A 72,089-nucleotide genomic window follows, 5' to 3' on the forward strand; every position below is an offset into this window, starting at 1 on the left:
GTGCTCTTGGCCCACTGAATCCAAGATGCTTGGGACAGCCATGCTCCAACAGTTTGTAAGTATCACAGATGTAGGTGTACCAGATTCTAGCCTGAGTATGTGCTAGACAGGTATGCCTAATGTTTGTTTCTCACCCCTACAGCTGCAGCGGAGAGAGCTAGTAATATTGAGGCCCATGGAGACAGACTGACATGGATGCATCGGCAGGCTGGTGAGTACAGATCTAACTTGCGGTATATAGTGGCATAAAGTAGGAGTACATTGTTTACTGTCAGTAGGAATAGCGTGTACTGTGTCTAATGAATAAATAATATTTGTCACACTAATATTGATCCACAGGCTATTCATTAATAAAAGTGTCATTTCACTGTAATAAAGATGTATAACACAAACTGTTGTGTTTACTCTGGTATGTTGTTGCAGAAATAGAATGTGCACAGGTTCTTCACAGCAAATATGGCATTGCCATTCTGCCTCTCAGTAGTCATACTGGGATTAGTGCTTCTGTTTTCTCCTGGTGAAAGAAGGAGTATCATTACATTATTTCCTGGAGACTGCTGATCACTAGAAAGCTTAATAACTGCTTTATAGGTGACAGCTTGGAATCTGTGCTCATATTCTGATCCTGGTGAGAGTAGGAGCAGAGTGCATTGATTCCGGACTCTTTCTGGTTGGAGTCCCTGTGACTAGCACTTGCTCTAAAACCTGCTGGAAAGCACCAGGAAGCCTTAAACTGATACAAGCACTCAACTCTCCTTGTTAATAAGGAGAAATTAATCATAGGGACTAAACAGCCTATAATTGCAAAGTATTTGGCCAAGGTAAAGGGAAAAAAACACCTAACCAGGCATGTCCTAGGGTCAGCTTCGGGTGATTTCTCCTGTCCATCTGGTGAATCTGGGAATACTGAGGCAATGCAGCAATTGCCTCATGTACACAGACAACCCTCTCCTCCTACCATCCAACACTACAACCTGCGAGAGATGCACTTACATAGCCAGACTGGAAGCAAAGCTCTCTACAGCCTAGATTGTGCTGAACAATCAAGAGGAAACAGTTAACATCTGTACTACACCTCAAGCAACACATAGCCCTTCATAACCCTCACCACCAACACGCACACATAGCAACACTAAACTCTCATATGCAAAGGCCCTTAACATTAACCTGCCAAAGCAACAAGGACCTCCAAAGCTGAAATGCAAACACCAATCACAACCAAAGTATCACATAGCTCACAACACCAGTGTGCCACCCAACCACAGCCCCTAAGGCAAGATAACGTACCCAACACTTTAGTCATAGGTGACTTTATAGTCAGGCACACTGATGTCCCACTCACCAGGCTGAACAAAGAGAAAATTACAGTCAGCTGTCTGTCGGGTGCCAGGATCTGCCACATAACGCATGCACTTAAGTCACTCCACAACACGTACAAATACGACTTTGTCATTGTCCATGTTGGAGTGATGACTTGAGATGTACCTCCCTGGACTACATGAAAAGAGACATGGAAGAGCTTTCGGATCATGTGACCCCAGGCAGGTATGGCCATAGCCTTGAGTAGCATCCTGACATCACCCAGAATGACACCATAGTATAAGGACAAAATGATTCACTTCAACAATTGGCTAAGCGTCTGGTGTCATTCAAAGGGGATCCAGTATCTGTCTGCCTGGGATGACATGATTGACAAACCACAATGTTTTGCCAGAGATGGTCTGCACCTGTCTCCCCTGGGATTCAGGTTACTGGCTAAGGCTCTTGGCACCCCTATAGTGCCCTTTTTAGACAAGGCTCAAAGGACAAAACCACACCATAACAGGTACAAGTATGCAAAATCTGAAGGTAATGCTACTCAAGCTAGAAGTCTAAACCTCAAAATGCACTCTCTCAAGGCACTACTAAAAATGGAGAATATTGATATCTGTGCAGTAACTGAGACGTGCCACATCTCAAACCCAGGTTGATGTGCACTACAATCATAGCAACATACCACTACACCATCTGAGCTGTGAGAAATTGTAATGTTTTTACAAACATATCATGCATTATAGTCATTTAACATTAATGAAAAAAATCATCAGTTCCAAATCAGGAGCCTGTGCACTACAATCACACAATCACAGCAACAAACCTCTACACCATCTGAACTGTGGGAATTTGTAATGCTTTTACAAACATATTATGCACAACAGTCATTTAACATAAGGGAAAAACACATATCCGTGTATGTGTGTGTGTGTGTGTGTGTGTGTGTGTGTGTGTGTGTGTGTGTGTGTGTGTGTATATATATATATATATATATATATATATATATATATATATATATATATATATATATATATATATATATATATATATATATATATATATATATATATATATAAATGTGTATATCTATATATATATATATATATATATATATATATATATATATATATATATATATACATACATATAAATATATATATACTCAACTTCTTACTGCAAGACATCTGCAAAAAGCATGACCTGGTCAGAGGATAAAGGGCAAGCAATAGTGACATATTTGGAATATGACCGTTATAAGCGTAAAACTTTGCTAGAGTAGCATGGTGTGTTTTAACATATATTTTCTGATAAATTCCAGGTCTGAAACACAAATGGTTGTCATCATTTACTGATGTCAATGCTTACATCATCCCAGTGATTTGTCAGAAACCCACAACTGTTATAGGGAACAGACCAAACACATGTGCCACACATGTGGACAGTGTATAGGTATCTGGACAGTGGAAAGGTATGACTGCAGTCATGTAACAGAAGAGAAAAATAACTGAGAGCTGCCAACCATGTCAGCCAGCACCTCTGAGCTACTGTCAGACCAACACAACACTAGGCTAAGTCAGCTCTGGGGAATTACCCATGCATTTGCAACTATATCATGCACTACAGAGATGTAACTGTAGGGAAAAGCAGACATCGGTGGAAATTATCCACCCACAACCATTTGCACCACAGTCACAGCAACATACCAGTACCCCAACTGAACTCTAGAGTATAACAACTGTTTGAACAAACATATCCTGATTGCCAGTCACACACTACACCAATATATATCACCCCAAGTCACAGTCTACTGGGAATCCTGAGGTGTTACAGGACATTTCTTAGTATGCCCCTACAAACATATACACTTGATAGACCACCAGCACCCATAGCTATATGCACAGTCAGATACAAAAGGATCCATGATACTCACATCTGCCAGTATCCCTACTCAGCCCGACAAACATTTACAGACTACACTGCTACCCAATCTTGACAGTCTGTTAACAATGGCCAGACATACATAACTCTCAACTGTACATAGTTCTATAGAATGTCCAGGGTGTGGGACCATATTCATGTTCATTGCTGCACACCACTTCCGGGAGTCTGCTAAGTCACTGGGATGATATCAGGAGTGAAGTCACTAAATCATGCTATACCATACCTCTGAACCACTTACTGCAAAACATCTGGACTAAGCCTGACATACTTGGAAGACAGGGGGCCAAAAAGAGGGACATATCTCACATAATGGTATTACAAACTGAAACAGTTTTAACATAACATCCTTGAAGGATATGATGTCTGAAACACAAGTGGATGTCAACATTCACTGACTTCAATCCTCACATTATCCTACTGTTTTCTCAAAAACAGAAATCATCTTGAGGAACAGACCAAACATAAGAGCCAAACATTTGCGCATTCCGTGGACATCTGGACAGGTGAGAGGTATGTCGGAGACATATCACTGTCAGACATCAAGTCATGCAGAACATGCATGTCCAGACAAACCCTGTTAATCTAACAATCTTCTATGTGTATAACAGTAATACCTGCTTACAATCTGTACCCGATGCTGGAACTTTGTCCCCCATGTTGTTGGGCTGTCTCCACATTTCCTATTTTGAGAGGTATTTCCACCTACCTTCTGTGAAGCTGTAGTCCCACACCTCCATAATGTCCTCCTCACAGGCAGGAAAAGGGGCAAGACCCACATGAAGGACCTAATTATAGCACTGTGTTGTTATGGCATTGACTAATGAAAAGACAACACAGCTACTCTGGATGCAAGTACCAAGTTGGAGACACCAATTTGTGCACAGGCCATCACCTGCTCATGAGCTTTACCTACAAAGGCAAGCTGCTGCCTATGTAAAACAGGTCTGAACCTATCTACACAAAGACAGACTGCAACTATACAAACCTAAACATTTGCATTATTCTGAAGAAACTCTTCAGCACTAAAACACGTATGTCAGTCAATTAAGCATGTAATGGAATGCAGAATACAATAATGTGAAATAGGCAGTTAAACACTAGGTCACAGTAATACCTGCTGGACTCACATATTGCTGTCTGGCACATATGGCCATTCCTGCTGGCTCTGTCTGTTGTGACATAGATCACAGCTCTGGCCCCTGTTCCACCCCAACAAAGTCATCTCATGTATGACCACTACTGGAGTGTCTGTTGTCCAAGACTGACTGTGAAACAGCTAGGCCAGCTACCTGGGATGTTGTAAATATCCATATGTCACCTGTGATTGCTACCATGATACATATGCTTGTCTTACAAATGTAAGACACTTATATAGGTTATGTGCATAGTAAACAACTGGTGCAGATGTGTATATTGAACTGTATGTTATATACTGAGATCATACCTTTCAACTGTCCAGAGTGTTGCAGACTGACCACATGTTTGCCTAATATTTGGCGATAATACCTCATACAGTAGTGTATTGTCTAGAAAATCACTGGCAAACCAGTAAAGACTAAAGTCATAGGTTCATAGATTCATAGGTAGGTACTAGGCTAATGGCCCTAGGGCCTATATAAGCCTAGCCAAAGGTACCCTGGCTTTCGGTACCCAAGAAAATTATTTTCCTGTGCCACTGTCGAGTAGAGCCACAGAAGTGATCCTCGGGGTGAATTTCCTATCTCCCATCCAATCATCAAGATTTTTCTTGAACAGTACTAATGAGGAGCTTTGTTTGATATAGATAGGTAGTTTGTTAAAGAGTATGGGAAGTCTCTGGGACAGGAATCTATCCCTCCAGCATGTTCTGTTTATTGTGGTGATGAGGTTTAGGTCCCTAGAGCATGTAGCTTGTAGGGATTGAGATTTCTTTAAGTGGAGCATGTCTAAAAGCTCTGGGTTTGACATAGCTTTGTGCGTTAGGCAGAGATTGCCTCTGAGTAGGCGATATGAAACGGAGTAAAGCTGCAGTTATTTGAGACGGTCTGCATAGGGCATCTATTTGAGGCTGGTAATCCTCTTTGTGAGGTATTTCTGTGGCCTTTCCAGTTGTTGTAGATGTCTTGCGAGGTACATACCAAAAGGGGCATTGTACTCTATAATGGGTCTAATGAGTGACGAGTAGAGGGGAACAATGACCTCTTTTTTCCTGGATGAGAAACCTTTTGTGATGAGGTGTGCCACATAGAAGAATTTTCTGACTACTGTGGCGATGTGATTATCAAAGGAGAGACTACTGTCCACCTGTGTCCCAAGGTCTCTTATCACACTTTCGGTTTTAAGTAGACTACCACCTATGTGGTAGTTCATGGGTACTGAGTTTTTACCAAAAGGAATGACAATGCACTTTTTGGCATTGAGCTTGAGGCCATGGCTTTAACACCAGGCATCTGTCTCAGCAAGGCCCTTTTGTAGGATGTCCACATCTTTTGGAGTTTTGATTATGGCTCCTAGTTTGCAGTCATCTGAGAACTTCATTAGCCAAAGACCTTCTGTGTTGGCCTGTACTTCAGAGACGTAGATACCAAACAGGAGAGGACCCAGGACTGAACCCTGTGGTACTCTACTTGTCACTGATCTGAAGCTGGATTTGGAGTCTACTACTTTCACAGTATGGGTTCTGTCAGTGAGCCAGTTGGCAACCCATCTTGTGACATAGGGATTTATACCTAGTTTAGTGAGTTTATCTATAATTCCAGAGTGGGGGATGGTGTCAAAAGCCTTGGTGAGATCTAGATAGGCTGTGTTAACCACCTTACCCTCATCTACGGCTTTGGTGACTGCCTCAAATAAGTCTATCAGGTTTAGGAGACATGATCTGCCTTTTACAAACCTGAACTGGGTGGGGTCCTGAGTTTGGAGATTACCATTGTCATTGTTTATAAGTTCCATGATGATACACTCCATAACCTTGCAGACCAGGCTCGTTAGGCTAATTGGGTGGTAGTTTCTGGGGTCTGTGGTGGATCCCCCTTTGTGGAGTGAGATAACTGTTGCTGTGTGCCATTTAGTGGGCACATAGCCTGAGGTGAGGCTATGATTAAACATGGTACTTAGGTGGGTTGCCAGTTTGTTCTGTAGGTCATGTAGAACACAGCCTGGGATGTCGTCAGGTCCCATGGATGCTGTGTTCTTAGCTTTGGATAGTGTGCTTTTTACCTGTGCAGCCATGATTACAGGAACTTTGCATTCTTCTGGTATAGAGATGGGCCCTTTAGGGGATGACAGAGGGGTAAAGTTAGCACTGAACCTATCTGCCAGGATGTTGGCAATATTCGTTGGTTCTGTATATTTAGTGCCATTGTGCTATAACTCTGAGCAGATCTGAGTGTTGCCATTGAGATTCTTGACATAGCTATAGAATGCTTTGTGGTTGTCTTTAGAGTCAGTGGCAATTTTGTTTTCATAACTAGCTTTGGACGATTTTATGAGGGATCTCAGCTTCTTACTGAAGCTGACCAGGGAGTTTCTCCAATCATGGGATTTTACTCTTTTTTGCAACAGTTTCTTTCTTCTGTTGTAGAGTTTGTTTATGTCAGGGGACCACCAGATTGGCTTTTTTTTTTTTGGAGGATAGCATCTTGGTTCTGTTAGGGATTGCATGATCCATGCACTCATGTAAGTGCTTATAAAGTGCATTTGTGTAGGATTCAGCAGTCATACCTCTATTGTCCGTCAGCATGGGTGTCGTGAAGTTTGCCACTTCTGTCTTAAGAAGCGTATAGTTGGCTTTGGAGAATTGTTTTACTGTGGTTTCCCTAATGGGGGTGGGGGAGGGATGTGGATGTCTAGGGTGATTAGCTTATGGTCAGATCTGACCAACGAGGAATTGACCTCTGGTGTGGAGCACAGGTTGCCCATGTTGGTAATAACCAGGTCTAGGATACTGCTGCCCCTGGTGGGGGTGTGGATAAGTTGAATCCATGGCATTGGAATTTATGAATTCCAGAAAACGTTGAGCACAAGAGTTGGTACATGAGTAGTTTTCCCAGTTAATGGTAGGGTAGTTGAAATCGCCCATTATTAGGGTGTTAGGTTGTACCCTAATATTTTCCAGTGTATTAAGAAATGAGGAGTGAGAATCCTGGGGCATGGTGGAGGATCTGTAGCAAGCTACAATTTGGATTGTGGTCTTGCCCAGAGTTAGTTGCACTTGGATAATCTCGGATGCATTATGCTGAGCAACTAGCCTGGAGGTGTGGATATCCTTAATGAATATGGACACGCCTCCGCCTTTAGTGTTTTGGTCCAGGTTAGGTGGCCGAAAGGTGTGGTATGAATTATAGCCTGGTAATGCAGGGGTACTCTCTGGAGCCTTGAACCAGGTCTCTGTCACTGCACAGATGTCGATATTCTTTATTTTAATGAGTGCCTCGAGAGAGTGCATTTTGAGGTTTAGACTTCTAGCATTGAGTAGCAATACCCTCAGATTCTTCTTGCCTGTACCTGTTAGGGTGGTGAATTTGTCATTTGAACCTTGCCTAAAAAAGGCACTATAGGGGTGGCTAGAGCCTTAGCCAGTATCCGGAATCCCAGGGGAGACAGATGCAGGCCATCTTTGGCAAAGCATCATGGCTTGTTGATCATGTCATCCCAGGCAGACAGATACTGGATCCCCTTAGAATGACACCAGAAGTTTAGCCAATTGTTGAAGTCAATCATTTTGTCCTTGTACTGTGGTATCATTCTATGTGATGACAGGATGCTACTCAGGGCTAGGGTCATACCTGCATGGGCTACAAGATCGGACAGCTCCTCCATGTCCCTTTTCATGTAGTCCAAGGAGGTACGTCCCAGGTCATTCACACCAACATGGACAATGACAGAGTCATATTTGTACTTGTTGTGGAGTGACCTGAGTGCATGCATTATGTGGCAGATCCTGGCACCCGACAGGCAGCTGACAGTAACTTTCTCCTTGTTTAGCCTGGTGAGTGGAACATCAGTCTGCCTGACTATAGAGTCACCTATGACTAGAGTGTTGGGTACATTGTTATGCCTTATGGGCTGTGGTTGAGTGGCACACTGAGTTTGTGGGCTATGTGTCATTTGGGTTGTGTTGGGGGGTGGAGGTTGCTTGTGTTTCTGCTTTGGAGGTCTCTGTTGCTTGGGCAGGTTTTTACTGAGAGCCTCCATGAATGTAGGTGTGTGTTTTGTGTTTCTATGTGTGTGTTTTGGTGGTGTAGATTTTGCGGGACTATGTACTGAGTGTGGTGTGGTGCAAGTGTTTACCTTCTCCTCTTGACTGTCTAGTCCAGTCTTGGGTGAAGAGAGCTTTGCTTCCAGTTTGGCTATATAAGTGCATCTCTCACAGGTTGTAGTGTTGGGTGGTAGGAGGAGAGGGTTGTCTGTGTACATAAGGCAATTACTGCATTGCCCCAAGATGCCCAGATTTATCAGGTAGACAGGAGAAAACACCAGGAGCTGACCCTTAGACATGCCTGGATAGGTGCTTATTTGTTAAGTACTAGAAACTGTTTTCCTCTAGACAGTGAGGAAAGTTGAGTGCTGTAGTAATTTGTACCTTATTTAGTGCTTACAATGACATAATAGCATACATTTGAATGTCAGATGTCATATCTTGTGGAATAGTCCTGTGAATGCGAAGCCATCTGTGTGTTACAGTTTGATTTATAAAGTGTCATTATCTTCTGGCCTTTGCCCACCATTGATGTATGCCTGTGTGCAGATGTCTTGCTCTTACAGGAGCTTTAAGTCTTTGCATGAAACTCATGTCATTGCCAGCGTACCTTGTCCTGGAGGATGCTGACATTTGTGCAGTCACTGACACCTGGTATGCAGCTGTATAGAGCACACCTTGTCAGGTTGCTCATCCCACCATATATTTAGACCCCAAATGGAGGGCTGCAAAGCCACAGGAGGTGGAGTTTTAAACATTATCATACACATACACACCTCTAGGCTGACCAAACACTATGATGCATGGGACACATCCCCAGTGCAGTTAACTGTTGACAGAACATCTACTCAAATCATAGGTAGCTACAGACCTCCAACCATGACTCTGGACACCCACTAGACCTATCTGGACTTGCCTGCATCTGTCAAGATTCAACTATCTACCCTGCTCCTGTGTTATTTTTAACTACCCAAACATAGTGTGCATGACCTATTCTACCTGAGCATGAACACACTGGGATTCCTCAGCTTTGTCAATGGCAATGCAGTGGATCAGCTGGTCAACACTCATACGACAGGTGGAAATATCCTGTACCTGGTCCTAACCAACATGAGTAGACACTGTAGCACTACTACTGTGTCATCCTCCTTGTTAAGATCTGACCACATAGCAATCACTGTTGAGGTCACAATCTCCCCTGCCACCCTCCCCCCTTGTCAGGGTCATACAAAAATAACTTTCCAAAACTGACTATAACTCCCCCCCAGAGCAGGTAGAAGTAACTTTACAGCCACCGTCCCATCAGTTGGAACTAGCAGTAGTGTCCAAGCTTACACCACAATACTATATGAGCACCTATATAGCTGTATGGACTTAGCAATACCTGACAAGACAAAATAATTTCTCTCAAGATATGATAAACCTCAGTGGTGGACAGCAGCAATACACAAATATGATAATAGGTGGGAATAATTGCTGGACAGAGCCAAGAAGGTGCAGATGCCTAATTGGAATCCATGTCACCTTGATCTGAACAAGCAAATAATGTCACAGGTGAATTACTCTAAGGCTATCTTTGAGTGCAAATTTGATATATCCACTGAGACCAGTCACTAGGCCTTCCACACATATGTCTGCAATCCCAAAAGCAACACCCAAATCTGCTCTGTAATGGTGGTCAATAGCACAACATACACATACGACATAGATATAAAAGTGCAAACATCATCCTCCTGTCCCCCCATCGGTACACATGGACATACACAGCACCTGTCCCCATCTCCTCATCATCAGGAAGCAGGTCTGTAATACCCTCACAAAGGCAACGCATATAAATCTCCATAGGCCTGCTACCATCCCTGGCTGCATCCTGTATGAACCCAGGCATGAGCTCTCAGCTCCATTACACACTGTAGTCAACCAAAGCCTGGGCACCAGTATCATCCCATCTGCACAGATGACAGCCACTGTTTTCCCTATACACAAAGGCAGAGCAATCCACTGACCCAGCCAATCATATCCACATCAGCCTAACTAGCCTGATCTACAAGGACATGGAAGGCAATATCAATGTCCTTATAAACAGGGACATCAGCAACCTCAAAATGCTGAAGCCCACACAGTGTGGTATTGTCAAAAGGAGATCAGGCCTGTTAAAGCTGGTTGACTTCTCTGAAGTTGTCAACAAACACAAGGACAAGGGAAGGATGGTGCAAACTGCCTAACTTCACCTAGCCCAAATGTCTCACAATAATCCCCAGACGGCCATGATACATAAGCCTACACAGCTAGGCATCAACCTGTATGTCACCAGATGTGTAGCTAACTGGCTCAATGATCGTATCCACTTGGTCAAAGCAATGAAAGCCATCACTAGTAGTAGACTCTCAGAGAGTGTTCTACCCCAAAGTTCAGTCTGAGGGACTCTACTGTTTTAGATATACATTTCTGAAGTACAAGACAAAACCAGTGGTCTGTGGCTGACCAGGTTTACAGATGATTGCAAGTTGGCCACTGTCTGACATTCCCCTACTGATGTGAGCATCCTTCAAGAGGCCATTACCCAAATTAATGACTGGTGCAAGAAGCATTGCCTCAAACTGAATGCCAGGAGATGCATCACTTTCCCTGTTGTGGTAGATGTCATCCACACTAATTATGACAGTAATAACAATGTCCTGAGCATGCAAGCAGGTATGAGGTGACTTGTGCACCAAGGTTGCTAGCAACCTGACAGTTCCCCACTGTATGGGCATCATTGTACAGAAGGCTGTCTACATGGCCCACCTCACAAATACAGGCATGTCATCCAGGAATAAAGAGGCCACAACATCTCAGTATTCCACCCTTATCAGACGCATTACCGAGTACAATGGCTCCTTTGGCATGTACCTTACCAAGCAAATGCAGCAGTTGCAGAGACCACAGAGATTCCTGACCAGGCAAATCCAGGGTCTGCAACATCTATCCTATACAAATAGGCTGAAAGCACTGTCTCTGTATTCAGTCTTATACAGACTGATCATAGATGACCTGTGTCTGGCATACAAGGACATTACCAAACCAGCCTTCATGGTGTTTCTGCATATCCATAAGACAAATCCCACTCATGCAACATGCACGCATGGCCCTCACTTGGTCTGTGACATGTATCGTACTTGTTGGTGGGATAGTGTAGTCTCCCACATAATGCACTCTCTGTAAAATGTACTACCTCCCAATGTCTACCACAGTATGTGTATTGCCCTCCTGAAGAAGAAGCTGGACAACTGCATGGGAAATGGAAAAGACACCACTGAGATCCTGTGTGTGTCCCAGCTGGACAGGGGGAACAGATGCTGGCTTTGAAGGGACATGGGCAAAGGTCTGCGCTAGGCTTATGAGGGCACCAAGGCCAATAGCTTGGTATCATCTTATGAACCTATGCATCTATTACTTTACATGTTTCCTGTATGTATTGCAGTCTTTCCTGCAATGTTGCCTGCATGAATCCCTGTGGCCTGGACTGTGTAGGTACTGCAGTGATAGAGTATTCTCTTGTTTCTTCATCCATTATCATCACATATCGTTAAACCTTATCATTGTGTCTGGTCTGTATAGCAGTAATTCAGCTTTTACAGTACTTGCAGATGCACTTGATGCCACTGTATAGCTCACTCCAATAGCCTTCTACTCGGTTACACTTACTATTCTGCTCATAGGCCCATCACACAGTAGGATTTGTCACCCTTGTTGAGGGTCTTACAGTAGCTGTGAAAGAGATGGATTGTGGTAAGCAGAACTACCATAAGGTCTGGCCTGAAGGGCCCATAGGTGGCAAAGCTGTGCCAGACTTTACCAGGAGTGTGTGTGTGTGTGTGTGTGTGTGTGTGTGTGTGTGTGTGTGTGTGTGTGTGTGTGTGTGTGTGTGTGTGTGTGTGTATTAGCAAACATAATACTGCAGGGTATTAATTTACATATGTTGTCTTCCCCTCACAAGTGAACATGGGGGTTGGTGTCTCTCCCCCTCACAACCTGATGTCAGTGTCTTAGCAGACTCCCATGATGATAGTGGTCATAGTGAGACACATGTGGGGTTATTGGGGCCTGAATCTGTGCCCTTGATTGGTATCCCACTTTCATCCACATTGTCCCCGCACACAGTCAATATGACCACACATACCAAGTCCCCAGCAGCCACAGATAATGGAGGGTGGCAGCATGGAACAGGCTAGTGCAGTGATTATGGCAAATGTGAGTGTAGACACCAGCCATAGCCAGAAAGCAAACAAGGTCACACAAAGGCAGATGAACAGGGGTGCTCGACAGTGAACTACTTCCCTTCAAGTCCCTGTCACAAGTGCCACAGCATGTTTCACCAGAAGCATGTTATGGTCCGTCATGGAGGCACAGGTGCGTACTGACTGCAACACCAGACAGATGCTCAGGGTCATAAATGCAGCACTTCCTGCCATGCATGAAGACCTGCACGGCATTTGTGATGCCATATGTCATTTTGCCAATGTTGTAGATAGACAGTGGGGTGAGACCATGTCACTGCTCAACCGTACAATGTCTCTGCTTGAGCATGTGGTGGGAGTAGAGCATTGGCCAGTTACGTAGGTCAGCAACATGATCAGCTGAGAGCCCACGTGGCCATGCACACTCACAGTCCTGTAGTGGCAGTACCACCAGCACTACTGAAGGGAGGGTGCTGTCCATGCCACACCAGAGCAGGCCATAGGCATGTGGTCTTGCAAGCCCTGTCAGGGACACGGATCCAGCAGACAGCAGTCACCATCGGGGAGTAGTACTGCATCTGTACTTGGGCTGGGTGGTGCCAGTGAGACTCCTGGCAGAACCAGTTACTGCATCCCTGCAGGGAGATGGTGAACTGTACATCCTGCCATGTACAGTCCATATCTGTCCTACACAGCCATGTGTCAGGCATCCACATAGCTTGATGGTGTGCACAGAAACACTCACACATTCCTATCACAGGCCAGTCACCACCAGATACACACAGCTCCTCTGCATGGCCCATTTGAACACCACCCTTCCAGACATACACACACACACACACACACACACACACACACACACACACACACACACACACACACACACACACACACACACACACACACACACACACACACACACACACACACACACACACACACACACACACACACACACACACACACACACAATGTCAGCCATATGGCTCAGCCTAGGACTTTGGCAATCCCACACCACACCCTTTACATGTGGTGATATTTCTGCCACAACCCTGTTATCCATACCATAGATGCAGGGACATGCTTATATGGGTCTGATGCAAAGGGTGAATATAGTACAGTGTAGCAATGTAATGCTGTGTAAGGTGCTGTCTGCTGGCAATAGTTATGGGTACACGTTGAGGTGTATGTACCTTGTTAGGCATGATGCACTATTGCTGTTAGTACTGCTGACTGGCTGTAGTGTCATGTACTGTATTCTGTTTGTGCTCCAGGTGTCTGTGTGTCTTCAGGCTGTGGGCCTGCCGACAGTAGCAATGATGAGTAAGGTGAAGTGGAAACACAGTGACCTTTCCATAGCCAGGGTACAGCTGTATATGTACATGTTTACCAGGTGTGTTTACATGCAACAGTGTGTTAGGCACAATTGTGGCAGACAGTGTGACCTTGCATACATACCCTTGACACAGCCAGCTAGCCTTCATACGTGTCACCCGGGTGATCTGTAGGACTGCAGGCTCACAAATACAGAGGAGGTTACTTGAGTACTGGCATTAGGTCCCTCGCAAGCTTAGCCATTGCTTTAACTGCAACAGATTCAGCTATCAGCACTGTTGCCCATGCCATTTCTGTGCCATCCACTCAACCTTCATGCAGTTGATAAGGGTATGCTTGATAATGTGTATGACAGGTTTGGGGGTATGTATTCCTGACACAGGTTAGCCTGTGCTAGTCTAACCTGACAGTCACCAGCATTTGTGTTAACTCATATGCATGTCTGGCCTCTCATGCTGGTAGTGAACACAGAGTCATAGTCCTGTACATGGGGCAGCTGATGAAGGGCAGAACACAGCCCTTACCTGCACAATGTTATGAATGGTAGCACTAGATACATAACACAAACAGCACAGAGGTAATGTAGTGTGGCAGCGTCTGTCACTACTATTCAAGTGGGTGACAATTGCAGGGGCTGTTAGGATTGCCAATGATGGATTCAGAGGCCCTTAACATGTTAGACCCAATTGACACACACACACACAAACACACACACACACACACACACACACACACACACACACACACACACACACACACACACACACACACACACACACACACACTCTGTTGCATGGGGACATGCATTGCAACACACATGCACATGGAGGTGACACTTCTCAGAGTAGATGACCTACCCATCTATTTATGTACAACACACAGTGATATGACCATTGGATGCACCAAAGTGGCTTGATGTTAGAAACTGTGTAACTGTGCTTGTATGGTGGATGATATCTGTATGAGTTAAAATTAGGTTGGCAATGGGGGAGTTCACAGGGTGGAAGAGGCACACAAAATGGTATAGCCATCACATGCATAGAGTAAAGACAGCCACAGGGGCTGTGTATACAGAAACACATACACAGTTGCCAATAGACAGACTAGTAATTCTACGTATCCAGTTGTATGTACTATAGTGCTACGTACACATGACATGCTCCACATAGATTATATGCCTGGGACATAACACACAACCTTTTACAACAAGTAATCCTGTGAATGCCTTCATGGATGGTGGGATAACCCACCAGAAATAGTGACTGGTCTCGTCTACTGCCCCTACAGACCTGCACAAGTGATAGAGTGGCAGACTTTGTAACAGCATGATGTGTCAGTCAGTTAAGATGTTTGCTGCTGGCATGTGTGTCACTACGGTAACTGTGACATATTTGCCATGATATCACAGGAATGCTCATTGTTAGGGGACACAGGCCACGTATTGCAGACGTAGAGATGACTGGTATGGGCTGGTCTCGTCTACTGCTCCTACAAACCTGCACAAGTGATAGAGTGGCAGACTTTGTAACAGCATGCACCATGTAACACTTTACATGGTGCATGTGAGACAGATGCCATTAACAGGCTCTTTAATGTAATGGCATACGTTGGGGGTCAGCAGGCCTTAAAATGGTGAAACCTATATACACAACAGTCACATGAGATATGCTTCACGCACACTACTATAGTTGTCAGTATTGAGACTAGACCCCCTACCTATCTACTTATTTGCAATATAGTGTTACACAGTTATTGCACATGCCGCAGAGCTTAGACAGCTGCCAAGTGTATACAGGTACATCTAAGGTGAATGACATCAGCAGGCCTTGTAAAGTAGAGCAATGGGACATGTATTGGGTGGTACATGCCTCAAAATGGTATAACCCACACCCCCAGAGGATATGATTCACACACAAATACACACACAGAGGATATGATTCTCACACACACACACACACACACACACACACACACACACACACACACACACACACACACACACACACACACACACACACACACACACACACACACACACACACACTTGCCAGAACTGAGAGCAAAACCCCTGCCTATCTAGTTATCTTTACTATAGAGTTACACAGTTATCGCACACCATACAGAGCTTATAGGGCTGACAGGTGTCCAATGGTTCTTCTAAGATGAATGACATCAGCAGATCTTGTGAATTATGGCAATGGGAAGTATACTGAGTGAGAACGGCCTCTTAACACTTAAAGCTACAGACACACACACACACACACACACACACACACACACACACACACACACACACACACACACACACACACACACACATGATATGATATTATACCCCTACTTCAGTACTATTACACAATGCAGATCACCTTCACGCTGGCATGTCCAACTGGTTACGACTGGCATGCCACTGCCTGTAGCAGGATATCCCTGTGCCATTCAGGGTATCCCTGTGTATGACTCACTCTCTGTGTCCCTCCCCTGTGTGTGTGTCTCTCTCTCTCTATCACTGTCTGCCTCTCTCTTCTCCACGTCTATTTGTGTGTATGCTTGACATGTTCTTCTATGTTGCCCATATATATATGTCTGTGTATCACATGCAACTGATGCAGATATGTCACATATGGGCCACCTACAGCTATCTGAGGGTAATCCTGTCTGATAGGTGTGTCTAGGGACAGTTAAGGTGTACATAGCTGTCTGTATGCAAAGACATATATGCACAGTACAGTTATATAGTCCGATTTGGGTTACAACATGACCTGTGATTCTCTAAGTGTAGGAACATGCCCAGTATTACCTTCTATAGTGCATGTTGGACTCCATTCCAGAGATAGTTGTACTCCTGTTGGGGTTTTATGTGCTACAACCATACCTTCCAGAAGTAAACAGGAATTTGCTAGAGGTACAGGGTTCATTTTAGCAGACATTCTCTGACATATCTAAAGTCTGACAATGGAATGTATTGTGTCATTACCTAGTGATAGACATCCTCAGATCATCACAGAGCCTTACCAGAGGAACACAAGATGTATGATGCACAGACCAATATTATGAGCCCAACTATAGAAATTTTTGCCCAAAAAGGGCATTTGAGAGGTGTGGCTACAGCCAGTTGCATGATGCAGTTATGTAAACAGTCCAGCAACTTGGCGATATACTGGCTGGGGATCTCCTGCTTGTGTGGTATACTTCTTACCTGGAAAGTCATATCCTGGTGTGGCCATACCTCTCATCTGTACAGTTTTTGGCAGATTGTCCAAGTGTTTGTCTAGAAGTTTCATCCAGTCTACATAAACTTGTGTTTGTATAGCAAGTTATTTGCATATAATTGAAGACCGATGTTACAAAATAATGACCGACATTAGTGTTTCAGACTTCATAACCTTCAGACAATTCCTGCTAATGCAAAACCCATTATTCGACCAACTGTCTCAGTATGAAAGGGCAATATTTAAAACATGTGCCTATCACTGGGCCTTTGTTCCACTTTTATTTATGACCTTATCCAGATGACTTGCTGTCAGAGGTTGAGAGGTATGGGTGTGGGTACAGAGTGCATTCTACTGTGCAGAAATATCCATTATATGTGTAGTACATTCCACATAGCACTGTGACTTCTGGGTATGTCAGTGACAGAGCAGTACAGAGTAATATGGTGAACCACTGACAGACAGTTGTGTATAGGGTGATAGGTTGCTATGACGTGGGTATTGGCCCTGAAGCCCTTATTCTCACACAGACATGAGTGTAGCCCATGTTAAGATATGTCAGCACACAAAGCCTTTGTTCAGCAGGGACACAGGTGGAATCACAGGACTGTATTTTGTGTTTACCATGCACTTGTACAGGGAGCACATCACTAGGGGTTTTGAGGCACTTGGCTTGCTGTGGACAGGGAGTGTATTCCACAGATGGGGGAGTGTGATGGGCACATATCTGTCACACCGATAAGCTGTATTGATATCACAGCCCAGGTTTATGCTGCTCCTACAGGTTAATGGAGTTGACCTTGACTTCCAGATATGCAACATTCCTATCAAGGCAGGGTCTGGATTGCTTTGTATGTCAGACAGGGGTCACCTCAGCAGAGTCTGTATGGAATGGGGTGGAGGGACAGTGCTGTTAGCTCACCTGTGTAGGTGAGGTGTTTGGGGTTTGTGGTAAGGCCTTAGTGTTTGCAAGACCCTGGTTTGTGAGGTCTACATGGTCTGTGGTGTGTAGATTTGTGGAGTTCTCATGTGTTTTTTCCTCTGAGGGGTCCTTTGTTTGGGTTTTGGTTTTGTTGCGATCTCCACTGACATGAGTGTGTGCTGTGTATTTGCAGGTGATGTTTACTGACTCAGTATACTGCATGGCACCTATGTTACTGCACAATTTGTTCTGGTGTGCACATTCTCTATTTGTCTGGCCAGTGGTTCCCCTTCCTCTTATGTGTGTCTCTTTGTCCTTCTGTAGTCCAGTCATAGGCTTTGGCCAAAGTGGCTGCTGTTATGAATTTGTAATTCTGATGTGAGTGGGGTAATAATATCACACACAAGGTTGTGGACTTCACACCTCTGAGTGTACCTGTTTAGCAAATTGTCCATCATTGCACCATTACATTTGCTATGGTCCTTAGATAGTTTGTGTTGCTGTATGGTATTATGAGGGTATATGTGGCCCTAGATGTCATAGTGTCACAGACTAACACCTGGACAGTCCCATATATGACAGTCAGACAAAGGCCTACACATGGGGACAGGGTGTTCATAATGTTCTACCAAACATAGACAGTTGGGAGACTGGTTTGGTAATTGCTTGCTTTCTCTTATGGGTATGACATCTGCATCCGCACTGTCTGCCATTGTTGTTTTGACATGACCCTTTCTTGTTTTGCAAATCATTGGCAGGCGAATGCAATGTTAGGACAAGCAGAACAGATATGCAAGGCATACTTGTGCTCCTTCTGTGACAACCTCTGTCATTCCAGGGGTATGGCTGTTGGCCAGTGACATGTTGTCAGTGCTGACACAGAATGGTGGTAGCCTTTTATATACTGGCAGTACACTGACCTTCAGGTAGCTGCTGTCCTACTAGGCACCATACCTCTCAACTTCTGACAGCCAGACATCTGCACAAAGCTATAAGTAATTGGGGGACAAAGGCCTAACTATAGGGACCATTCTTAAGTATTGGCCTTACAAACCTAGAACATTGATACAATAACAGGTTTTGCATTAGCATGCATTTTTCTATAGGGTGTGAAGTCTGACACTACAATCTGTCATTATTTTCTGACCTTAGTCTTATGTGATGTGCCAGTGAATTGCCATACAACCACTGTTTCATGATAAATAGACCATAAATATGATGCAAACTTTTGGACATTCTGCAATAGGTCTGTACAGTTGAGAAGTATGTTAGGCACTGTGTAACTTACTCCAAGCTGTGTACTGTCTATATGTGTGGCACCCTGTCCATGACCTGTCTAGCTTTCGTGCAGTAACAGATATTGATGTCTGGACAGTGTGTACAACTCCTACCATAGGTGTAGCTGACATGCAAAATAGATGGTACTGCAGTTCTTGGCACATGGCCCTGTCAACCACAGCACTGTACCTAGGCCACTAAGACACAACAGTCAGGAGTAAGTGCTGGCCACATCCTGACAGTATTAACCACACATATACATAGCTCATTGACCCCGGCATATTGTGGACATGCTACAAGTTATCATGTTGATTGGGACAGCCCCGGCAATGTGTGCTCTGCTGCTGTTTCCCAACAAACATACATGTTACTGCATTTCTATGGGATTATGGGTGTGGGTGAGCACACCAGTCAACTGTACGCATTTACACAGACTGTGTTGATATTTCCTTTACATTGTGGTTCCATTTAGCATAGTATTGTGGCCTGTCTTGGAGTATAGATGCATATCACTAAACAACACAGGTCAGATTGTAATGGCATACATTTGAGTTTCAGACTTCTTACCCTTCAAAGCCTTACTGCAACTACAAGACCTGCTGTGATATCACGGTGTAAGTCAGTAGGGGTGCATTTCATCATTGTTGCCATTTGTGGGCCTTTGCCAGACATTTCTTAATGGTTTTCTATGGCTGACTTGCTAGGTGAGGCTGAGAGGTGAGTATGGGACCCCTGCATTAACATCTGTCCCTGTGACCTATGGCCCCCAGTTAGTTTCCCTCCCCACATATACTGCAGTGGGATTTGTCACCTTGGGTATTACTGTATAGTGTGGGGAATCCAGTATCGGGCAAACATTTCCTGGTGTCTCACGTAGCTGTCAGTTGTCTGCTGCTGTCCCAGTAGGCCACCCCATTCCCTTGCATGCATGCAGCGAAATCATAGATATGCTAACAGAACATACTACTCCATTAATTTATTGTTAAGAAAACTGACATACCTTGTGCCTGTGGCAGTTGTGAGGATGGTGCCTGAGGGCTGCCTATGTCAGATGCATGCCGTGCACTGCCTTTACATGCTAAGGTAGAGGTAGTGTGATGTGTGTGGCATCCATTTCACTGTGTGTGCAAGTCGGAAACAGGTGTCAGTCTCTGGGTGCTTACAGTGTCAGTGTGTGTGCTATGCGTTGCCTCTTTGCCAAGGCCAGGGCATACTGGGCATGCCTCCATCTGCCTACAGGAGATGGCTCAGAGGGTTCCTCCTCTGAGTCCCTCTGTGCCTGTGGGAACCTTGGCAATGGTGGGGGGGGGCTGTGTGGCCCTTCCCCATGCTGTTTCTGCTGCAGCTGTTTCCACAGGATCATATTGTGTAGCATGGCTCATACTATGAACATGTGTGCACAAGTGGCTGGAGAGAATTGCAGGGCTCCACCAGATATGTCAAGGCAGCAGAACCCTGACTTAAGCATCCTAAACACATGCTGTATAATGATCCTGGTTTGTGCATGTGCCTCATTATGGCATTCTTGAGTGCATGTGTGTGCATTTCTGATGGATGTCATCATCCACAGCTCCAGTGCATAGCCAGCATTCCTCACCAGATGGCCATACAGAACGTCCTACCTGGCAAATCCTGGTACAGCTGTGAGGAATACCAGATGTGGGAGTCATGATAGCTTCCAGGTCTGCCAGCACACACATTAATGATAATGACCTGGGCATTGCCCATGACCTGGCAGTTGATGGAGTGAAAGCACTTGCGGTTTACATAGTGGTGCTTTGATGTGGATGTGCATGCAGTCTATGTCACCCAGTACCTCTGGGTAGTCTGTTATATGGTGGAAAAGGTGCATATTGCCGGTCCTCCCTTCAGGGCTGCTGGGGAAGTAAATGTGCTCACCAGCATGTGATAGCATGACATCCAAGAACTGGTGGAGTACCCAGAATGCAAATGCCTGTGAGACCTCCATGATGTCCCCAGTAGGTCTTTGGAAAGTACCTGCAGATAGTATTCTTAAGGCTACACATACCTTGATATCCACTGGGATGGGTTCCTCTCTGTTCTCTCTGGGTTTGGGTTGAGGCCGGCACAGCTCAATGAGTTGCTGAAGTATGTCCCTGTCCACCCTGTAGCACTCCAGTATCTCCAGATCATATAGCCCCTGGTAGTTTACCCTGGGTCTGAAAGGTCTTCTCCTCCTCCTCAATCTGTGGTGGTTGTCAGCATTATCCTTCTCACCGCCCTCAGCCTCTAGCACATACTGATGTATCAAAGCAACAGCAGCCCCTAACATTTTGTCGGTTAAAATTTCCCTGAGTGTGTACACCAATGGTGCAGAGTTTGTGGGAAAAAACAGACTGAAAGGAGTTTGCATAGTTCATAGTGTTGTACTCCAGATGCTGCCTGTATGATTAGCTGACTCTGATACATTCCACCTGCCAGCTATATTATTTGTACTTCATTGCTTTTATTCTGCTATTTCCCATTTTTTTTCTTCCCATTTCCATCCCTTTTAAGCCCAGCAGAACACTGCACAAACCCGCTGCCCAAATGTAAGCAGTTCTGCTATTTCTGGGGTTCTTTCTTTTGTTGTTTAAGACCCGGTGTGCACCGAGCAAACCAGTTTAGCTAAAGTAAACACTTTTAGGCAGAAATTGCCCTCCCCTGAACATGAGCATGCTCCTCATTTCATGGAATATGTAAATACAGCCTCAGACACACCCTCTTAATTAGCTGTGCTTAGCTAAGCTGAAATGGAAGCCGTGGAGCTCCAGTGTGCTTACGTCAAGCATGACACACCCCCTTTTTCATGTTAGCTGCTTCTTTGGCTTATACTGTAGCATTATAACTCCTACACTATTAGGTGCATCCAGACAATGATCTCCCATTTTGCTATTCAGTAAATTTTGCTCATTTGCATACCCCTCTTCCTTATTCCCTTATTATACCACTACACCAGAGCCTTTCTCCTTAGCAACTACTTATTCTTTTGATTATGCATGCTACCCACTTTAATGACAAAATGCAGATTTCACTTAAAATTGTCTTTTCACATTTTTTTTATTTTCTGCATGATCTCGTTTGGGTGCCACTGCGCTACCCTTAAAATGCCGAAATTGGCCAAAAAAAACTTTTATTTTTATAATTTTGCAGCTGTTTTCAATACCAGTGGCCATGTTTTTGTCCATTGGCATGCATAATGATCATAATACATGCTTTACTTTGAGCTGTCATGCCCCCATTTTGATTTTTGCAGAAATCTACACGGTTAGTAACCGAATACATTTCTGCAGTGGACACTGTTCTGGCATGGATGCCTGCCTCCATACTGAATAGCTAATTCATCTCATTTGCATTGTTTTCCACAGCAAATGTGGTAATTAGCATTATTTAGTTGTGTCCATGCCAGAATAGTGCTGACAAGCTTGTGCACACCCCCAGCCTTGTTTACTGAATCGCACGGCGGCCATATTCTGTGCAGAAGCTGCTACACTATTCTGGCATATAGTAAAATTGCTTTATTGAATCCTGGGGTTAGTCTTTAAAGTAAAAGTTGCTAAACAAATGCTACTTTTGTGCCAGAAACAATGCAAATCTTTATTTGTCTCAGTCCCATTCAGTAAACACATTACATCGAATGGCGTTTGAAGACCCTTATTAAAATTCCATAAACACAACTTATTGACCAATATTTTAGTTTATTAATCACAGTATAAGCATCCATATAAATGTTAACTAGGGCAGTGACACCAGAGGGGAAACAGAAAAGGGACAAGCCTGACCCTCTTCTCCACCTACACAAACTTTTAAAATAACCACACAACCCCAATGTTCCAAAAACAGGAAGGGAGGACAGGTAGCAAGTTTATGCCAAAATGTGATTCCTTACCCAGCTACACTTGCATAAAACCCATTAAGCCCCTCCCTACACTTACTTCATTTCCTCCCAGTCAACCTACATTTCCATTTAACTCTTTCCCATCCCCCACACAACTACATTTCTTCCACTAATCTCTTGGGTCCCATTACTATTGCTCCTATTCCCCACCTGAAGATGCCCCTGGACAAATTGGTTTGTTTCCAAGCCTCCTTTGGTAATGAGAAGAAGATAAATGTATGTATTTTAAATATGGAGTGTCTGAATCTTCATAGTTAGTTAATGTCAAGAAATAACAGACCATCAAACAAAGCGTGCTACGGCACCCAAAGACAAAAAAGAGAGTCCAGGTGAAAAGAAAATTAACACAAACAAGATAAGTTAGCACCATGGTATAGAGGGATAAAGCTCTAATGAAGGCCCAGGCAACCCAGGTTAGAGTAGCATCTTGGGTATCTGAGTCACTGACAAGGAGGGATGGGTATGGCTATCCCATGGTGAAATATGTGTACCTAGGCCCTCTCTGAATGCAGATATGGTCTATATCTGGTTGGAATACAATGCAGTGGAGGGAGAATGAGGGTATGTCATTAAACAGGAAATAAAAGAGCAGAAGCAGTCACCATCATGACCAAACAGCATGCTCCTAAGATCCATGCTGTCCCTAGCACTAAGTCAGAGAAATTCCAGGGATCGAAGGAGGAGCTGGTGCACCTGGGAAGGTTTCTGGGTAGGCCTAAAATAGTCACCCATGCCATGACTAGTATAAACATGAAAACAACCAACTTTTTTTTCCATGAACAGAGTAACAGAACACTTGTTCAACTGCAGTATATGATGAAGAAGACGTAATGTGCGGTAGGAGTAATATTCCTTAAAGAAAAGAAGTGTACAAATTAACACCTTAATCCTCACCCATTCACACACTCTCTTATGACCTGCATTCAATTTCTAAAGTAACCCTGGATGTTATTTAATTTTATTTAGAATGAAAACTGAACAAAACTGTTACCAAGAAAGTTTGCTGTGAGGAAGCTAAAAAAAATTCCATGTAATTAGTGTTGTCTGTCTGTCTCATGTAGATGAACTTAATCATTTTTGCATCTTTGCAGACTTGTGTACTGATGCGGCCATCATGCACTTGTGGCCAATCATGCAGAGGGCTAATTCTGTTCTGTATTTTGCAGTCTAAAAAGGTCTGCAAATCATTCCACAATGCCTTACAAGTAGAACATCCTCAGGTGGTTTACTATCTAATGACTGAAAATCAAAAGACTGAATCCCAAAAAGACTGAAAATTCAAAATACTCAATACAATTTTAATGCAAGATGCAAGACCCCCTGCTCCCCGCATGTAGGGGCTGCACCCCCCACACCCCCTGCTAACTATATATACCAACTCCAAGATCGCACAACAGTGGAGAAGGGGCAAATTCCATCATTCAGTATTTTGAATTTTCAGTCTTTTTGGGATTCAGTCTTTTGATTTTCAGTCATTTGCTAGTAAACCTCCTCAGACACTAGTGTAACATTGCTTGCAAAACAGTTACACAGGGATAGCTAATAAGTTATACTGGCAGCCTCTCATATTGAAAGCTAGTTTTATGCTTTAAGTCTCATTATAGATCTAGGGATTGTAAGAAATTCTATAATGTCAAAACGTAAAGTCAGGTACAATAAATAAAATAAAGGAAGACTAAAGGCATAACATGAGGAACTTCATAAAACATCCTCTCATCATACCAATGCACCTAATGTTGCTTGCCAAACAGCAATGCTATTTTAGATAATTGGCTGTTATACAATATGGCCAGCCACAATAGCAGCTAGTTAGATACTGTTATTCCAGCAGCAGAGAAAGGGACTGTAGACAAATCCAACATTCTCTACAAGCATTTATAAAAAGACTTGAAATAAATTAAAACTAAAGCATTCACAAGGCCAACTCCAGAGTGTTTTTATACACTAGAATAGTTCTGGCTGCTAACATTGTATAGATAATCCTTAGGATGAAAATCAGATTAATTTCATCCTCAAACAATGCTCTGGATACAGTTCAAGAGTCAACCAGCAAACCACTCAAAGATTGAGGAATCAGACTTACAGTGATGAAAAGCAGAAAACTGCAATAAAATAATTTGGAACTAACATGGATGATTTGAAACTATAGCAGTGGTTTCCTTTGGTATATACTTGACAAACAACTCACTCTTGAGAGACTGCAGCATTTCCTCACTAACGTAATTAAAGGCATTTTCCTTGAGCTATGCTGATTGCCTTAAAATGTTCTCTTTATTTTTTTTGTTTTCTATAGTATTTTGAGATGGACCTCAGCGTAACCTGGAGAGCCTCAATGGATTCAGTAGTTTGTGACATCCTGCACATCCAAAAAACAATTAACACTGAAAACACTCAGTCAACAGGTCTTAATTTCCACCAAAATATTAATAGACCCTGTTGGTGACATAGATATCTTTCCCAGAGAATCCTTCTTTTATGTAATAGACATCTATTGATTCTGAAACAAAGTGGCTCCCTGACTTTCTTTAAGCACAACCTGGGCAAATGGATGGGCTATTGTAAATGCACCCTAGATCTGTCTCCTCATGTTGAAAGAGGTCAATGACAGGCATTAAATACATCACAGGTCAGCCTTTCAAGCCTTCACTCAGAAATATGCAATTGGGTATTAAATATTTATGTCTGTTATTCTGGATTTGGAACATTGTGACTAGTATGCTAATGTTCTCTGAGATTAATAGCCATATATTAACGCATGAACCTATGAAACTCAGGGGAAATAAATGAGTTTCTAAGTCTGGTTGGTATTTCTAATAGGCGGGTAATAACTAGATGACAAAGGCTTAATGTTTGGAGCAATAAAATGAAACCAGCTGTGAAGTTTGCTCCTGTATGCCTGTAGGCACTTAAGCATTCTCTTGACTGGCAAATCATCTTAAGACAGTACAGGGATTATTTCATTATGTTTATGTAGTATTTACACTTGTGTTTATTGAAATCCTGTACTCTAATGAACTCAATTATGTCTGACTGGGCACTGAATTCTATGAACAGATTGTTTCCTTTTATAAAGTTTTGCATAATGTCAGGTAAGGCTTTTTGTTAATAAAAAAGGATAATTCATTTTGAGTTAGTTTAGAGATAATGCTTATTTTATTGTGACAAAAATGCTTCATTTAAGGCCCTAAATAGAGTTATTACAGAGCAAGAAACCACTATGATTAGCTTCTGAAAATTTCAGAGGAAATATTGGATTTCTTACAGGCAATGTTTGTAGGGGCAGTTGAAGAACATGCTTCTCAACAAGAAACAACATATTCAATGATCCAATAATGTTAAATGAAACCTACAAACTTTGAAGCAGTTTTTATCTTCATCATGACTGCTATACCTAATGTATGACCAGTGTGAGGCTGTTGAAATGGTGACAACTGGATTTGCACAGAAAACATTTATTAATGCATGACTCACTCAAACAAATTATTTTCCTTTGCATCTGCAAATTGCAACAGATGGATTTCACAGTGTGAAATGTATGACTATATATCTAAAGTTCTGTGATGGTAATCATGTTTAATTTAAAAAGGAATTAAACATATGAAGCTCTGAAGTCTTTTATATATGCTTTATATGTTGATATTTATTTATGTAAGACACGTGCAATCATAAACATTCATTGAAAGCAGGCAACAGGATGTCACTTATCATTATCTTTTCGGAGAAGGTGTGTGCACAGATAGTTTGGAAAGGGACGAATGCTGCCTAAAGTAAAATCAATAAGGAAAGTATATTAAAATCCTTAGCAGATATTTACTAATTGTTAGTGGAGTGGTTTGTGTGCATTATATTGCATAACATGCCTGTTTAAGATTGTCCAATTTCAGGGGTCAAATTTTGGACAAAGGATAAGGATGTTGGCAACTATACAGTACTGTAACACAAAATACAGGATCATCTATGTAGTCAGTGTGTTTCTCATCTCCTAGTAACATAAGCTCTCAGAGTATAATCATGGTGGAGATCATAAAGCCCACTTTAATCCTTGGAATTAATGAATTGCAGAGTGAATACAAGGAGCAGCTGGATAAACTATATGACATATGATTGAATGAGGATGATACAGCCAGCATTAAAGTATCAAGTCACAAGCAGATGACGGAAGCTAGACAGATGCAAATATCAGTACATGTTGAGATGGCTGGAGTCTAGACTTTCTAGGTATTAGCAACACAAATATGGATTATAAGAGTAAAGTAGACATTAAGGAAGGAAACAAAAATGAAAACAATCATAAATAAATCATTCGGAACAAATAGCCATCTGTTATAATTAGTGCAGCCTAGACAAAAATCTGAATCATCGTGAGGAGTTAGAGCTGTCCTGAGTTGGTAGCAACTTCAGGTGCCAGATTTTCAAGAATCTTCTCAGTTATGTAACTCAGTAATATCAGGCTTAAAATGACATATACTGTGAATAGATCCAGGCCCCTCTTAAAATACTTACAGATATGGAGATTATATAGAATTGCAAGCAAGCAGTAATTATAGGACATAGAATAACAATGCAATGTGATGTAACTGCTAGATCAATAGGAAGAGGTCTCTGGTAAATAGCCCAATTAACAGTAGAGAAAAAGCAAAGGTGATTTGTTTAGACTCTGAACATTAGATGAAGCTGTAAGATTCACATATCCTAGGAACTCTTGTTTGAGTGAGTGGTCACATGGGACCAATTGCCAAGCTTACAGCTACTAGCCTTCAAGTAGCTTGACTGCCTTAACCCTGTGTTGATATTTTCTTCTTCTATTGTATATATCAAGACTGACTTTACTTAACAGTCATGCTAAACTAATCTCTATTCTTGGAAGGTATTGCATAATAAAGCTGTCTCATGTATGTATTATGAATATATTTATTTTACTATTATGCTCACTGAACTACTGTTGCATTCCCAGAAGCATATTTCAGGAATAAAGGCTGTCGTTTTTACCCTCGTATCACTCTATGCTAGTGATACAAACATCGATCTCACACCAGTTGATTAGTAGAATTTATTCCAAAAGCGAAAATAAAATAAACACTTTAAACACATGAAAAGAGAATAAAATGAAATAACTGATTTAGCGCTTTCATCTCAAACACCAGAGACTTCTTCAGAATCAAGTTACCATTCACAGTTCTTACTATATATATCCTACATCATTAATTACTAATTAGACATTTATCAGATTAAATGCATATATTAATTAATAAAATAAAGGGCTAGACATCAGACTTTTGTTTTCCTGCAACACTGAATAGACATTTAAAGTTATGTTAAATGAGCCCATATATAACCAAAGAATGTATATGTATATGTTCAACACTTTTATATATATATATATATATATATATATATATATATACTGTATTTTAAATAAATAAATAAATACATATAGAAATATACATTCAATTACTAAAAGGCACATTAATAGATTAAAAAATGAATAAATAAATAAATACTATTAACATGCTTAACCAAGAAAGGTTACTAATTAATAATTAAAAGTTATATCGAATACGTATGTACCATATAAATGCATTTGTCAACCTATTTATATATAATATATAAAAAATAAAAAGTAAATAAATATGGTATAAAAATAAGTACATTTATCAGTATATATGTGTATACAAAACATGAAGAATAAAAAATAGACAGATATAGCACATATGTACTTGTTTGTACCTATTTGTAGTATGTATGTATGTATATATATATATATATATATATATATATATATATATATATAAAAACATAGTAAACATTTAAATGTCACCAAATATTATTAATAAATAAATAATTGATTTAGTGTAAGACTATTAATTTAAAAACATGCAAGCAAAAATATATATTGTTTAAAAAATGTTGTTTAAAAATTTTTTAAAAGTTATTGTACTAATAGTTTGAACACCTGTTAAAGCATATTAAAACTGATGGAAAATATTATGATAGTATTGTAATACCAAATTGTATAAACATAATACATCAATAAAATGTATGTTATATATTGTATATTAACACCCATAGAGACCTATTTGCACCTTTTTTGTATAGCTACCTGTTTAGTAGTTTCATTCTAGAGGGTATGTGCTTTCAATTTATCTTTTCTTTGGGTCTGCTGCCAATATTTTTAACGCCGGGGTAATAGATATGTGGTCATTTAATCCTTTACCACTACATGCGTCTAATCTCAACTGCCAGATCATTTCCCTATACTCTAGCTTAGTCTCCCAGTCACCTCCTCTTTCCATGGCTTCAATTTCCTCAAGTACCCAAAATTTTAAATCTGCCTGTTTACATACCATTGCGTGCCTATATAGTGCATTATTATCATTGTGTTTACTGATATCCCTTGTATGTTCATATATTCTATTCCTTAGATGGCGTTCAGTTTTGCCTATATAGTAACTCCAGCATACTTTACAGAATACTAAATATACTACTCCTTTTGAGTAACAACTGTTGTACCTTTTGGCTTTTAGAGTTATATCCAAGCTAGGTATTCTAATTTCTTTTGATCCAGCAATAAATGTGCATTGTGCACACCTACCGCATTTGAAAGTACCATGTCTCTTGTTAGCCCCCCTATTACAAGTAGTTTTCTGTTCAATAATATTTTTAATATTCTTGTTCCTTCTGAAACTGTATTTTATATCACTTTGAAATACGTCAGTCTTAGTTGCTATGTTTCTAAACATCTCCCAAGTGTCATCAATACTTTTCTTCAGCCATTTAACACCTTGATAGTATGTCATCGTCAGATATGGTGTACAGAAACATAGCAACTAAGACTGACGTATTTCAAAGTGATATAAAATACAGTTTCAGAAGGAACAAGAATATCAAAAATATTATTGAACAGAAAACTACTTGTAATAGGGGGGCTAACAAGAGACATGGTACTTTCAAATGCGGTAGGTGTGCACAATGCACATTTATTGCTGGATCAAAAGAAATTAGAATACCTAGCTTGGATATAACTCTAAAAGCCAAAAGGTGCAACAGTTGTTACTCAAAAGGAGTAATATATTTAGTATTCTGTAAAGTATGCTGGAGTTACTATATAGGCAAAACTGAACGCCATCTAAGGAATAGAATATATGAACATACAAGGGATATCAGTAAACACAATGATAATAATGCACTATATAGGCACGCAATGGTATGTAAACAGGCAGATTTAAAATTTTGGGTACTTGAGGAAATTGCCATGGAAAGAGGAGGTGACTGGGAGACTAAGCTAGAGTATAGGGAAATGATCTGGCAGTTGAGATTAGACGATGTAGTGGTAAAGGATTAAATAACCACATATCTATTACCCCGGCGTTAAAAATATTGGCAGCAGACCCAAAGAAAAGATAAATTGAAAGCACATACCCTCTAGAATGAAACTACTAAACAGGTAGCTATACAAAAAAGGTGCAAATAGGTCTCTATGGGTGTTAATATACAATATATAACATACATTTTATTGATGTATTATGTTTATACAATTTGGTATTACAATACTATCATAATATTTTCCATCAGTTTTAATATGCTTTAACAGGTGTTCAAACTATTAGTACAATAACTTTTAAGTAAATAATAAATAATATTTTTTAAAAAATTTTTAAACAACATTTTTTAAACAATATATATTTTTGCTTGCATGTTTTTAAATTAATAGTCTTACACTAAATCAATTATTTATTTATTAATAATATTTGGTGACTTATTTAAATATTTACTATGGTTTTATATATATATATATATATATATATATATATATACATACATACTACAAATAGGTACAAACAAGTACATATGTGCTATATCTGTCTATTTTTTATTCTTCATGTTTTGTATACACATATATATTGATAAATGTACTTATTTTTATACCATATTTATTTACTTTTTATTTTTTATATATTATATAAATAGGTTGACAAATGCATTTATATGGTACATATGTATTCAATATAACTTTTAATTATTAATTAGTAACCTTTCTTGGTTAAGCATGTTAATAGTATTTATTTATTTATTCATTTTTTAATCTATTAATGTGCCTTTTAGTAATTGAATGTGTATTTCTATATGTATTTATTTAAAATACAGTATATATATATATATATATATATATATATATATATATATATATATATATATATAAGTGTTGAACATATACATATACATTCTTTGGTTATATATGGGCTCATTTAACATAACTTTAAATGTCCATTCAGTGTTGCAGGAAAACAAAAGTCTGATGTCTAGCCCTTTATTTTATTAATTAATATATGCATTTAATCTGATAAATGTCTAATTAGTAATTAATGATGTAGGATATATATAGTAAGAACTTTGAATGGTAACTTGATTCTGAAGAAGTCTCTGGTGTTGGAGAAAAAAGCGCTAAATCAGTTATTTCATTTTATTCTCTTTTCATGTGTTTAAAGTGTTTATTTTATCTTCACTTTTGGAATAAATTCTACTAATCAACTGGTGTGAGATCGATGTTTGTATCACTAGCATAGAGTGATACGAGGGTAAAAACGACAGCCTTTATTGTATTTGGAACCACTACGTTTTATAGTGACTTGGTCTTGTTACAGCCTTCGGTTGTGTGGTTAATATTTCAGGAATAGTCATTTATATAGTACTTGATCAGACATTGTGTTATTGACCATGCTGGGGTCAGCTGTATGTAACCTAGATTAAGCAGAATATAATGTCAGTTTTTGAACTCTTTCTGAATAGTATAAGTTTCTCAATGCTGTTATTATTTTAGTAAGGCATCAATGTGCCTTTCAAGCTCTTTCATGTCATTGGCTAAGGCTAAAAGATACATTACTGTATTCAGTAATGAGTCAGATCAGTAAGGAGGGGCTTCAGTGATCTTCTTGGAGTGACTAGACATGTTCTTTGCAATTTGATGGGCTAGAGTGTACAGACTAGTCTAAGCTTAAATTACTGGATACCATTATCATTCGACCTTTAATTTAATACTGGTGTTATTTTTATGATATGACCAGCTACTTTGCAGTCATAATTTATGTCTGTTTTCCAAATGTCATGACTCTATATTTACTGAATTAAAGGGAGAGGTCACTTTACTAATGTACTAGGTGTGCATTTTGCGTACACCATGCCCGTGAGCTACAATAATTCTAATCAACTTAACTAAGTTATGCATGTTGAAATCATAAGCATATTTGATTATTTGTAGCCCATTTTATACTTCTATATCTGACAAAAATAGTCCAAAAATAAGTGGTGCAATACAGATCCTTGTAGCCCCCCCCCCACTAGTAGCCACTGTCATGAAAGACATGAAGTGCTTCACATCTAGATTTGTTGTGCCATGTTGCTTAACCAGAATTTTACCTACTGAATTGTGTATTACTTGATAATTAGTGATATTAATTTGTCAATTACTCCCATAAGAGATATAGTGCCGCATGCTTCTGGAATACCTATGTAAGGAATATGCACTATCTATCCTTTCTTAAGTGCTGTTATTACCATTACAAAGACTAGCAAAATATATATAATGCATAGACTTTCTGAATGAGCCAAAAGACTAGCAAGTTTCAGCATTCAGTTTAGGAGTGTGTGTTTCAGAGAGTGTTTGCTAGGGTTTGAGCATAGGCTAGGTAAGATGACACAATTAGTATCATACATATGTGTTGGTGCATGAATAGTGTGTGATAGTCTTGTGTAGTGACACTGATAAGTAAAAGGTTTTTCACAGTTGTTGCATATGGTTGGAGTTAGGGGCAGAGGAAGGGTTAGGGTTAGCAAGCATGGAGAAGGTGGTGGAAGGACATATACACACAGACAGATATGCATATGCCCTCACACACACACAGATGTCACATACACACACATTCATGCAGACACACACATGCACACACCAGCTTCTGTTCTTTAGGGTTAGACATCTATTAGAAATAATTGGAGTATAGGTTCACTCACTTGTTTTACACTAACCTGGTTATAAATATACTGATGAGGGTATGTTTTTGCTCTATATTCCATACTAGTCTATTTATTATATCTATATGGAGTCATTTTCCTTAAGCCAGAGCTACATCTGCAATCCTAGCAGTTCCTGCAGCTCAAAATTTGTCATTTAAGTCAGAACTAAAAAATAACATCCTAAAGCACAGAGCATGATTGCCTAGGCCTGCATGTTTCATGATGTCTGTTCATTTTCCATTCTTCCCTGAGAAAGTAGAGTTTCTACTTAATCGGCAATATTTTCCCACTCATCTTACGAACTACTTTTTTGTCTGCCTTATGAATTTTCTCTCATTTTTTCAGCTGTTCTTATTTTCATTCTGTTTGTAAACATCATTGTGCTAATGTCTTTAGACTTTCCTTCAAACTGCAAACTCAAAATTTCATCCCAAAATTAACAATCTTCCTTAAGCGCACCCCTAATCCTGTTTATATCTTCTTTCTCATTCACCATCCTGCTCTTTAACCTGTTTTGAACCGTAGAATCAGCAATATGGTGAGATAAATAAACAGATAATGTGTTTGCCCTGACAGTCATCTGTGACCTTATTCTGCATATGTCTAACAACTACTTGTGTTTTCAAAACTCTACAGATTCCAGCACCCTTAACCTCGTTACCAACCAGATAAAGAAAATATTAAATACATATAGATATTAGAAAAATGTCTAGTCCATGATTTCAGAAAGAGTTGCAGTGCTGAGCTATGATATCAGGTCTTGTCATAACTAACAAGATTAATTGTCCTCACAGTTGGTTTCCCTTCTACTTTACACGTCAAGACTGTTCATTGTAACTATTACAAAAACAGTGCGTTGCTTGCATCTTATGCTTCCTGCAGACACTAGCATTTCTTTATAATAAAATCTGTTAATATCATCCTTACAGCATTATCACATTACATTCCTGCCTCAAGGCTTAGGATATAATGGATTGTGCATTGTTTTCATTTTGACAGTTTTGTATTTTCCCAAACAACATTAGTAACATGATTTATAGCCCTTGTCTTTCATAGTTACTTTTTGTTTCTGTTACACTGACTGCATTATACAAAGAGTGTATCTCCCTTCCCTCCTACCTCAACAAGATATTTCCTAGATATACTGCTGGCATTTTTCAGATAGAGTACAACAATCCACTGGTCAAGTTATACTGAATGCCCATACCAGCATCGCTTCCCAGAAGCAATATACAAATACAGTGGATGCAAGTCAGTGTCTGAACATGGAGTAAAGGACTGCCCCCTTAATTCTTAGGGACAACAAGCTTGAGGCTGAGCTGCATTTCAGTTCTTAGCAGTAATTACTGATTCCCTTGCTTATTTGGGGTGATTTTAACCAAGGTGTGCATTCTGGCTACCTCAGAAAACATTTGTTCACAACAGGTACAATCACTTAGTCCCCCGATAGTTGGGTCCACTCCACCTCTCCCTGTCACACATTTTATACTACTCTGGCATCAGCTGATTTTCTACAAGAACCTATTAGTCCTCTTAACCTGGTTTTGATTACATTTGCAATATCAGAGCTAAGGGTGTGAGCCAAGAGCTTGAAAGTTGCACCATGATATTTACCAGGTCAGGTCAACCCATCCATAAATCCTGATCACCCATTCACCTAGAGGTTATCTGTCCTAAATAGTCTAACTGCCCTAACATTGTATCACATTGGCAAATACAGTTTGTATAGTTGAACTACACCTTTGTGAAGTCACTCATTCAGTTGTGCTTTATCTGTCCATAAATTTTATCTATTAAAAGTTGATGGAGGAGGTCTCTGCCACTCTATGCGTATAAAGTATAATGGGGGGGGAGCTTTCATGTAGAATACTTAAGGACATAAATGTTTATAGTCACTCAATGCTGGTTTGGAACACTTGACTAAGCACTGAGAAAATCAACATCATAGTGAGATCAATGAATGTGGCATGGTATAAGTGCATCACCAATCGTCATATGTGTGGTTATGTGAAAGCATTACATCATGAGTATGAATCAAGAAATATGTGTCCCTGTAACTGCTTAGAAAGAATCTTGCTGCATGTCAAACAGCACTGCCTGATGTTAGGTATACCCAGACACATATGTTGTTGACACTGTGATGGCAGAACCACAAATTATGTCCAATGTAGATATAATCCTGTGTTGGAAAACATGCATTACTTAGGCAACATCATACTTTATATCACTTTATGTCCTCATTCCTGAGGTTTGGTTCCACTATAACTGTGATGTAATGACAATCATTCAAATGACAGTATCGGTCTTCAATAAAGTCTTTCCAAAGGAAATGTAGAATAAACTCTTGTAACACAAAATATCTGCACCTGAACATACCACATGTTGGTGACAACACTGTTAACAATGTTTGGATTTCAACTCTATAGTTAACATCACTGAGCATGGAAGAATCAAAGGAGGATGTGTATCTATTTTCATTAAGGATAAGTACACCTCAAGACTGATCAAATATTATGACTCTCTTCAGCTACTCTGTGTCCAATTAACTTAAGGCAAAGCCCCCTAATTATTAATAGCTAGCTATAGGTCCCCCACCATGAAACAGGAAAAGCAAACCTCATATCTAGACTTACTGGAGTCACTTGCCGTACAGCTCAACATGTTACTCATGGATGATTTTAATTATCCTACCATCGACTGGGAAACATACATGACCACAAACATGCTGGCTCAGAGGTTCTTGGACTTTGTCAATGCAAATGGTCTGGAATAGTTAGTCAGCACACCCACAAGATGCTCAAATGTCCCAAACGTAGTGCTTATTAACATGGAAAAACATTGTCCCCCACCCCCATGTGATGTCCTCCCTGGCAAGATTGGACCATAAATCAGTCTTGTTCAATGTAATTATAAGACCAGATACCCCACCAAGTTCAAAAATACTTAAGAATTTTTCAAAGAGAAATTGCCTCCTTCTAGGTGATGATTTAAAAAGTTTCAAAGGCCTCTCAAACACAGATAACACAGACTCATATGCAGCAGTGTTCGCCAATGCCCTGTATAACCAATTAAGCAGTTGTACAGAATCAGCTGTATCTCACCAGATTAAAACCAGTCATGCCAAAAAGAAAACACGCCACCCTGGTTGAGCCCTAGTATAAACAGACTATACATCAAGAGAAATAAACTAATATCAAGAACAATAGGGAACTGGCTCAGCAGAGGAAGAAATTCCTCTCTAGCTTAAACAAATTAGACATCTTGTCAAGTCTTTCAAAGCTAATTATGAAGCAAAAATACCATCCCTAGCTAAGGATAATCATAAGACCTTGTTTAACTTCTTTAGCTATGCACTGAACTGGTTGTGGATGGCCCATACTCAAATGGAGGAAATAGTCAACCAGCTAGCTGACAGATTTGGAGCAAACTTCACCTGTCCTGTCCCCTCCAGTTATCCCTCAAAGTATACCTACCACCATTCCTTAGGTTATTTTTTCAAGAGAGCAGGTCATTTTGCTGCTCTCCAAAGCCAAAAAATGGAATCAATGGGACCAGACAACATCCCATGTTGCTTTTTAAACAACTCAAAACATAACCTAGCAGACCCACTTGGATCCCTGTTTAACTACAGCCTGCAAACTGGTTTATTCCAGTGGAATGGAAGACAGCAACAGTAATCCTTCTGCACAAAGGGGGACCATCAATTGACCTTGGGAATTATAGGCCCATAAGATTGACTAGCTTCAACTGCAGGGGGTTGGAAAGAATCATTATGGGCATTATTATCAAGGACATAGGTAATATCCAAACTCTAGACCCAACCAGTTTGGATTTGTTAAAGTTAGAACATGCCTGTTAAACATTGTTAACTTCTTCGAGAAAGTCACCAAGGCTTTGGATTAGGAAAAGACAGTGCAAACCATTTACCTTTGCCTTACCAAAGCATTTGACACAACCCCCCACTCAGGTATTATAGAAAAACTCTCATAATTGGGAATTAACCCCTACATTACCAGATGGGTAGCCAAATGGTTCACTGACAGGACACATACTGTGAAAGTGAGTCACTTCATCTCTAGCAAAAGACCAGTCACCAGTGGCATACCACAGGGTTCTGTGTTGGATCCCTTACTGTTTGGAATTCATTTCTCAGAAGTCCAGACAAACTTGGACAATCTGTGGCTAACCAGGTTCACTGATAATTGCAAACTGGGAGCAAACATTGAATCACCCAACTATGTTAGTATACTGCAGATAGGGCTAACACAGACAAATGACTGGTGCAAAAGCTACAGATGAAAGATAAATGCAAAAAAATGCATTATTATTCCCTTTGGGAAAGCTGACATCCCTGCTAATTACATTATAAACAGCACCCCGTCAAAGTGTCGACCCAGTGGTAAATTATCTGGATACTCAGGTTGATAGCAATCTGAACTTTGACCGCCACATGTCCATAGTAGTAAGGAAATTCTTCTGTGTGACACATCTTATAAATAAAGACATTGCATCTAGAGATAAGGATGTTATAATTCCATTGTACTCATCTCTCATCATATCAATAATTGAGTACAATGCTCCCTTTTGTATGTACCTCACCAGACACCTGCAACAACTGGAAAGACCACAGAGGTTTCTCACCAAGAAATTACAGAGTACATAAAATAAGTCTTATGCAGAAACACTGAAAGCCCTTTCATTGTATTCTGTCTCCTACAGGTTGCTAATAGGTGACCTATACCTGACTTACATGGCAATCTCTGATATAGCCCTTATGGAAATGTCACATATTCATAAATGAAACTGCACAAAAGTCACTTGCTCTATGAATCTTAACCTAGCCACTGACATGAAAAGGTCATGCTGGAGAGACAAATACATCTCCCAGAAAGTGCCCCTTCTCTGGAACAAGCTTCCAATTCACATGAAACAGAGCCCTCTCTGACCCTTTTTAAACACAACCTAGATCAATCAATGAGTGACAGCAAATTCACTCCTGAGGTGGTGCCCATGTTCCTCCTTGACAAAGGAAGTTGGTATTAACTACCATAGACCCTTACCACTATGAACTTTTCTCACATAACCATCAACAATTGGGGCAACTCGAGATAAATATGGTGAGGCCTGTAAGGGCTTGTAATAATGTGAGGTAGTGCCTGCTATGCCAGAGAGAGCAGGGCAGTGCATGTTTAACATATGCCAGCATAGCTACCCAGAGTTATGTAAAGAATTATATGTGATTTGAATATCAAACTGGTTTGTACAGATGAAGTGTTAAAAATGTATTTGTAAAGCTGCTTGTGTTAAAAAGTATGAACAGTGGGTCCTGCTGGACAAACAATATATACATGTATGTCAGATTGTATTGTAACTGCTGAAATGTATGTATTTTAGAGGATATAGGAAGGGAAGGGGGTTAAACTCAGCCTAGCTAACCTTAAGAAAAATAGCATGAAGTTAAATGACTTTGTTTAGGCTATAAAGATTCTATTTCACAGGTATGAATGCAGCCAGAGAAGTAATTTCCATGAAAAGCCTTTTTGTGGGAAGGGTAGAAGTGTTTGAATTGTTTTAAAGTTTCAAGAGGCTGTATTATTCCTTAGCAAAATTCCATGTGTGCATTGTGACACACCTGTGCCAGATCCTATCTTAATTTCTAGTGAGGGGGTAGTGTGAGAACCACAGAGTCAGGTGACCAAATGTGATGTCATTCTGTGGCCAGCACTAAAATTGGATTTAGATGCTAGTGAGAGATGAGTCAGTGGCACTCAGCACTTTGTTATTAAACCTGACAAGAGATACTCATCTAACTTCATTTTGCATTGCTTTAATAAGTAAGAAGGAACAACAATTCGTCAGTCATTTAGGAAAATATATTGATACTAGTTAAATATTGTTTTTCTGTATCTGTCTGAACCTTTCCATTTGTGTTGCTTTTATATTTCTTGTGAATTGAAACTCTAGTGTTTATTGTAAATAGATATTCAGTATTTTCATGTTTTCTATTATATCATTTATTATTAAATATATCTACACCTTTCATTGTGGTTGGTCTTTTAGAAAATATTTGAATCCTTGAAAGTAATTGTATTTATTTGGTGACACCCATGGCTTCATGATCCTGAAAGTCTTGCGAATTGGTTAACACTACAATTTATATAACTATTAATTTTAGTAAGAGTAATCGGGTACCTTGGTAATAGCCTTAAAGTAGCTGGCTAATGGCAGTGAGTTTACCTTATATTCTGGGTTTAGGTGGCATAACTGGTAAATCTGTGTCCACCTTTTGCAGGTGTGTGTGTGTGTGTGTGTGTGTGTGTGTGTGTGTGTGTGTGTGTGTGTGTGTGTGTGTGTGCGTGTGTGTGCGTGTGTGCGCGTGTGTGTGTGTGTGTAGGAGAAAATTAAATCCAAAGAATATGTGTGTCAACCACTTGGAACAGGGACACAGAGCACTGATTTCTGCAGAGAGAAAGGTTGAGTCTTATATGGGGCCTAGAAAGGAAGTCCAGTCCCAGCAATGGAGTGTTTTCCCTGTGTGCACTTAAGGGAAATTGTGCTTGGTGCAGAGAGCTGCATCTGAAAATATTGTGTGTATCTATTTTTGTTCTAAGTGAACGTTCCCCACCAATGTCAATGGTGAGGATTGAGGCTCCTTGATCCCTGGCCCAGATAATGGATGTCACAGTCCTCTAGGGCCATTAGCTTAGTAACATTCTATGAACCTATGAACCTGTCACAGGCAAATATAAGTTTGCTGAAACACAGGGACAATTATTGAATTATTTGGTGACTGTGACATTGCACATTTCAATGGATGACATCACCATTATGCATTACCTTCATGTTTCTGATAAGAAAGTGGTTGCACAGCACACTTTATAGACATACTTCATATATGCATTTGCAACTTGTTCTACACAATAAGAGAAAGAAACACACAATCACAGATACCAAGTATTCCTGTATTAAAACTCCCTACCTCTGTACTTAAATAACCTACAAAAAATGTATCATATGCACACGCCACAGGAGAAATCTGAGTGCATGTGAGGCACACTGCATCACTGAAATGATAACATCAGTTCTGTCATTCAAAAGAGATATCTGTGCAAAAATTACTTTTACAGCTATGTAGATTTCTAAATGTTGTCAATATTAAGAGGTATAGCACACTGCAGCATCCATTTACATTCACACAATCGGGAGAGCCTCACTGCTGTATTCATACCCCCTACTTATTGATTGGCACAATTTACACAGAAATGTATTTATGCACATGTAACAGGAGAGGTCTGATTTGTGTGGTGTGTGAGTGCATTATTGAAATGATGACCTCATCAGTATGTTGCAGACACTACTCATTTGTGGACAGAGTGATAAGGGGATATGTGATTTATTCCATCATGTAAATGCTTCTTATGAGTTGGAGTCAAATGAGTACTCTTGCCAAAATAATCCTACACTGATGCAATGGACCCAACATGACATATACAAGTTGATTGTTGTGAGATTAGATCCCCCTACCTATCTAGTTATTTATCCTAGAAGGCACAGTATTTGGCACATGCACTGCAGAAGTTAGACATATACACTGTGAGACTGTGAGATTCCATTTTATTGTAGATGACATCAGCATTGTGTTGCTGAGAAGATGATGTTGGGAGAAGGATCTAGCATTAATGTGTATACAACCTGCAGTGAAAAAAATGTAACACTAAGCTATTAATTTAAAAACGCCAGCAGTTGATGAGGTCATATCTGCACCATGCCACACACACACACACACACACACACACACACACACACACACACACACACACACACACACACACACACACACACACACACACACACACACACACACACACCACACATGCACAAAAGTTGACTGCTGTAAGGTTAGCCTCCCCATCTATCTAGCTATGCAGTCTAGTGGACAGTACTTAATACAAGCACCAGTGCAGAAGTCTGAGTGTACTTTATACAGGATGACATCAGTATGGTTCAGCAGAGAAAATGATGTCAGAAGAAGGGTCTGAAATAGATATGGACTCAACCTGCAGTTTATTATTAACTCCCAGTTACTACTATATTGTGGACCACAGTAGTTAAGGTTATATTTGCAAAGTGCCACACACACACACACACACACACACACACACACACACACACACACACACACACACACACACACACACACGCACATACCCACACACACACACACACACACACACACACACACACACACACACACACACACACACACACACACACACGCACACACACATGTTGACTCTTATGAGATTATAACCCCCTACTTATCTAGCTACACAATCTAAAGAACACAGTACTTAACATAAGTACCACTGCAAAAATCTAGCTTTACAGTCTGATAGTGCAGTGTAGATAGGATTAGCATTTCATTCTCTGTCAGAGATGATATTGTGGTCTTGAAGATTTTGGCAAATCCATATTTGCTGATATGACAGAGGTCAACATTATCCTATAATTCATACATACTACTGACTTATGTCAACTATGCTGTCAGTAATGTATACTTCAGAACTGACAGGGACATGTAACTACCTGACTTGTGTATATCAGACAAACACTTGTGAAACACATGATGGGCAATGAATCATTCATGGATCATCAGATTATGTTGATGGTATGCAAACAAAAATGAAAGTTACCGATATTAGCTATGGTATGTGGTCATTCTGGCCTGTCAATACCAAGCAATACTTAATGTTCCAATGCCTGAGGGGGAAAACATGATTTCTCTACATTAAGGCTGTTAGTGCTACAGTGCAGAGCCAACTGCCCAGAATGAAGTGGTAAATTAACCACACAGTTCACTGAATTTCACATCAGTACATTGCACAATTTCCATGTAATGAAATAATATCATCCAGTAGCAATATTCCAATCACTTCTGAAAGTGTAATGCTGAGAAATGTATTTGTTTGAAGGTTGTTAAAGTGTTAGCACATATGTGATGATACTTTAATGTGTTGAAAAGGGACTGTGAAGTACCAGTGTTTAGTGGTGTTCAGTGATTCTCTGCATGTTTTATTATACCTTTCCATGTTAGCTCCAAAGTTCAATTCTAAAATGAAATGTTCTGCTTACTTTCCATTTATGCAATGGTATGCTGTGAGCAAACAGAATTCTCTGCTGAAGGAAACAATGAAACACTACATTTGGTGTTCCTTCTATAGGTCAAACAAGTTTAGCGCTGATACTCAGACATCAGCACTCTGGATAGTACTTAAGTACGTATTGGAGAAAACCCACCTGTTAACCTAGCTTTCTCTGTAGCACAAGGTGTAAACTTTATGAGCTAGATGAAAAAGTAGAGTTGAAGCAAGGTTCAACTCCAGAATGCAGATGATTTTAGAAAGAGTTTCAGAATGTGAGTATTGTATTAACTTTTCATCATGACTTTAAGAATACCTAGGAATGACTATATCACCTAATGTTGGATATGAATCATTGTCAAGAAGAAAAATTATGTCTACAGATGTGATCATTATCTCTTGTCCCAACAAAGAAATCCTACTTCACACATGTCAAAGTCACACATTTGAAGGGACAGTGATAACCTCTCTAGCCAATAGAAGGTATATTTTATCCTTCAGCAAAGCAATTGCAGACAGGGAATGTCATAATATTACATTTACATCCATCAATATAATGAATAGCAACAATACAAAGGGGTGCAGGAGAAGAGGTGAAGACAGGCACAGATAGAGAGAGACATATGAAAGGGTACTGTTATGGGTCATTAATGTACATCATAATGGTCTGTCCTCAATCCTCTGTATTAGTCAGGCACTGTAAGTGATGGCTGTGATGGTGAAAAAGCTGTAGGGCAGGCAAAAACAAATGCTGACATGGGTAGAGAAATGGTGGTTTAATAATTGGTCCTTATGTGCATGGATGTGTTTGCAAATGGTTTTTCACAACACTATTCAAAATCAGTTCATGAAAGTTTGTTAATGGATACAATTTTAGACATATAGCATTAAAGATATCATAGAAGTATAACTTCACAGTAAGAAATAATGTGACATATATTTGGACTTGAACCCTTGATGCTATATCCAGACAACAATCTTCAGACAAGTGATTTATGTCAGCCCTGAAGAGAAGAAGCTGTACTTTGTTATATTCAGTTGTCAAAGAAATGTTTTAGTAACTGTTGTAAAGTATTGCCATTATTCTGCTTTTACTCTGTATTCCTATAGCACAGCAAGTTTAAGCACCTTTACATGAGGATAAGTGGACCACTGCTGATAGCAAAACCTGACCAGGTTTTGCCATAGCACATGAACAGTCATCCATCATTAGTCAGCACTGATGCATGATACCAAATTCTGTGCAAAGGCTGAGGACAAAAAAGTGAAGGCTTTTTTATGAGTCATTTCTGGTCATGTGTGTTGTGTGTGATTCTATTTTTGACCATTTTAAATGTGAAAATGGGGTTGACTGGAAAGTGGTGAAATGGGGGGGGGCAAGCAGATGGGAGGACACAGTGAAAGAATAGAGGAATTTGCAGGAAGGTAGTGGAAGAGAACCATAGCTATCCACTTCTTCACAACATAAATGTAAAGCATGCAGCCAGAATTTGCTGATTTCGTCTGTCACCACACCAAGGGTAGGTGACAACAACAACAGAATAACATTGTACAGCCAATTATAACAAATCAAGTCTATCAACAAGACACATAGGTGAAGTGGAGAGCTATGTATGTGTCATTATTTTTTTTGTTGTTATGGGACAGAGGCCCATTTTTTACTTTGTTTTCTTTCAAAGAGACAGGGATGTTGAGGAAGGGGGTTAGAAATATGAGGGTCTGGTAGGAAGGTTAGGTGAGGAATCAGGTGCAGACATACAGGACAGACTAGACAGACAAGGATGGTAATGGACAGAAAAGATCGGGGAACACTATGACTATAGATAGGCAGGGATCATCAGAGGCATGCCCATGTCAAGTCGGAGAATGAGATTCTAGTCTTTACCCTCATAACTATCATCACTGTCTCCTGTCTCAATTTCCTGTGTCAAGTGCTTGATGTGGCTTTGTTTTCACAATGTGATGAAATTCCTTTTCAACATGGCTGATTTGGGCACTGATGCCCCTTTCCATAATACCCTCCACCACCACCTCCACTAATACTACTCTTGGTGGGTACCAGTGCACCAGCTGCCAGGGCAGAGCTACCTGACAGGGATGGGCCAGGTATGGAAGGAGTTGTGGAGGCAGCACTGACTGCTTGGAACCCTGAAGTGCTAAATGTCGGTGCTGCAACCTGTGGGGGGATGGCTGGCTGATCTGCTGTGGTCAGTCTACCTTTCTGTGCTGCATGTCAGGTTTGTAAGCAGAAATGTATGACAACAGAACATTTTTAAACATAAAAAAATAATCCCCCCACCAGAAAAAAAAATGAGAGAGAAGAGGTGGGGTGAGACAAAAGAGAGGGAGAGAGAATTAGATCCATGGCATATCACATGACTATATGATTTCATGATTTCAGACAATGAACATTTATGATTATCAAGTCTATACACATTTGCCACATCCATGTATGACTGGAAGATCTTATTGTGTTGTATCATTAATCAGCTGGACTGCTATGATATCATAAATACAACTATTTAATACATTATTTCCATATACCATACGATTGCAATAGTTACTAGGCTTACATAAACACCTGATACATACATACCTCATGCCTCTCTGAGGCACCTTAACCTCTCTTGGTGCACCCCACAGTTCACTGCAATGTCTTTAGCAGCTGTACAAAACAGAAGAAGACAAGAACAGACATGAAAGCATACTGAATAACAGTCCTGGCTGAGAACTGCATTCTATATCATTTAATACAGATAGGTCAGTATACTTGCAGAACTGTGGGATGCTAGCAGACCTAAACTCATCCACCCATTAGCTAAGGAAGTCTTTCTTGCACTGCTTGAGGTCACTATAGCAGTGACAGCAATTCTCTCCAGTGAGTGGGATTCCAGTTGCACTAGAGACAGCCTTGGCTACTCTGTTCTAAGCCACAGACTTACACTAAGAGCTAGTGTATTCTCCCTGCAGTTGCCTATGGCTGTAGTGCTTCGCAAGGAGTGCCAAAAAAATCCTGGACTTCTCCACATACCACCTCTGTGTTTTAAATTTAGCACCATCATCTCCCACACCAACCATGCCTGCAGACATCCAGCAGCAACTCTAAGGATGAATTGGTGCCAAATTTTAATCTTTCGTTTGATGGCCCGAGTGCAAGCATGCACAACTATGCCAAATGAATTTGCATGATGGTAAGCACAAAGAGGTCCTTGTAAGCAAGGAAGAAGGCATTTTTATCAAACAGCAACAAAGGTATGAGACATGGCAGTGAGATTTGCAATGTGTGATGCTCAACATCTTCACACCTTTTCAAATGGTCAACACTGACAGCCTCAGTGTCTTGGCTTGTTATCCTTGGTGATTTGGAGGTTAAGTAGGATGACTTGGCCCATGACTTTCTGGAATTACACACTGTAAAAAGTTAGTTGACCAGTGTGGTAATTAAACATAAATGACACATACCTTTCAAACAAGGTGATTATTTGTCAGTGCTACAGAAGAACTTCCTTTCAACTACATTTATTACAGACAAACTGCATTCAGTATGGGTGGAAATATATTTCAGATAGACCTGCATGTGTCTAAATGTGGGACGTCCTGTGAAATGTATTTCTATGAAAGAGGTATTATTACTGTTTGTAAATGTATGTTATGGATAGACTTTCATGAGCTTATTAATGCATGTTGGGGTATAATAACATGCATACACCACTACACATGCTGACCTAAACAGAGAGTTGGCCTATGTGAGGAGAGAAGATTATTTTAACTTAAGTATTCTGCCCATCATAGATAAGCAAGGGCATTTATAATTCATTACCATAATTATCAAGCTTAAACAATCACACACACATTCCGCTGTGTTTCTTAAGTAAATCATTTATGAGATATGTTAGAAAAATGTACGTATCAAAACATTAATGAGACATTCTTGGAATAAGTATAATTGTGATATATTTTTATATCTACTTTACCTTACTAATCAAAATATTGTTAGACTTGCATTTTGACACCCTGTTTAAAAAACACAGTACCTGCATCACCTGTGTGAAATTTCTAAAGACATTGCACTTATATTTTTTGCCACAAAGAAAGCAATGCTAGCAGGTGGATTTTCTGCACTAAGTATTGTCCAGAGTACAGATGATCTCACATCACTGCTAAGCTTGGTTGCACTACAAAAGGATGTGTAAATAGCATTTTCACTCTTTTTCTTATTCAGGCAAGCTTGATTGCATGACACTCAGCAGTCAGCAAGTGCATAAGTGAAGAAACAGAAAAAAAGCATATAAAGTTATGATGCCAGTGCTTCTTACATCTGGAGTAATAATTTCCATGGTCCCTTCATACTGCATGGATTTTAACCCCAGAAAAACTGTAAAAGGGCCAAAGTCACTGCATTTACAGCTTCTGCCTCGGAAACAGATACACAAAATGTGCACATCACTCAGTCATTAGAAATACCACTCATCAGTGCCAAAACACTTTTGTGCAAGTGCAGCTTACAGAAGTGAAATTGTTTAGTTTCCTTCAGTTGTTAGCCATGTTTGTGCTCTGCCAAGAAGAGTTAATATTACGCAGGCAAAATAATATATGTAACAGTTTATACAGTGTTGTCTTATGGTTTAGTGTGCTGCAGAAAAGTGCACTGATGTGACCGTGTAATGCAGCACTGATAGTAAGACATGCTGCATCTGTCATTATGTACCTTGATCCGTGGCCTCTTATTCACTGCTTGAAATGCTGCCAGTCAACAGTGTGCTATGCCAAACTGCACGCAAATGAGGGACACAAAAAAAGAAAAAGAAAATAATAACGCAACCATCCATCCTCTTTTTACACATATAGGGTGACAAATATGAAAAGGCAGGATTGTGAATTGAATCCTTGACTCAGTGTAGTGACAACACACAGCTGTGTTTCTTATCCCTATTTGCTACCAACACAGTACTAGAAAATGTTACTTACTTATTTGCTTAAACATGACTAGAGCAATGTCATATCGTCCAGTATTTACAGTAATAATGGTCCACAAGATTTTAAGGCTCTCTATCACGAGATTGAAAAGACTAGAGAGCAAACGGCTTAAACATCAAAAACACCATTCCTCAAAGTTGCTCTTGTGGGGAGCTGTGCCCCAACACCCTCCACTAGTTTTATATATATATATATATATATATATATATATATATATATATATATATATATATATATATATATATAGTCCGAGATTGCAGTACAGTAAGGAAAGGGCAAATTCTGATCTTCGCTGTACTGTGATTTCACAATAAACAGAACGATGAATGGCATTTTTTATGTTAAAGCCGTTCGCTCTCAAGCCTGTTCAATTTCGTGATAGGAACCCAATTTTAATGGCTTGTTGCCAACACTGCCAGCTACATCTTCTTTTTATTTTATGACCATCTTCCCCTCATCTCATCTTAAAACTGGACATCCAATGTCATGGCTATTTATTTTAATCTTTGTTTCAATGTGTATTATAGATGATCAATATTTCAGACAGATTTTAAGCAGATGATGGACAGTGTTCTTTTACTACAAGAATGCCACTGTTGTTATGGTTGTTGTCCAAGCTTTGAAGGTGCTTACACCTATTTATTGTAAGCCTACTCTGCATAATACAAACACTTCAGAGAGGAGTCATTTCAGTATTTCTTGTTGTTGTTGTCAGAGCAATCAGAAACAGTTGCAAGCCATTAGCAGCTAACAATTGTTATTGTTTCTCCCTGCAGTACTATCATGTGTGCATGTGATTGTGTAGCTACCTACACTATGCTTACATTCTCTACAAGTGATTTTTTTTGGAATTCAAAAATGTTAATGATTTCACACCTCATTTGCATCTTAACAGTATTCAGAGGGCTGAATCTACACTATAGCATGGTATTGGTGTAACTATGGAAGTGGAAGAAGGGGGATCTGATTGGATACAGACAGAGCATTGTTAATAGTTGCTTGGAGGAGACTCTTCTAGAAATCACTGCATTATTTCATAAGTCATGTCTGTCCTCTTCCCCAATGCTTACATGTTTATATGAAAACAGCAGGAGGACGATCACCAAACGGAACAGGATTCTAATGCCAGTAGTACACCAAATAAAAACGAAAGCAATCAATGGCATATATAGAATCCTAAAAGATAGTGGCACTGATATCCAACCTCGCAAAGAACCAAACCAAATTGTCACACTAATTTCCTTGTAACTTCCTCTTAAATTAAAAGAAGTACGATGCAGGAAAGAACACAGCAACAGTCTGTAGACCAAAATTTAATAGCAGAGAACAGAGTAGCGCTTTAACCAACAGGCTTTGTCAACTCACAGTTACAACCATATACTGATGGTTTAAATATATAACGGAGAAGCTTTCATTGGTTAGCTAATAAAAACAATTAAAGCTTAATTAAATATAATTAGTTAAAACGCAATTTAAAACACAATTAAAAAATTCATATTATATACTGACTGTCTACATATATATCTATCTAATAGCTATCTACATAAATTCATAAGCATATACACATATATATACACAAAAAGGGGAACATATAACGTATTAAATAATACAGCTTACTGGTAATAAAATAACCAGTGCTAAAATGTCACCTTTTGTTATTGTGTATTTTCCTAATTCTTCTTTTCTTAAGGATGGGTTTAATTTGAATTTTATCGTTCAATCCTGGTGGCTGGTGTGCCCTCAGGTGAATAATCCATCTAAGTTCACACTCTAATATGAAGTTATCAAAATCCCCTCCCCTAGCACTGGGGTGGATATGTTGTATAACACGGAAGAGAAAATTATGAGTGGTGCCTGACGTGTCATGATGTTTGGCAAGTGCATTGTGTTCGGAGTGCTTGCTCATATGGTAGACATGCTCCCTAACCCTCTCTCTGAGCTGTCTACTAGTCTTTCCCACATAAAATGAAGAGCAAGCAGTGCATGTTGCCAAATAAACTAGCCCTTTACTCATACAATCTGTTCCTGTACTGAACGTAAATTTCCTATGTGTTACTGGATGCTCAAACACATCACTTGTTTCTATATAGATACACTGGTTGCATCTACTACAAGGAACGCTGTTAGTATGTGGTCCAAGGAGAGAGGGAGTACATCTAATACTAGATAGTGAGGGGTAGCATAAGATCCTTTTGAGGTTCGGTTTATTACAAAATGTGAAATTAGGCCTCTCCCCCACTAGGTTACCTATCTCATCTTCTAAAAGAAGTGTATCCCAATATTTAGCTATACTTTCCTTCAATATACCAAAATCCTTAGTATAATAAGTTAGAAATCTCAAACCTATCTCCTTGTTACTTACAGTAGTACTTTGATTTATATCAATATCAGAAAAATATGGTCGGGCTATGGTGTCCCTTTGTTTATATACATCATCAGAAATCAGGTCAAACAGTGTTATATCATAGCCTCTTTCACTGAAGTTATTCCTAAGTAATTTTAATTCTTGTGTGAATCCTTCCAAAGATGGGTTCAACCTAGATGCCCTTGTAATTTGGCCCTTTACCACATTGTCAAAGACAAACCTAGGATGCATACTGCTCCTGTGCAGGAGCGAATTCTTATAACAGGCTTTTCTATGTATAGAGGTGTTCAGTAAACCACTGGTTAGCCTCTCTATATTTACATCAAGGAAAGAGATTCCCTCGTAAGAATATACAAAAGTGAATTTGAGATATTCCGACAATTCATTCACTTGTACAAAAAATTCTTTCAATTGATACTCATCTCCCCGCCAGATAAAAAAGAGGTCATCCACAAACCTCCTATAGAAGCCTATATGCCTCTTAAAGTTGTCCAATGTAAACAGGGAATCCTCTTCCCATTGTGCCATGACCAGGTTGGCGTAGCTATTGGCACAGGCCGTGCCCATAGCTACGCCTTCCTTTTGCATGTAAAGGGTGTCCCCAAAAAGAAAAAGATTACTAGTCAATACTGTCTCCAAAAGTAAAGTCAGGAAATCAATCCTGTCCTCATTCATGTCCGTATTCTTCCTCAAATATTGTTGTATTTTCTGAATACCATCATCATTAGGAATAACTGTGAAAAGACTCACTACATCCATAGTAACAAGAATAAATCGTTCATTCTCTTTTAATGTCTTAGTGTATGTATACAGATCAATTAAAAACTGTTTGCTGTCTATTAAAATATAATTATTAGCACGAACTAGAGGACCTAAATAATACTCCAAATACAAGGCTAGTGCTTCAGTGACCCACCCTTGGCCAGATACAATGGGTCTCATGGGTGGGTTCACTAGTGTTTTATGAATTTTTGGTACTCCATTAAGAATAGGAATTAAGGGATTATCCATCTTAAGGTATCTATATATTTCAAATTCTATGTCCCCACTTGCTAACAAATCATCCAACATGTTATACACCATGAAAACCTTATCCAGTACTATCGACATACTTATAACTTCATAGAATTTATTATCCCTCAACATATCTGTCATGATGTTCACATAGTCAATTCGGTTCATAAGGACCACCGGCCCACCTTTGTCAGCTGGCCTCACTATTAATTCATCATCTCTCTTTAGTAGAATCATAGCATTGCGTTGAGCCTTAGTTAAGTTGTCCTTGTAATATCTTCTATTCCTATTTTGATTATTAGTGGAATTATAATGTTTGTAAATGTCATTTTCCACTAATTTCGCAAAAGTGTCTAGTAGTGGATGCAATATCGGCATATATGTACTATAAGGACGAAAAAGGGAGGTGTGCAAACCAGCATTAGAAGTACTATTAAATTCTAATTTTAATTGTACGTTACGTACAAATTTCTTAACATCTATAATCATATCTGTGATATCACCCCTGCTTGAAGGCACAAAGCTAAGGCCCTTATTGAGGAGTTGCATTTCTTGTAAATTAAGTTCTCTATCCGATAGATTAACAACTAGCGATCCCCCATCTTGTCCCACATCTTTTTGACAAAGCCTGTTGGTGAAAGCGCTACTCTGTTCTCTGCTATTAAATTTTGGTCTACAGACTGTTGCTGTGTTCTTTCCTGCATCGTACTTCTTTTAATTTAAGAGGAAGTTACAAGGAAATTAGTGTGTCAATTTGGTTTGGTTCTTTGCGAGGTTGGATATCAGTGCCACTATCTTTTAGGATTCTATATATGCCATTGATTGCTTTCGTTTTTACATGTTTATATGTCAAATATATTTAAATATACAATGTATGTAATTTTGAATTTTCACTGCTGCTATACGGCACATGTGGTAGTTCTTAGTACACCTCCAACCCCATGAGAATGGTGATGACTGTGCCATGAGCTTTGTTCATTTCTGTTTGTCTTAGGGTTGCATATATATGTGATGCACAGAGTGGATAGGTATGGGAGTGACAGTATGCAGGTAGTTTATCTTTTTACACATGTGTTTGTGTACTAAAGGTTCCACACTTACCTTGACATTATTGCAATTAGGAGTGGTGTGCTTTGAGGCTGTCTCTGTCTGATGCTATCTGTTCAAAGACATTACATGGGTAAATAAAGCTTGTAGACATTGGATGTCACCACTTTTAATATTTGTATCTGCTAAGGTTGTTATATGTATCCCTTTTCTGGTCAATGTGTGTGTCATGTGTGTATGATAATTTGCCTCTTAGTTGCTGGGTGTGTGCGCTGAACTTTGAGTCTTAGGTTGTGAATGTATATGCTATCCATTGTCTCTTAGCTGGCAAAGGGCATATTTTCTATACCTGCATCTACTAGCTACCTCTGCAGCTGGAGTCTTCCCCTCAGATTCCTCATCTATATGTGCAGGAGGTGCTAGGCCTGCCTGTTGTCCAGGAATGTGTGGTCTTGGCCCTTGCTGTCCCTGTTGCTGCTGTTTCCTCAAGATGATATTGTGCAACATGGCACAGACTACAAGAATTTTTGCACAGATGCCTGAGCACCACCTGATGTGTCTAGACAGCAGAAATGTGACTTCAGCATGTCATGCACATGCTCTATGACATTTCTAGTTTGAGTGTAGGTATCATTGTATCCTTCTTCTATGGATGGATGTATGGATTTCTCATGGGTGTCATGAGACACAGTTCCAGTGCATAACATACACCTCCCACTAGATCCTTGTGGAACATCACTTCTAGCAACCCTTATTTAAAGCCAAGAGGTGGGCCATAAGAGTGAGTCATGGTAACTGTCTAGGTGGCCTGCACCGACAGTGACAATGATCTCTATGGCATTACAGATAACTTGGCACATGAATAAGTGAAACACCTTCCTGTTGATGCATATCCTTCTCTTTTCACGAGCTGGCAGCCGAGGATTTTATTTCTAGGTGAGTGCAATCTATTAGCCCTAAGACTTCAGGGAAGAGTGCTAAAGCATATAATTCCTGCATTGTTCTTTCTCTTTTCTCTTGTTGTGTGTGGAAAATAGATGTACTCTCTTGCATATGGTAGCATAGCATTTTTATATCGGTGCAATATTCTGGAAGCTGACACCTGTGACACCCCTAGTATCTGGAATGTACCAGTTGCTAATATCCTTAATGCTACATATACCTTAGCTTCTACTGAGGAAGGTTCCCCTTGATTTCCCCTGGGTATGAGGTGGGGGTTACAAGATAACCAAAAAAGATGCAGAGTAAAGCTTTAGTCCATAAAAGACAAATATTCCAAGATAAAACAAACCAAGCAATGCTGAAGTTCAACAATGATGTTTAACAAAACAAGCAGAGTTTTCAAGTTAAAAACCCTTCATTTGTGAATAAAAACTTAACATAAGTTTACCATTTATATATTAATCACACACAGCCAACAATTAAATAATTAGTACTTAAAACAATTAACGTTTAAAAATGCAGGTACCTATTTACAGGCGTATTTGTTTGTATTTCAAAATTGGTTTTAAGGACACTGTCTGGTTCAAACATGGGGTCATATCCACACATAGACGCACAATCAATTCATACTCTTTAATTTCCAATTTATTATTCATGTCACCCCTTCTCAGGTGTGTATATACCTTATCTAGAACTCTGAATTCAAACTTGTGCTCATTTCCATATTCATTAATATGTTTTGCAAAAGAATTGTATCAACATTTCTTCTAATTTATGAACAGTACTCAGTTATTCTCTCCTTTAATTTTCTTGTAGATTTTCCTACATAAGATGATGAACATATATTACAAGTAGCTAAATAGATTATATTGGTAGTAATACATGTTGCAGAACTATGGAAAGTATACCTCTTTTTTGCTACTGGATGTGTAAAAGTAATGTCCTTATTTATAGAATCACAGCAGCAGCAGTTGTAACAGGGAATAGGTCCCTTTTTAGTCATTACATTTCTATTGAAAGTGTGCATATCTTTATAACATAGTTTCTGTTTTAAACTTGAACAATTTTTATATAAAAAATTAGGTGTAGTATTAATTACTATGCTTAACTCTGGTAAAGATCTTAAAATACACCAATTATTATTAATAAGTTTCTTTATTTCAAGTGTAGCCCTATTGAAAGTTATTACAAAGTGTAATTTATTTATATCTGTACATACACCATGGTCATCTAACATATTCACAATAGAATTTTTGCCAAAATATGGTTTAGTAGTATCCTCTCTAAATCTTAACACATGTTCTATTTCCTTTTCTAGGTGCTCCTCATTATAGCCCTTACCAACAAGTTCATATTTTAATTCTTGTAGCTGTTGCTTACATTTATCAATTGTTGTATTTAATCTGCTTATTCTAGCAAATTGTCCCTTTGTAATGCCATTAAAAACATGTGGAGCATGCATACTGCTATAATGTAGACATTTATTTCTGTGAGTAGGTTTCCTAAAACTGTAGTGTGAATATCAATCCCATCATACACAATAGTAACATCAAGAAAATTGACACTAGTTTCTGAATATATCATAGTAAAATGTAAAAAGTCAGTGTTATTACTTAAATAATTCAAGCAAGACTCTAATTCATTCATACCACCATGCCATCCAAAAAATACATCATCCACAAATCTTCTAAAGCAGCTAATTTTCTTAGAATATTGTACTGGGCCACTGTAAGTATACTGATTTTTTCCATTTATCCAGTACCAGATTTGCATAGGTGTTAGCAATGGGAGTACCCATTGATACACCGGATATTTGATGATAAATCTTCTTATAAAATACAAAATAACTGTTGTTAAGTAATATTTCCAATAGTTCACATAATGTTTCAGCATATCTTCATGTATATTTTCCTTTCTTTACCAATAATTCCATAACTGCATTAATACCATATATATTTGGTATCACAGTGAAAAGTGATTGTATGTCAAGAACTACCATCGGAAAATTGCTATTGTCACTATTTTCTTTAAAACTACTAAACCAATCATGTAAATGTCTTAAAGCATCAGCAGAGTCCTTTATATAGGTCATTACATGTTTTAACTGCTTAGACAAGGCATTTTGCAGATATACTGAAATGGGTTCTGTTATCCAACCCCTCCCAGAAACAGTAGGTCTCATGGAGGAGGTTCTAAACTTTTGTGAATTTTTGATAACCCATACAAAATTGGTATTTTGGGAAAAAGAATAGTAAATTACTGAAATAATTCAGTACTGATATCATTCATAAGTTGTAAATCAAAAATAGTCATATTTATATTATTAATACATTTATCCACACCTTCATTAGTTACAACCTTGAAAGTAGTTTCATCAGATAAAAATAAAGACATATTCTCCAAATACATTATTTTGTCCATGGCAATAATGGCACCACCTTTATCAGCTTATTTTATAATGATATCTTCATTTGATTTAAGTAGTTTTAAAGAAGTACATTCAAAAGTAGAAAGGTTAAAGAATTTTTTTAAAAAGCACTTACTATACACTTCTCTAATCTGTTTTTCACATAAATTGTGGAAAGCAATTATCACCAGATGACTATTCGGTATAAGTGTACTGGAGTGTTTACATACATTTTCTTGATTGTATTTTGCTGTTTAAATTTAAGCTTTAAGTCTAGGCTGCATGTAAACAGCTTTAGCTCAGTCAGTATATTGCTTAAACTGTCAAAAACGTAAATTTATTTTTTTTTGTTTAACACACTTTAATGAAAGTGCTTTTTCAGTGAAAGAGCTTTCATTAAAGTGTGTTCGGTGAGTGTGGATTCGGACTATTGAACTTTCGTTCAATAATCCTAGATCCATATCTATATCTATATCTATCTATATATCTATATCTATCTATCTATCTATATATATATATATATATATATATATATATATATATATATATATGTATAATATTAGACTGTCACAACTAATCTGACTATCTACAAGGTCCGAAAAAAGCCATGTCCATCAAGCCATCAAAAACAATTGAATGTCTACTGACAACCAATCCCTAACATGCTTTTGGCAATTATGCTTGATTGCAAAATCAGTTACCCATCATCCTGTCCTGCTATTTGTGACAATAATTCAAATCACTGCTAAAAGAAGTGGACTAGAATTTCATGCTAATATTACTCATTGCTCTTGATGTCCTTCTTTATCTCAGGCATTACTTTAAGGGCCTGTTGAATATTATGACTTGAGGATCTAGACTCCCATCAACTGCTCATCCATGGATTACACATGAACTAAACCAGCAAGAACTGCAAAGAAAAGCACAATCCCTAGACACCACTTAAATTATAGACACTTATGTAATCACACAATGTAACTCAAATGAATTTCAAGACAGGCTGAGGAGACATAACATGAGGGTGCATGTTGGTTGACAATAGCTTTATTAAATGGGAACGTATAGTTCATAGGTTCATAGGTTCATAGGTTGGTACTAGGCTATTGGCCCTAGGGCCTGTACAAGGCCAGTCATAACAATTCCCTGGATATTTCTTCCCACAATATTTACTTCCCTGGACCCCTGTCTAGCAGATATACAGCTCATGGCCCATAGGGGGCTGGGTCTTAATGATGTCATCCCAGTGAAACCCACCTTGAAAAATAGGCGGGTATTTTATTAGATGCTGATTGGAAGAAGGCATGTTTAAATTGTGAGTTTTGATGTCTGTTTTTTATCTGATGAAGGGCTACCAACCCGAATGTGCTTATCTGTTTTGCATAAGTTTTTATTAAAAGTTTTTACTTTACTATTTGAGGCATCCAGCGGTGTTCTTCCAGGTTTCTTCTGTTTTTGCTTTCATGTAAATACAAACTATACCCAATTAGGCCTAAAATATATTAGGAGATCTGATAATGCACATTAGTTTTCAAAAATGGAGTACGCGCACATGCACACACACACACACGCACACACGCACACACGCACACACGCACACACGTACACATGCACGCACACACATGCACACACACACACACATGCACACACACGCACACACACATGCACACACACAAACACACACACACACACACACACACACATGCATATCTATCTAAATACATAGATTAGATACATACACAATATGTGTGATTGTGTGTGTGTGTGTGTGTGTGTGTGTGTGTGTGTGTGTGTGTGTGTGTGTGTGTGTGTGTGTGTGTGTGTGTGTGTGTGTGTGTGTGTGTGTGTAAATATATATAAATATACATATATTCCTGTCTTCTAAATGGCCAATTAACTACTTAGTTTTACATTGGGAGTTGAAATGTTGGTAATATGGTTTTTTTATTGTTATTCTCCCGGATTTAATAAACTCTGTGTAGGAATAATGTAATCCCTAAATGGAGTTAATGGTGTCCGTGTCTGCAGTTCCCCCTCGGCAGCACTTCCTGCATATTAATGAAGGCACGCTACTGAGAGGGAGCTATGTACACAGTTACTGAATCAGTACTAGGGGGTGTGTTACAGTGCTTGGAGATGTGTAACACACTGCCTGCACTGTCAAATGGTTAGGTGTCATTGGACACTTGGGGTCTATTACAGTATCCATAACACACCCCCTGCACTGACAAAGTGCCATACAGCACTTAACTCTGCACTGTCAAAGTGCCATACAGCACTTAAAAGATTAAAGTAAAGTGTCTTTGGACAGTTATTTATAATTATGTCCATGTATTTCACACAGGGGATGTGTTACAGTGTCTTTAACACACCCCCTGGACTGTCAAAGTGCTGTACAGCACTAAAATATTAAATTGTAACACTGTCCTGTCTAGTATGTAAAATAAATATCTGTAACACACTCCCTGTAATGTCCAAGAGCCGTATGGCAGTGCAATTAAATGTGGAAATGTCATTTTGTCCCTGTGACTTTTTTTTTGGGGGGGGTTGTGGGATGTGGCATGGCACTTAGCAATAAGCATGTGCTAGACATCTAAAAATAGAAACTGGATGCTTTTAATTTTTGCACAAAAGGTCAAGTTGAAGCATAGCTGAGATGGTTTGTGTGGCGTGGCATGTTGTTCAGCAATGCTTAAACATAACGGAAAGTGATATATTCATTCACTGAATGGTTTGAATCATGATTTTGTATGCAGTAGGTGCACCTTTTGAATACAGAGACAAGCCATTCAGCTTTTATATGTGATAGCAATATTTTATACATTATTTTTTTTATTGATGTATTTTTTTGACATTTGTTAACTGGGTTAGTCCAGCTGATCCACAAGCTCATTTTCACTGGAGTCCCATGGAGAAAAGCTCCAGTTATACACAAATGTCCAATACATGACAGTCACACTCCAAGATAACATAATTAAAATACATAAGATTAGGGGATATAAAGTTAAAGGCGTACATAATAATAAAGCATTCCTTATGAAGAATGACTTTCAATAATTTTTCTTTTCATTTGTAAACTATGTAGTTTACTCATAGTTAAGCCCCACTAAGCACTGCAAGCCAAGCCAAGCAATGCTTAAGCAATCCTAGTCTAAGTAGTCCTCAGCTCAGCTAAGTGGGTTTGTGCACCGCTGAGCATTGCTAAGCATTTGCCACTTTAAGCACTGCTCAACTAAGATTAGCAGGTTTGTGCACTGCTAAGATTTGCTTATCATTTTTAAAAATGGTACAATGGCGGCAAAGGGTAGCAAAATAGCCTTATTTAAGCTGCACAGGTGGGAATTCAGCCAAAACTTGATGGAGTTTTATCACTTCAGAAGCTATGGCTTGGGTCAGAGAGGGGAGCATGCTTTTGGGAGCAGGTCTGGGGCATGTTGGAATCCAGGGTTATGGTTGGAGTCCTACTGAAAGACCATAACACCAGATTGCTGTAGGGCAAGTACCAGGGCTTTGTAAACAAGTCTGAGGCCTGGGACCGTCTGGCACATAACCTCACCAATGCTACTGGAAACCCCAGCACTGGTGAGGAGGTGCATCATCATTATGATGACCTGAAATGAAGTAAGTGGGGGTTCTTGGCTCAATGGATCCAAGATGCTTGGGACAGATTGCCCCAGAAGTTTGTAAGTATAGGAACTGGTGATTTATCAAATTTACTATGACTGTCTGATAGACAGGTATGCATAATGGTGTGTTTTCCCCCACAGTTGCAGAGGAGAGGGCTCACAACTTAGAGGCTTATGCAGGTTGCCTAGCGAGGATGCACCAACAGTGTGGCAACTACAGATCTAGCTTGCAATATATATTATAATAAATAAGAAAGTGTACATTGTTTACTGCCAGCAGGTATAGTGTGTTCTGAGTGTACTGCAGAAAATCTGTTCTTAGACCCAAACTGATATAAGTGACTAATGACAGGTACTGTGCAATACAGATGAAGGCATTAAACATGCTAATATTGATGCAAAAAAGGTAATACTGTAGTAATAGTGTGTAGGAATGACATAAGTATATGCTGTATTAATATTAAGGATCTTGTAATAAAACACACCATGACTGAAACTGTGAAGATAATAAATGATAATCATTCATCATGTACAGGATATACAGTACAACCACAGTTAGAATTTTGAATGTAATAAACCACTGTGTCATGTCACCCTCAATAAAGTTCTCTCCCCCAAGTGTTGTGTTTATTTTAGTCTGTTGTTGAAGAAATGCAATTGTACAGCTGCTCCACAGCAAATATGGCTATGACACCATGAAGTGACTGGAGTTTGGCTGCTAAAGAACTGTTATGCTAAAGTGTAGATGTGGAGCTGTACAACAAGATAGAATGCAATTTAATATATGTTCTGCCCTAAGATCTGAACCGTAATAGTAACGTGTAATGTATTATAGTGTGTTTCCCTCAGGATTGTCTTGTGTTAACCTTTGCATTTCAACTATACGTATTCCTGAATGTAGGTACGCTGATGCAGGCAAGTATGACAATGTTATAGCTGCACACCGCAAATATACCATACATATTCCCATCTGCTAAGGGTTAAATGTGCATACATGCATTCCAACTATTAAAGCATTCCAACTATTAAACCAGACTTCCCCTACTATCTCTGTCATGCATGAACCTCATGCATGTATGTTCAACTGTCACTGCAGTCTGCTATGACCTTCTACCTATATTACCAGGTCAGAGTTTGTAACCAAGTGAGCTTTAGGTACAAATCAGTCAACCAGCCCACAGCAGTGGCCCAGTAGTGCAGTATGATAAGAAAGAGATATGTTGCTCATTTTTGCATACACAGACCAGGATTTGAATCCAGGGACTGGTACTTAACAGACAAGTAGTCTTGACTATTTGTAGAAACTGTCATGTAGTGTTAACAGATATTTTCTTCATGTGGCTTACAGGTAAAGAAATGTTTGTAGTAGTTGTATGAAGGGTATACTAATAAACTGTGTCCAGATGTACTAGTGTGTAAATAGCAGTGTTCAGCAAGTTGATAACACTCCATTAAATAAAACATCAGACAGCACAGTAGTATTCCAACTGAATGTGAATGTGTGCCGATAGTCCAACCCCATGCCTCCAAATGACAGCAGGATAGGTATATACACCATGCACTGTGCCAGATGCATGTCCCTTACTTGTCAAGCTGTCACAGTTAGTAATCACTGTTGCCATTAAACTTGGACATAGATATAACTCTATTTGAAGTATGCCAGTAGCACACTCACACAACATCAGTGCAGGGTACATCTTGTTACTCATATATGTTACCCTGACATGAACAAATCCCCTGTAGTTATGTACCTATAGTTCTTACAGCTTGGCCCATACCATTCCATGTCAACAGCTTGAAAGGTATGTACATGCTACAGAAGCGTTAGGGCACATGTACATGTAAAGTAAGGGCAGACCTGTAGAGTATTGAGCAGTACTGTTGTGAAAAATATAGTGTATACAGTTGTTAATGGAATGCTTTTCTCTCCCCTCACCCCTTACCTGCATCACAAATTATTATTGTTATACTATGCGTATGGTTTCATTTACACGCATATTGTTCTCAAAAACTAATGTTTGGACTTGTGTTGAATTATTGTTATATATTTCAATGGTTTCATACTAACAAACCTTGCTGAAATTCCACTGTTGTTGGCCTTTTGTCATAACTCTTACTGGCATGCTGTTACAATAATGACTGTTATCTCATTTATGCCTGTACAATTCTATTGTTCTGGATTAATTGGAACACTCATGCATGCTGTTATAACTAAAGCTGAAATGTTTTGTTCATGACTAACCAATACACTTTGAAAAGCCTCAATACCATAGCACACTTGGGGTAGCCCGATCACAGTGGATTTGCCTGTCCCGTCTCATCTGCCCACTGCACTGGGTCCCATGTCTGTGACCCAACCTGGAGCTGCCACTTCCGGTGGTCCTGCACCACCCTGAGGTGAAACCACCTCAGCGGACAGGGTCTATCCTCCCAGGCTCGGGCACAGAGTGTACCCTGTCACACGACACCAGTTTCCAGGGATGGCACACAGAGTCATCTAGTGGGAATTGGATGACCGCCTGCACCAGATAGAGGGCAGACTGGCACACCTTGAGAAGCAGGATGGCCCCAGTGTCCAGCCCTCAGCACAGCTATCTTAGGGCCCTTGAAGGGGCAGTGGTGACTGCCCATGTCTGGGGAGCTCAGTCCCACTGTTTCCATCTTGGGCCACTTGGTTCTCTGATTCCAAACCACCCTCCCCATCCAAGGTGTTTACCCCCACTCATGTCTCATGCTCTGTCCCTGTCTGCTTTCTTGTCTGTCTTGTCTGTCTGCAAATGCAACTCTCCTACCCAACGTACCTCCACAAATATACCTACAACCCTTCCCCAACATTCTACTCTCTCCTTAAATGAAATAAAAAGGTCAGGCACCTGTCCCACAAAAAAGATGTCATCTCATACATAGCTCTCCATTTTGCCCCCATGTATGCTGGCATCAATTATCACAGCAATTAATCAACCAAGTTATGTCACCCACACCCTGTTTGTGGGATGTGAGGCTCCAAATTCCAAATTGTCCACAACATGCATAGCTGTTTCTGTAGAAGAGATAAATAGCTATGGCCAATACATCCAACCTGCACATCCTTGCCTGCCTTTCATATTGTGTTTCCCCCTGCTTGCCCCCATTTCACCACTTTCCCATTACCCCTTTTTTCTTTTTTGAAAATAGCGTGGGTTTAAGCAGGGATAAGCAGCATTAAGCAAAGCTAAGCAGAGGTAAGTGCCACTTGACATTGCGGTGCATCATGCAAATCCACTTAAAACCACTTAAAACTACTTTAATCACCCTATCTGATTCAGACACTGTTCTGTCCAGCAACAAAATAATCAGCACTGGCAAGTCTCAAACCAGGACCCTTTGCACTACAGTCAGAGGAATGTATCACCAAGCCATTTCAGTTTTGGGGATTTGCTGTTTTCTCTAAATATATCATGCAGTACAGTCATGTAACATTAGGGGAAAAAAACTCCTAGCAAGTATTGCACCCAGGACCTTCTGAACTGTAGTTAGAGCAATGCACCACTAGGCCAACTCAGCTGTGGAGAATTGCTATGTTTTTTCTAAATATATCATGTAGTACAGTAACATTAGGGGAAAAAGACACCCCTGCCAAGTATTGATCACAGGACCTTCTGAACTACAGTTAGAGAAACACACCACTAGGCCAACTCAGCTATGGAAAGCTACTGTTTGTTTCTAAATATATCATGCAGTAAAGTGATGTAACATTAGGGAAAAAAGACAACCCTGCCAAGTATTAGCCCCAGGACCCTCTGAACTATAGTTCTCTGCAATACACCAGAAGGCCAACTCAACCCTGGGGAATTACTGGCTGGTGTTATGAAGATATCCCGAGTACCGGTGACACTACATCTACATATAATGTAATAAATGACAGTGTACTTGGGCGTGTGATGCAGACACTGAACCAGTACACAGCCAAAGATATGTTGATGGATTGACGGGAGGCCTACCATATCAGGTACAGCTGAAAACTGCACAGTCTGCTGCAGAATGTCCACAGTTGTGTCACCTACATATGGCATACTTGTCATCAAAGCTATTCTGTGTGCTGATGTAATAGCAAGATAGTGCAGATTGATTTCACAAAAGCACGACAGACAGGGCAGTGTCAGATGACATAGCCTTCCAAACACACATGTTCATGCCTGCCTAAAGGCACCCATGTAGGTGCCATGTAAGGCTAAAAAATATATGAGGTTACAAATCATGTACCGGAGGATCAAAATCATGCAGGGGCTGTAACAGCCCAAATAAAAGGGTGTACAAGGTACAGTAGGCATGCAAATAGCCATAACTGTGGCCAGTGATGTAAAGAAACAATGCAATATAGTAAAAAATGTTTAAAGACATATGCCACGTTTAAGTAGCATGCAGCAATGTGCAAACATGTTAGTTTGCCAAAAAATAAATAAATAAATAAAAACCGAAATATATGATATTTTATAACATTAGTTTTTTTTCCATTATAGTGGCCAGCATGCAGACTCATACAATGGCAGGTTATAGTGGTTGCTAAGGACATAGGCTTTGGTATAGTGCAGTATCCAGGGTATACACAATTAGGTGTATGTAAATGGGGCAAGTTTATTGAATAGCAAAGTGGGCCACCATGTCCACAGGTGCTAACTGTGTAAGGGTTAGAACCATGGTAGTGTAGGCAGAAGTGACAGCTGGCATGAAAAGGGGCTGTATCAGGGTTTGTGTAAGCAGATTGGAGCTCAGCGGCACCTGTTTGCACTCAGATAAGTACAGCTAAGCAGGGGTGTGTATTTGAGGCTGCTAAGCTGTGCTTAGCTGGTTAAAGAAAAGCTCAGCATAACCATGTACAGGGAAGGGCTCTTTCTGCTCAGCAATGTTTACACTAGCTCTGCAGGTTTGTGTGGAGTGCCTCAGGGCTTAGCAGTGGGAGAAATTAAAAAAATGGGTGGGGTAACCTGGGAAAGCCAATCAAGCATAAACGATTGATAAGCCCTGTTCCACTCACACTGGCCCATTCAAACCCCTCACTGATATATCTGGCAGGTGGAATTTATCATAGTCAGCCAATCACACAGACTGCAAGTATGCATACACCCTTCAATCTGATTTTTCCCACGTACTCTGCACCATTGGAGTACACACGTGGGAATTTTAACTGATAAAATGATAGGGGCTGCTGCTGCTCTGCTACAACTGCATGCACTACAGGCTGAGGTCAGTGATGAGGATGATGCTGACGATAGGCCCAGACTGAGGAGGAGAAGAGTGTTCAGGCCTAGAGTAACCTTTCAGGAGCTACATGAGCTGGAGATAGTGGAGTACTACAGGGTGGACAGGGACATGCTACAACAACATGCCAAGCTCTGCTGGCCTCACCTCTTATTCAGAGCCAACAGAGGGGAACCCATCCCTTTGGAAACACAGGTATGTGTAGCCTTAAGAATACTCACTGCAGGTCATTCCAAAGACCTACGGGGGACATCATGGGGATCTCATAGGCATTTACATCCAGGGTATTCCACCAATTCCTGGATGTCATGCTAACATATGCCAGTGAGCACATTAATTTCCCCAGTACCCCTGAGGAGAAGACCAGAAATATGCGTCTCTTCCACCATTTAGCACACTACCCAGAGGTACTGGGTGCCATAAACTACACTCATGTGCAGATCAAAGCACCACCTGGTGAGGAGGGTGGAGTCTACATCAACTGCAAGGGGTATCACTCCATCAACTGCCAGGTCATGAGCAATGCCCAGGGCATTATCGTCAATGTGTGTTTTGGCAGCCCTGGCAGTTATCACGACTCCCACATTTGGCTCACATCACAGTTGTACCAGACATTTTCCATGGAGGACATCCCGTATGGCCATCTAGTGGGGGATGCTGGTTATACACTGGAATCATGGATGATTACATCCATCAGAAATCCACACATACCAGCAGAAGAATGCCATAATGAGGCACAGCACAAACTAGGAACATCATAGAGCATGTGTTTGGGCTGCTCAAGTCATGGTTCTGCTGCCTTAACATACCTGGTGAAGCCCTGCAGTAGTCTCCAGCCACATATGCACACATGTTCATATAATCTGCCATGCTACACACTATGATCCTGTGGAAACAGCTACAGCAGGAACATCACAGGGAAGAGACACACAGCCCCCCACCATTGCCAAGGTCCCCAAGGCACAGGTGGACTCGGAGGGGGAACCCACTGAGCCTGTCCCTGTAGGCAGATGTAGGCATGCACAATATGCCCTGGCCTTGGCAAAGAGGCAACACATAACACATACACTGACACCCTAGGGATCCAGGGACTGACACCTCACTCCCACTCACATACACACAGTAAAATGGATGCAGCCACATCACACTACCTATACCTTACCATGTACAAGTTGTGTACTGTGTGCATCTGACAGAGTCAGCCCTGAAACATGTTCCTTTCAACTGCTGCTGGCACAAGGTAAATCACTCTTCTTAACAATAAATGAATGGGGTAGTAGACTGTGGTAGCATATGTATAGTATTGCTGCATGTGTGCATGAGAATGGAGTGGGTTTCCGGGATAGTAGCATAACATGGACAGCTATGAGGGACAACAGAAACTCTCTCCAAAATACTGGCTGGCCCACGATATACAGTAGGCCCTAAGCCAGCAAAATCAACTGCACTATGTGTGGGACTTACAAACAGCGGGGTCATAGGACAAATGCAAGGATGCCAATGTTGGAGTCCCATACATAGCGCTAAACCTCTTACAGCAAAAAATTTGTACAAAGCCATAAAGAAATGTTAGGCAAAGGCCCAAAAACAGGGGAAAGTCTTAAATATTGCTCTTACAAACATCGAAAGTTGATAAAATAACAGTAGGAGTTCTAATCTCATTACTGGGAATATTGTGTGTGTGTGTGTGTGTGTGTGTGTGTGTGTGTGTGTGTGTGTGTGTGTGTGTGTGTGTGTGTGTGTGTATGTCTGTTTTTGGATTATACCATTCTGAGTGCTGTTCCACCCAGTAAACACCCATTGCCCTACTTTACAAGGCCTGCTGATGTCATTCACCTAAGAAGCACCATTGGACACTTCTGAGCCATATAAGCTCTGTGGCGCTTGCGAAAAATGCATAGCACTATAGTGCATGCAACTAGATAGGTAGGAGTTCTAATCTCACCACTGACAACTGTGTGTGTGTGTGTGTGTGTGTGTGTGTGTGTGTGTGTGTGTGTGTGTGTGTGTGTGTGTGTGTGTGTGTGTGTGTTTGTTTGTAGGCGAAACCATTCTGAGGCCTGTTCCACCCAGTGCCCTACTTTACAGGACCAGCTGATGTCATCCACCTTAGATAAAGCATTGGAAACATTTAAGTATATAAGTTCCCTGGTGCATGCTAGAAATATGTAGCACTATAGTAAAATAAACTAGATAAGTAGGGGCTCTAATCTCAAGACTGCTGTCTGTGACTATGTTTAAATCATTCTGAGGCCTGTTCCAACCTGTAAACCACCCATTGCCCTATTTTACAGGGCCTGCTGATGTCATCCACCTTAGATACAGCATTGGTCACTTTGCAGGTATATAAGCTCCCTGGCACATGCAATAAATATGTAGCTCTATAATACAATAAAATAGATAGGAATTCTAATCTCAAGAGTGTCAACTGTGTGTGTGTATGTGTGTGTGTGTGTGTGTGTATGTGTGTGTGTGTGTGTGTGTGTGTGTGTGTGTGTGTGTGTGTGTGTGTGTGTGTGTGTGTGCATTTGTGGGGATTCGTTATACCATTCTGAAGTCTGTTCCAGCCTCCGGACACCCCATTGCATCAACAGACAGGGCCTGCTGAAGTCATCAACCTTGGATGCACTGTTTCACACTCTGCAGGCCATACCTCTCAAATGTATACAGTTTTGCAGACTGTCCAGCTGATTGGCTCATATATTTTGTCTGTGTGTCCTAAACTTATGGTTTCCTGGCCAGTTACTGGCAAAGCATTAAGAGCTGAAACCAGACAATAATGACAGACATCTGAGTATCAGACTTCATACACTTCACAAAAGTAATGGTAATATGGCACTGTTCCCTCTATCAGTTATCTATGTTTGTAAGAGCAATATGTAAAAATCTGTCCCTATTGTTGGGCCTGTATCACCCCATTATTGAAAGCTTTGTCCACATGTTTTTTTTCGAACAGGTTGAAAGGTATGCCCCAGGCATATCAGCTCCATGGCATATGCATTAAGGATATAGCAGTATACTACATACAACTTGATAGGTAGGGGTTGTACTCTCAATAATGGCAATTGTGTGAGTGTGTGTCTGTGTATGCATATCCTCTGTAGCAGTTTGGATGTCTTGCCGGTGTGTGTGTAATGCCTATACTATTTTGTGTGCCTGTTCCACCCAGTTAACTCCATAGTAGTAGTGCAGACACTGCAAAACTGTATAACCTCTGTGGTTCATTCACTATGTATATTGCGCTATCGTACATATAACTAGCCAGGTAGTGGATCTACTATCAACAAGGGTAGTTTATGAGTGAGGTGTGTGTATGTGGACATATGTATAGCCCCTTGCAACACTGTGCCTGTTTTATGGCCACAAACATACATCTTGACTGCTTACAGAAAGACATCTGGAGAAAGCCATACAGAAAAGTGGGACAAAGCCCACATATTAGGGTCAATCTTTAAATGTTGCTCTGACAAACATACACAGGGTATAGCATAACAGGTTGTGAATTTGCATGCATGTTCTGAAGGGTATGAAGTCTGAGAGACAAATATCGATCAGTATTGTGTAACGTCAGTCTTTAATGAATTCACATAACTTTGCCAGAAAACCACAATGTTATGCCAAATGTAACGCAAATATGTGGCAAACAGCAGGACATTTTGAACACATCTGTAGAGGTGGGGTTTATGGCCACCACCTGTCCCACCCTGAATGTTGCAGTCCATGTTTAGCCAGGTGTGACCTGTGACAATGACACAAACAATACAGAAGTCCCCAGAGTGTCAGACTAGAAACATCTTCTAAGGTTGTGTACTACCTGCATAAGGCAGTTACTTCACATCAGAAGCACCTCACTGGTATGAAAATTAACATAACCTATGGTGATGAGAAACAAATAAGCAGTCATATTGTCAAGCAAAGGGAATCCCTGTCTGGTGCACTTGCCATGGGTTATAGTATATCCTGCCAAATTTCACAATGCTATAAGACGTGTCCCACATTCCACATTTGATAAGGTGGCAACCCTACACTGTGCTGCATATGTGTGTGCAATATGTAGACATGTATACACCCTGTGAGTAGCTTCTGGACACAATGACCCACATGTATGAAGGCATGAACGCAAACTGCACCTCCCACATATGTAGGTACCGCCAAAAGCTGTGGCAACTGTGAGTAGTGTGCTGTTTGTCATTAATCCAAAAACTGATGTTAACACACTTCAGTGGGTTCATACAGCAGATATGGAATGGTGGCCAGGTCCTGGCCTCCAGCTGAATGCAGAAAACAGTACCATCATGCCATATGCCGAGGACATCATCCCACTTTTTCCTGCATCAACAACCCTATAAATGCACAAACTGCGTTGACAGACCTGGCTACTCAGATTCATAACACATTTGCAGTCACCCATGAAGTAGTGGCAGTGGTCAGAAAAGGCTTGTATATGGTTCACCACATAGGTAAAAGGACTGCATCCAGACAAAAATATGGACATTATCTCTGTATAGTCCTTAGTCAGTACAACAAGACATTAGCAGCATGGTTGGTCTGGTATGTACCCATGCAGACATCTGCACCAAATGGTAAGAATATGTTAACACCCACAAAGGCTATCCATGACCTTCAACACCTGTGCCATGCAGACAGCCTCAAATCAGTACTGTACCACCTAGTATTGGACAGGTTGTCCACAGCTGGGCTGTGGAATACCTAGATGGCAATGTTATAATCAGCCCTTCAACAGCTGTCCCATATATGTCAGTATAACTCTTTGCACATTACAGGCATGACAGGCTTGAATCACATATGACACAGCAAAATAAACAGCTGGAGAGACAGGTTTGTCTCCCAAAGGCTGTCCTTTGTATGGAATGCACTTCCTAAAAATGTCAAATAGAGTACCATGCAGACCCTCATCAACTGCATCAAGGATGAGTGGATGTCAAAAAAAAATCTGTCCCAGGGGTCCAAGGTGTGTCAAGCAATGGCAGGGGCAATAGATGTTGATAGATGATTCTTATGGGGATACAGTACTGGATAGGCTTGTAAGGGACCCAGGTCCAGTACTGTAGTATCTTCCTCTGTGCCTATGAACCTGTGATCCTACAGAACTCTCAGGTGACATGTAGCAAGAATAGCATGCTGTATTAAGGGGTATGCATGCAAGGTACACTGTCTGCCCCCACTGTCTCTCACACATTGTTCCAGTCATACACACCTAGTTAAACTTAGACACATACAGCCATACTTTGCCAATGAAAAAGTCTCTGTGTTGCCAGTCTGCCATCCTCAGCTCCCATACTGGGAGCAGCCCACCACAACTTGCACACACTGACACCTGGAACGGAAACAGAATAAGGTCTGTAAGGCAACAGTCAATCAGCAGTACTAACAGCAATAAAGCATCATGGCACAAAGGTACATACACTTTGATGTGTATGCATGACAATTGATGGCAGACAGCACCTTATAGGCCATAACACTACTACACTACACATTGTCATTACCTGGAGTATATTCACCCTGTGCAACCGACACATATTAGCATGCCCCTACATCAATGGTATGGATAACAAGGATGAGGCACAGGTATCATCACATGCACAGGGTGAGGGGTGGGGTTGGCAATGGCCTAGGCTGTACCATACAGTTGACATCGTGTGTGTGTGTGTGTGTGTGTGTGTGTGTGTGTGTGTGTGTGTGTGTGTGTGTGTGTGTGTGTGCGCATCTGGAGGGGTGCTGGTCAGCTTGGTCATGGAGAGGAGCTGTGCGCGTCTGTCACTGACCTGGATGTGACAGTGATGTGTGAGTGTGTGCATGCACATAGTCAATCCATGTGGTTGCCTTACATGAGGGACTGTTGGACAGCTGTGGACTGTAAATGGCAGAATGTACAGTTCACCGTCTGTGGCCATGAAAACGGGAACTGGTTCTGACAGGAGTGGCATTAGCATCACCATGCCCAAGGCCAGATGTGGTACTACTTCCTGATGGTGACCTGTGTCTGCTGGGTCTGTATCCAACATGGGACTACCGAGGATCATATGCCCATGGCCTGCCATGTTGTGGTGTGAACAGATCCCTCCCTTCATTAGTACTGGTGGTACTGCCACTATGGGAGTGTGACTGTGCATGGCCATGTGGGCTCTCAGCTTATGTTGTTGCTGACCTACATCCACGTGTCCGATGCCCTACTCCCACCACATGTTCAAGCACAGACATTGCATGGTTAAGGACTGAAAATGTCTCACCCCACCATCTATCCACTATATCAGCAAAATGATGTAAGGCATCACCAATGTCATAGAGGGTGTTATGCATGTCAGGCAGTGTTGCATCCATGACCTTTAAAATCCATCTGGTGTACCATTCATAACTGCCTGTGCCTCCAAGATGGACAGAAACATGCTTTAGGTGACACGTGCTATGTCACCTCTGACAGGGGCTGGATAGGCAGCAGTCCTCCTTCGACCACCCCTGTCAATCTGCCTGTGTGGGACCTTGCCAGCTCTCTGGCAATGTCTAGTGTCTACAGTCACTGATGCCATAGTCACCACACTACCCTGTTCAATTCCACCACCCTCCAACTGCCAAATATGTGGCTGCTGGGGACTGGGTATGTGTGGGCATACTGAACATGCGTGGGAACATTATGGGTTGAAGTGGGATATCAACCAATGGGGCAGATTCATCCCCCAACAACCCCATCTGTGCCTCACAATGGCCAATTTCATCATCAGAGTCTGATGAGACACTGACATCAGGTTGTGAGGGGGACACACTCCAACAGGCATGGTCACCTTTGAGGGGAAGACAACATGACTACATTAATTCCTGCACTATAATGATAGCTGATACACACACACACACACACACACACACACACACACACACACACACACACACACACACACACACACACACACACACACACACACATGAAGTGCCACATAGGCATTATACAGACTACACCTTCTGACTGATGCCATGCACAGCACACAATCAGACCACAACAGACACACTCTGGACAGGCCCTCAAAAACATGCATTGAAGCTACATCCAGTTAATGTTGCTAGTACTATACACCTGTGAGATACGTGACAAGCTGGAGTATGTGATGGGCCTTCACCTAACACACACTGCACCTGTGTACACAATAGTAATGCACCCCTGTATAGCACAGTGGCTACACCTATAATAAACTATGTGCTAATATGTTACAGCTCCTACAAATATGTTACTGTGATTACTAATGTGATGCACTGCAGTGAACCCTACTTTAATTTAACATGCACATATTGCAATATGGGTACACTTAACAGTTGTATGCATGGCAAAATGGTAGCTCTTAACATGCCTAGGGTATAGGTGAAGCATAACACGAGAGTTCCACACTCCCAGCTACAGGCTGATGTTCCTCAGCCATACCAGAGATATCTATGGAGTTGTGGGGGAGAGGTAGTGTCAGCATACACACACACACACACACACACACACACACACACACACACACACACACACACACACACACACACACACACACATATATAGCAGTGGTACAGGTTAATATGTGCATTTATCAACATGTACAGTACAAGTCGTGATAGTTCCCAAATTGCTGAGATTCACAATATGTGTGCACATGTGTGCATTAATAAACCAGAATCACAAATGCAGATTGAACTGACATATGCATACAGGTATGCAGAGGCTGCCAGTATGAATGCTACAGTATTAACCTGATGACCACCGAAGCTTATCTGGACGCTTCTCTGCTGTTGACTCTGTGCCACCACCACCATGACATATGCACTAATGACTTCCTGTAAGCTGGTGGCTGATGCCAGGTTTGCCAGGGTCTCCTTTGTGGCTGAGAGTGGTGGTTGTGTAGCAGGCCTTCTCCCTGTGCCAGCATGGTCCCTGGCTACAGCTGCAGCCTTTTGCTGTGCATGGGGTATGAGATCAGTAGCATAGTGTTGGACCTGTTTGTAGCTCCTGTCCCAGTGGCCCACATTATTCACTGTTGCT

The sequence above is a fragment of the Protopterus annectens genome, chromosome 12.part0, assembly GCF_019279795.1.
Source record: "Protopterus annectens isolate FY-2018-M chromosome 12.part0, PAN1.0, whole genome shotgun sequence".
Lineage (NCBI taxonomy): Eukaryota > Metazoa > Chordata > Ceratodontiformes > Protopteridae > Protopterus > Protopterus annectens.